This window comes from Protobothrops mucrosquamatus, unplaced genomic scaffold (assembly GCF_001527695.2).
Source record: "Protobothrops mucrosquamatus isolate PMUCROS unplaced genomic scaffold, P.Mucros_1.0 scaffold_181, whole genome shotgun sequence".
In the NCBI taxonomy this organism is placed as follows: domain Eukaryota; kingdom Metazoa; phylum Chordata; class Lepidosauria; order Squamata; family Viperidae; genus Protobothrops; species Protobothrops mucrosquamatus.
The window spans coordinates 287652-359740 of record NW_015386257.1 but is presented as its reverse complement, the minus strand read 5'-3'; the positions used below and the strand labels follow the sequence as shown (position 1 = coordinate 359740).

General features: G+C 41.2%; 2 protein-coding genes across 2 annotated transcripts; one reads left to right on the top strand and one right to left on the bottom strand.

Moving 5' to 3' along the window:
• Nucleotides 1–1674: 1674 nt before the first annotated feature.
• DTX2 (deltex E3 ubiquitin ligase 2) lies at nucleotides 1675–29350 on the bottom strand. The gene is made up of 8 exons (XM_029285695.1): nucleotides 28975–29350; nucleotides 25936–26554; nucleotides 18731–18789; nucleotides 9090–9160; nucleotides 6934–7092; nucleotides 5841–6002; nucleotides 4775–4864; nucleotides 1675–3484 (listed from the first exon to the last, which is right to left on the bottom strand). The coding sequence occupies exons 1-8, from the start codon at nucleotides 29252–29254 to the stop codon at nucleotides 3260–3262; spliced, it is 1665 nt and encodes a 554-aa protein (XP_029141528.1). The 5' UTR covers nucleotides 29255–29350; the 3' UTR covers nucleotides 1675–3259.
• Nucleotides 29351–45880: 16530 nt separating this feature from the next.
• SSC4D (scavenger receptor cysteine rich family member with 4 domains) lies at nucleotides 45881–70467 on the top strand. Its single transcript, XM_029285699.1, has 10 exons — nucleotides 45881–45998; nucleotides 51675–52004; nucleotides 56005–56076; nucleotides 56652–56966; nucleotides 59367–59450; nucleotides 60794–60871; nucleotides 61308–61619; nucleotides 62451–62528; nucleotides 66842–67177; nucleotides 70334–70467. Exons 1-9 carry the CDS (start codon nucleotides 45881–45883, stop codon nucleotides 67156–67158), a joined length of 1704 nt encoding a protein of 567 aa, XP_029141532.1. The 3' UTR covers nucleotides 67159–67177; nucleotides 70334–70467.
• The last annotated feature ends 1622 nt before the right edge of the window (nucleotides 70468–72089 follow it).

Here is a 72089-nt window from a genome sequence, read left to right as displayed (position 1 = left end):
ACCATAGCGGCCATGCCCTCTGCCTGCACCCGCAGCATCAACTGTGCGCGATGGGGTGTGAGGGCAGAGTCTTGTCTACACACTGTCTGGCTGCCATGTCTTTGACTGCACTGCTCCGCATGGGCTGCTGGTGAGGAGGGGGTCACGGGGGGAGGCAAGGCTGGGGCAACGGTGCATGTGCCCACAGAGAGGGCTCCGAGTGCCGCCTCTGGCACCCGTGCCATAAGTTCGCCACCACTGGTATAGGATGAGTGGGAAGAAAATTGTTACATAACAGAGATGGATAATATTGCTTTTAAAAACAGTGATAAGCAATGTCAAGGCCCTAATTTTTGTCCTCAGATTGAAGATTACTGAGTGTATGTTAAATGTAGATCCCAAGCATTTTTTCCTCAATGCCACAACTTTGGACTAGAAATCCCTTCCTTCATGTCTTCAAAAAAAAATTTTTTTAATCATTTTTTTAAAAAATGGGAAAGTGCAGGACCCAGGTTACCAGTCAGTTGTTATCTATTTCAAATCAATTTCACTGAGCAAAACGCTCCAAGCAAGAGACTAAGGCAGGGTTAGGCAACCTCGGCTTTTGACTCATGGACTTCAACTCCCAGAATTCCTGAGTCAGCTAATTCTGGGAGTTCAAGTCCACTAGTCTTAAAAGCCAAGGTTGCCTACCCCTGGACTAAGAGTTTTTATTTTTATGCTGCTTTTCAAAATCAAGTTGTTATAAGCACAGAACTGCTATGTAAAACTCAGGAAATGCTTTTTGGGTCTGAACATTTTGAAGTTAGCAGTTTAGACTGAAGAAGAGAGTTGGGGAAGGTGCTTGAAGAGCTGCTAGTGACAAAAAGGAATTGGGAGTTTCATTCTGTTCAAAATGTTTCCAATTCAACACGTAGATGGGAATGTGAGACACTGGAGCAGGGGTCTTCAAACTTGGCAACTTTAAGACCTGTGGACTTCAACTCCCAGAATTCCTCAGCCAGCCCTGGCTGGCTGAGGAATTCTGGGAGTTGAAGTCCACAGGTCTTAAAGTTGCCAAGTTTGAAGACCACTGCACTGGACTGTTTCACTTACAAGTAGACCTCGACTTACAACTGTTATTGAGCCCAGAATTAGCCATTAAGTCACTGTGGTTGCTAAATGATTTATGACAGGTTCTCACACTTACAACTGTTGCAGCATTCCTGTAGTTATTTGATCAAAATTCAGGTGCTTGGTAACCAGCATGTAATTACTGTGCCTCATGAGGGTCTTGCCATCTGAGAACTTCCCAGGGGGGCTCCAACGGGCAAAGTCAATAGGGGAAGTCGGGTGTGTGATTTATTTAATGACCGTTGCAAAAAAGTTGCAGCGTTTGATGCAACTCACCTAATGATTGCATTGTTTAATAATTGAAGTTAAGGAGCACTTGTATCACCCTATATAACAAACTCACCTAATGATTGCATTGTTTAATAATTGAAGTTAAGGAGCACTTGTATCACCCTATATAACTATGGGCTATAATTCTGTAATTATACTAGTACATAATATGGCACTAATCACTAAATTCAGATTTCTGAGAAACTTAATTTTCCAGAAACTTCCTTTTAGGAAAAAGTTTCTCCTGGTTACATCTGTGTCAAAATACTTACAAAAAACGAACAAACAAACAACACAGCTGAAATCCCAAATGAAACTGTATAAAATGTATTTCAGGACTCTGCTTCAATCTTTACTTCGGTCCATGATGAACTAAATAAGCAGCAGTGGATTATGCAAAATATAGAGTTATCCAATATGAAGAATTTATGCAACTTACAGAATCCAGTTTTTACTAATACAGTAAAAAAAAATAGTTCTCCAATTACATAAAGCAGAATTATTTCAGGGTTTTAGTCTTAAAGGTGTAGCAAGCAGCCCTAAATTTAAGCATATATCCAACTGTGATCTTGCTAGATGACTCTGCACACGGCACACAAGATCTGTAAAATGGGAATACTGAAAGGTTATTTTACAGGGCATGGATATAACAAAAAAGTAACCAATACTGAAAAATTCTGGAATTCTGGGCAATGCCTCAGAAGTTAGCAATGTTCTCAAGTGCGGGTCACTGCTGTTGTGGTTGTATGTGATATCAGTGCTAAAGAACAGCAAAAAAAAATCATCACAAATTTAAGTTTACCAAACTATATGAAATTCACAAAATTTCAGGAGAGAATGCCCAATAGTTTGCATGAGTAGAAGGCTCATGTGGCTGCGTTTATATATTTTGAATTAATTTTTGAATGTTATTTGGGGAGTTGTAGATACCATCTGCAAAACACTTGGTTTATGCAATTCCTTACATAAAACTGATAATTCTCCCTATTGGTCTTCCAAACTGATATTTTTTCGGTGGGATTACAACGTTTATTCCTTTTCTTCTTTCTTTCTTGCAATGACTAGAAAGAAACCTAAAAAGTCTAAGCCAAACCCAATTCTTTCTGGCCACATCCAAGTAGTTTCGTTGGTAGCAGAACAGAAATGATCTTCTCAAGATTTTTTTTTAAAACTTCCCAGACCAGCTTGCAGAGACCTGGGACTTCATCCTAGCCACTTATGCAAGAAGAATCAGGTCCAACCTTACTCAGCTTTCTTTTAAAATCCAAGCTGCTATGTGCTACCGCCCACTGTGATACTATTTGGAATAGTCATAACTATATTCTATCAAACTCTGACAGCAAATTGTGGAAAGTTGCTATATGTCTTCAGATTCTAATGCTGCTTTTGTTGCTAAACAACATGATTTTGTTCAAGCACTGAAGTAGGGAAATCTCATCCCTTTCAAGAGATCTGCCTCAAAGCAGCATCTGATTCTTGATAGAAATTGAGAAGGAACAAATGGTAGATTGTGTTCCTTCACTTCCAGTCGCTTGGTGTTATCTTCAACCCCCACGCAACCACATATGGAAGAATACAATATGAGGATTAAGCCACCATCCTTTTATGTATTTCATCTAGAACAGGGAGATTTATTGTATATGACCAACCTGTATCAGGACTGTAAATGCCCTTAAAATATCTCTTTATATATATATATATATATATAAACCCTCTCCTCACAGTCATGCTGGGCAATCCCAGAGACTGTGTTATTGCTCAGCAAAAGGGCAAGCAAACATAAGGCAACAGAGGTGGGGATTTGTAGCTGCCACCCTCAACCAAGAGGCACCTATAGTCATGGAGAAGACAAACTCCACTTTTGGCTGCAGCTCCAGTCCAAGATGGGAGGTTAAACTCATGGACTCAGGCAATCTTCTGTGACCCCTTGAGCTGCCAGTTCAGCCAGCACATTGTCAAGGTAGTTAGGGTCTGGGTAGCCATGGCCTGAGACATTAGAGGTCATCTCTGTCTTGTGGTGGATCTCATTCCACACCACAGTGTTGTTCTCGCCAGTTGTGCTAGATGTTCCTACAGTGAAGATCAAACGCCTTCTCCACGCCACCTTTAGAAGTTCCAGCACCTAGAGAGAAAAGAAAGAGGCTGACATGAAGCTTCTCACATTCCACAGAAGAAGACTCCAACCTTTTATCTACCCACTTCACTTTGTTGAGATCTAAATTCTACTTCCATTCCATGTGTAAAGTTGGAAGACGTCTCTGAGATCACCATATTGTGCACTCTCTAGGACTTCTCCAACTTCTGCTTCTGAAACTCTCCACCTGCTCAATAACTGCCACTATTGTTGAACTGTTCTTATTAAGCAGTTCAATCAGAAGAATTGGATTTAAGCTGAATTTTCAATGGTGAAAAATTCATGACTTGTGGACTTCCGTTTCCCCTTCATGACTGGTGGACTTCAACACCCAGAATCCCTGAGCCAGCATGGCTCAGCTTGGAAACCTCTCCCTTTCCCCTCAGCATGGCTGGCTCAGGAATTCTGGGAGTTGAAGTCCACGAGTCATAAAAGAGCCAAGGTTGCCTAGCCCTGATCTAGGTGAAATGCTAAATATATCTGGCAAGGCCATATATGATTTGCAATATGCCAAATAAATAAATAGACATTTTTTCTGAGATGGTGGCAGAAGCTTCGCTCCCTTTCCGCAACTGGTGTGTGTGTTTTGTCTATCTTTCTGTGTGTGTGTCATCTAATATCCCCGGAAAAGAAAGAATAATTTTGCAAGAAGCCAAGGGGAATAGCTGAAGGAGATCAATTCCTCAAGAATTCTGGGAAGCCCTTTATCACGTGAAGTATTAATACCACTTTACAAGGCCTTGGTAAGGCCACACTTGGAATACTTTTGGTCACCACGATGTAAAAAAGATGTTGAGACTCTAGAAAGAGTACAGAGAAGAGCAACAAAGATGATTAGTGGCTGCCACAAAGAAGAGGGAGTCAAGCTATTCTCCAAGGCACCTGAAGGCAGAACGAGAAGCAACGGATGGAAACTGATCAAGGAGAGAAGCAACTTAGAACTAAGGAGAAACTTCCTGACAGTTAGAGCAATTAACCAATGGAACAACCTGCCTCCAGAAGCTGTGAATGCTCCAACACTGGAAGTTTTTAAGAAGAAACTGGACAGCCATTTGTCCGAAATGGTATAGGGTTTCCTGCCTGAGCAGGGGGTTGGACTAGATGACCTCCAAGGTCCCTTCCAACTTTATCATCATCATCATTATTATTAATACTAAACAACCATTAATAGTCTTCATTTAATTAAGCTACTGATTGTGCAGAAAAAAAGGAGAATTAACTTCACGTTCTTTATTCTACTGCAACAGGTTAACGATACAGATCTTAGCATCACTGTACCTTTTGTCCCTTCTCGTTATCAGGTAGGTAACAATATCGTGGGAATCCTCTTGCAGTGTATGGCAGCCCTGGGCTGGGATGCTCTGGACCCTGAAAAGATAAAGGCAGAGAACATTTATATATGAAGATCCACTCATTTGTACACACTGGCTTGGAGCACAAAATAGACTTAATTTAGTTGTTGAATTAATCAATGTTCTAGATTCACATAATTTGCTGAACCACACTCTAATAAAAAGCAGCATCTGTAGAACACATTAAGGTATCAAAAGCAAGCCAAGGTTCAAACTAAACTAGCTCAGCACATTGTACAATAAATGATCAATTATTACCGGTTAAGTTTAGAGTGCAAACTCAGCCATTGGGTACCAACTGTGCTGGTTAATGCCTCTTCACCCTTTTTAGGACCATTGCAAACACCCCAAATATTGGAGAAGTGTTTCAAACTGACATACATAAACTGCTCAGAGTATAATAAAATTCTTTAAACGTAGCGATGTGCATTTTTTTTGTGAGAAACGAAAGAGCAACTCTAGATTTATCTGGAAAAGACTTTTTTGAGAAACAAAACCCCCATTAGGATTCCCAAGTTGCATTTAGCTTCACGGGGGAGCATGTGAAAGAACATTTTTCACTAGTGTTCTGCCCTTTAATGGGAATGCTGTGGACCATAGCATTATGTATACCAGGGATATAATACATAAGATGTGCATCCTATGTGATTTCTAGGATTATTTTTTCAGGAAGAAATTATCACTGCACCTTGGAAGGAAGATTTGCTAAGAAAGGAATCCATCTGTTCATTCTTTCTCATTCCCACCTAGCCAAGTAGCTTCCACTTTGAAATGCAATGGCTCTCCAAGGCCTACAGCAGGGGTAGGCAACCTCGGCTCTTTTATGACTCATGGACCTCAACTCCCAGAATTCCTGAGTCAGCATGTCCATGAGTCATAAAAGAGCCGAGGTTGCCTACCCCTGGCCTACAGCATCATCTCGACCTTTCTAACTTTGCTTTACCATCAGGCCCCTCCCCTCAGGATAGGTTTAGTACATACAACATACTCACCTGAACGCCTCTGTTGATATAGTATGCAATCTGTATTGACCCACAGTTCTCGTGCCCTGAAAGAGACTCTGAGCGTTTGTAAATATCCATCTTGCCACTGGGTTGTGTGCCTGTCTTCTCACCATAGATGGCCTTACACGAGGGACACTGTAAGCTGCCATCCTGATAGAATATTATAACAATGTTATAATGAGTATAAAATAAGGGCTGTGAAAAATACAGATTTCTGGAAATCTCTCCCCCTTTTTAAGTTCGGGATTGCATAAAGCTTCCCACTAACTGGACGTCCGCAAAATGTTGGATGCCCTTGGCAACCTATGGCTGTTTCTAATAAGCCACCTTCTTACTTCTTAATCTGTAGAGCAAAAGAACTTTTGTCTTGATGAGCCCATTTCATAGACAAGGGGTAGCAAACACCCCATGTGAGCACCCTTGCATCTATTCTTATATAAAATATCTTCTCCCACGAAACCTGAAGGAGCATCCATTCCCATTCCAGCTTGCCCATCTATTCAGGGCCCCTACTATAGTTCCTCCTATTTTAAAAGAGTGGCTTAAATGACACACACTTTTCTGGTAGATGGATACTGCTCACAGAATGCCTTTCCTCAGTTATCAGGTGTACCTGATACTATCTTTAGCTTTTCATTTTGCCCACTATGGTAATCTGTTGGAACTCTGTGACAGTCTTTTAATGAAGTGGCTTTATTGCACTTTTTTTAATGATAAATCCATTATTTAAATTTCTTTTTCACTGCCATGGAATCTACCAGTTGTAGATTCTGAGTCTGCTGAAATGCTTTAGCCCCAAAGCCACAACATGAAGTATTACAAAAAATGGAGAATTGTCTGCCTTTCTCTAATGCCTGCAGGAGCTCTGGCAGAAGATGTTAGTCCTGGTTGCTTAATGGCCACCAAAATTAAACTTCTATTCATCACATGAGTGTTTCTGGATTCCACTGCTCAATAACCCTACAGGAAGATAGCCAACACTGCTAAGTTTATCATTAAGTGAGGTTGGCTACTGTGGCATCCACACCTGGTGTTCCAAAGCAAGACAAGCAACAGCCAATCCCCTCCTCACTTGCTGTACCTTGTTGCCACTGGTGTACATGGCCAGCACACAAAGTACGTGAAAGGTATGGGCACATTTGGTCAGTCTCCCCACACTTCCAGGTTGGATCATCTTGCTCTCACTGATATCACCGTATCCTGAAGGAGCACCCAATTTTTCCATACAGATGATGCAGTCCTACAAAATAAACAGTTCTTTCATATTTTTGCTTCAGGGGATTGAAAACAACATCATAACAACCAACCATCCCCTTCCAGATAAGGATCTTGTGAGACAATCAGATGTCATTTTGCTCTAGGAGAGAAGAAACATTTAAACTCTTCCCCATAGACTATTTTCCTCCTTCAAATTTTCTCCGGCTGCTTCTTCTCTCCTAGGATTTTAGAACATAGAATAGGGTTGGGAGGGACTTTTGAAGTCTTCTAATCCAACATGAACATGCATAAGCAAAAGTATCTCAAATTCTAAGGGAAGGATGCTTCCCTGCTCTTTCTATGTGGACAAATAACATTGTTGGAAACATTTTGCTGAAAGAAGTGTAGTTTTCTTGCAAAAGCAGGAATTGGCAGGCCCAATTGTCACTTAAGGAGTGACATATTGGAGGACTGTTTAAAAACAAACAAACAAAAAATTCCTGGCTCAGGAATTCTGGGAGTTGAAGTCCACGAGTCATAAAAGAGCCAAGGTTGCCTACCCTTGCCCTAGGTCCAACTCTACTCCTGATGTCATAGGCATATCCAAGTGGTCTTGCATCCAAAAACCAATGAGGCCTTTTTTCCCTTGTACCTCACACCTTCTTTTCCCCCTCTTCTTTTCCTTCCCTTAATCTCCCATTTCTATTTATCTTTGTATTTTATATATTAAATAAAATTTAATAAAAAGAAAAAAAAACAACACAAAAAACAAAACCAAAGAGGCTCAATTACGACGATCTCTTTGAGATCAACCAAGAGTATTTTAGTATGGCCATCTCCTGTGATAGGTGAGGCTTCCCAGGTGTCCCACAACAGATCAAATTTACAGATGAACCTTTTGCAGCAACACCATCTTCCCAAATGCAGTTATGCGTAACTGGCTAGGGAGTGAGAATTAACCTTTATGTAATGTGTTCAAAGGCAGCATCACGCATTGATTAAAGACAGGTCACAATTCAGCATGAAGAAAATCCAACAGGAATCACCATATATTATCTGGGTTACACAAAGTACTAAATGTGATTTGTTGTAATCATTTGCCAAGCAAGCCAGTCACTAGACTCAGCCCAAATGAAACAAAGCACATTTATAGCTTAGCATAATGTATGACACCTGCTAGCATTGGGAAATACCCTTTGCCCCAAACTGAAAAGGATCCCCATCAGCTGAAACAGAAAATGGTATCAGACTCATAGAGAATTCAGTACAAAGCATCCTGAATTTTAGGAGTGTATGTAAGTTGTCAAAGCTGCCTTCTGTTTCAAAAGAGTAAGCTTCCAGGTTAAGCCACAGAAAGCTAATGTAGAATGTTCTAGTGAAAACTGAATTTGATTAACACTTAATTCAAAGTCTGAACTATTAATATGATTAATTTCTCTTTTTCTGTCGTATTACAATGTGGCTGGAACATTTCAAAGATGTTGTAGAGGGTTACAAGGAGGTGGTGGCGCAATGGTTAGAATGCAGTATTCCATGCCTAGTCTGTCCATTGCCAGGAGTTCGATCTTGACCAGCTCAAGGTTGACTCAACCGTCAGTCCTTCTGAGGACAGTAAAATGAGGACCCAGATTGTTGGAGGCAATGTGCTAACTCTGTAAACCGCTTAGAGTGCTGTTTATAAGGCTGCTATAGATTGTACACACTGGCATATATGGTCCCAGAAGATCCAATCTCATCAATGAGAACTAGCAAAGCCCAATGATAAGATAGAATCATGGTGATTGCCCCATACACAAATGAAGGGGAACACAAGCTTGAACAATATAACACCACCATTGTTGTCAACCAGTAGGGTCAGTGTTGCATTGGTTGAGGATGATGAGAATTACAATCGACACCTGGGAAGGTGTTAAATTGCCAAAGGTTGGCTTTAAGGAAGGTTTCTATGACCCACTCAGCAATGCTCTTTGAGGGAAATGGGTGGTTTAGAAATGTGAAATGTAGATAAATAAACTGCTCATGTGCATCTCTTCCACATACCTCATCAACTGGAGGTGTCTTCAGCTCTTCCAAATACTTCTTCACAACCTCTACCGGCCTGGTCTTGCTGTCTGGAGAAAAACAGAGAGAAAGATCCCAGAGGGGAATATCATTCTGCACTAAGGCACTAGGAGGGAAAAGAGGTGAAGGGGAGCAGCAGGAGGCATAGGCAAGTTAAGATGGCAGGCAAAGAAGAAGGAAGAGATTTTCCCAGAAAATTAATCCAGCACAGTCATTCTTGAATGGCTAATTTGAAAGCAGCCAGTATTTTAATGGTACACAAGTAAGGAATATGGCCATTCCTACTGCTGCAGAGGCAAAGGCATAAAATGGGCAGGAAAAAGAATTAGAAGATCAACTATGGCTGAGGATGTCATTTTATTTTAAGCTGGGGGATTCTGGGAATTGAAGTCCATATCTGTTAAAAGTTGCTGAGGTGGAGAAACATCGTTCTAGTGTATTATATAGTTTGGAAATAAAATGGAGTTAAACTTTGAAGCTGGTTTTGCCTTTGGAGACTTCAAAATTTACCTCCCATTTTATTTCCATGATGGCTGGGGAATTCTGGAAGTTAAAGTCCATATCTAATATACAACATTTAGGGTGAAGAGGCTTTGCAAATGTCCTTGCCATGACTTTTCTTTCCTTAATGAAAATCTACAGTCAGAAAAAGAGCACTTTTGTACATGTATGTCCTATTCATTTCAGAAAATGGTTGAAGTTATTTGTGCAGCTACCCTGAGTCTACAAGTCAAAAGGCAAGGAAGGGACGTAGTAGGTAATTTTCTCAACAACAGAGTGATCTGAGAAGTCAAGATCCCTCCTTCCAAACACACAAGGGTTATCTGGGTTTGAGGAACTGATCAGGGAGAGCAATTATGCATATGTGTGTTTGAAATCTACTGAAGAACAGCATAGTCATGAAACCATCACTAATTTGGGGATGCAAAGTTTTGAGGTGAAAAACATAAAAGATCTTAAAATAAACTTTAGAAAGTGACTAACAGACCCCAGGATGAAACAGAAAACTTTTGGTCCACCTATGTACATCTTATGGTCTGCCATTCTGCACACAATTGTGTCATTGAATGCTGGAAGCCAACCTTATGCTGTCACTGGATGGAAGTGATCAACTGGTTTTATTCATTTAAATTTATTGGCTGACTAATTCCTGGGATCATACAAAAACTAAAAAAACCCATACACAGCGAAAAACATTAATGGTCAATTATGCAAGCTAAGTGCTTGTCCTGTAGGTTTATGCAATTTAAAAGAATTCAAGAATTATAACAGCATAATGATCTCCAAAACATAAAAGTAGCTAAAATAAAACCCTGTAAGATAACTCTTAAAAAATATAAATAGGTTTGTACTCAGTTTTCTCTAAACTCACATACAAAGGTGGGACATGTTCTGTAAAAGATATGACCATGTTAGTGGATGATCCCACCATCCAGTTTAATGCTAACAAGTTGAAATATGTTTTAGATGCCTTTAAAAAAATACTGGAAACTTTCCAGCAGTTGTTAGAACAGATCTCAACAAAGTAATTTCACAAGGCAGTTCTGAGCATTGTGAAAATGAATGCTGTTTTTCTTTCTGTGGTTGTCTGATATTAAATAGTTTAAAACAAATGCTTATCTCTGGCCTTACAGACAGGTAAGAAATTAGGCTTTCTAGATTAACTAAACTAATCGTGCATAGTTTTCTTGGGGGGGGGAAAGGAAGAGTGCTGGGGGGGGGAGGAAGAGTGCAACTGCACCACTTCTTGGAGTGCTCCATAGATCAGGCCATGAATGCTAAAACCAATAACAACAGTATGTGATAGCAGCAGACCCAGGGAAGTTCAACCATAAGTAGGCTAGAGGGATTCTTTCAAGTGCAAAATGGATCCCAAGCTGTGATTCAGGGACCACTGGTAGTAGCCTGCTTAAGTTTCAAAGGAAGACTCCAATGTAGGCATATGAAAAAAAAAACTATTAAAGGGATGAAAATTCAAGAGATTGCAGAACTGTTACATTCCTACTTGAAATCTTGTGAAAGTTTGGACATTTACATATAAACAATAATTCTGCTCAGTTTTGAGGTCTTCTGGATGTCACGTGGGGCGACTGCATGTACATGTTTCAAGCTGCCTGGAGGCAGACCCTGTCCCCTGGCTGATGTGAAGGTTTTCAGATTTGTGAATTACAACATAGTGGTTTGCATATAAGAAAAAAAAATAAGGATCTGCTGTTAAGTATAAACACAGATTAATGGGGATAGAAAAAAACACAATGTACTGTAGTTTTCCACAAACATATTCTTATCCCCCACCAGCTTATTTTCAAAGACCAGAAAATGCCAATATAATTATGACAAAATAGTAGGCTACTGGCCTTGTGCCTATGTGGAAAAATGTTTTAACTGGACACTTTTGTTTAAGGAAAGAAGAGGAGAAAGCTAAGGGAACTTGAGACAGAAAGGCCGCTTTGAGAAGGAAGGGCTGGGAAGGGAAGTTAGTGGCCCTTGTGTCAAAGTAAATTATTATGTAAACAAGCAGAGTTCTATCTCTCTAAATTGGATATCTCATATAACCCATTCAAACCAAATTATTAAAGTTTTAAACTTTTTAGGAACTGGTGATTTGAATAAATAAGGCCCAGAAGATAATACCCCTAAAACCCATCCCCCATTTGTCATGCCACCAACCACGGAAAAGAGCTAAGTGATAAGATTAATGTCAGTATAAGAACTTTAAATTGATTATTTTGGAGAGGTGGCAGCATGGCTTTAAAGTAGAGGTCCCAAATTACACTTCTGACCAATAAATCCAGTTCTGCCATAGTGCCAGTAATATGTTCAGAAATCAGAGACTCACAGGGCCTGTTAGTATCTTTTTTCCCCCAATGCAGTTTGTTACAGCTGCTTGTATTAACCATTAATATATGGATGGCTATTTAGTTTTAATCTCTCCAAGCAACTCTTCTAACTCTTTCAGTGCTCCTCCTCCCTTTCTCATAAGAGCTAACCCAAAGCATCTGACATACTCACAAGCAGCCATCTTGTTAGCTTCTTCCACTGTTTCCTTGCAAGTGGTATTTTGAGGCATTAATATCCCTATTTTAGGGTCAGCATCAAGTATTCAGAGCTGATAGCCCTTGACAATCCTGATTTCCATGAATTTATTCAATCCCCTAAAGCAGTGTTTCTCAACCTTGACAATTTTAAGGCATGTGGACTTCAACTCCCAGAATTCCACAGCCAGCATTGCTGGCTGTGGAATTCTGGGAGTTGAAGTCCACATGCCTTAAAATTGTCAAGGTTGAGAAACACTGCCCTAAAGCCACCCAAGTGAGTGGCCATCACTGGATGTTGTGTATAAGGAATCCACAGGTTAATTCATGTAGCTAATTAAGAAAGTATATAAATCATATGAAGATGATTCTACAAAGACTGGTGCAAAATTACTTTTTAAGATTTTAATTAAGAAAAATTAAAATTGTTAAGTTCAAAAAATTACAAACCCTAAAAACATTTTAATACCGGATATAACCAGTATCGATCAAATCTTCAGTTGTCATGTTTCTTCATCAATGCCTTTGACGAACAAACGTTGGATGTACAGTTTACCCTTCCTTTTCCCCATTTTTTAAATCTTTGCCCATTGTTTTTACAATTCTGCTTTAATTGCTTCAAGCTGCAACTGTATGGAAGAGATATACAAATTAATGACATAATTTAATAAAATGCAATGTGAATGTCCATTAGTAGTCTATCTATACAGGTAGTCCTCGGTTGATGACAGGAACTGGAACTGACATTGCTAAGCGAAACAATCACGTGACAGTGCTGCTTATCAATGGCAATTCCAGTACTCGCAGCTGGAATTGTTAAGCAAGGACAGGGGTAGGCAACCTTGGCTCTTTTATGACTTGTGGACTTCAACTCCCAGAATTCCTGAGCCAGCCATGCTGAGGAGAAATGGAGAGGTTTCCAAGCTGAGCCATGCTGGCTCAGGAATTCTGGGAGTTGAAGTCCACGAGTCATAAAAGAGCCAAGGTTGCCTACCCCTGAGCAAGGATGTCCTGTGGTTGCCATTTGCAACCTCCTGCTGGCTTTCTCATTGATTTGGCTTGTTGGAAACTGGCAAGGAAGGTTGCAAATGGTGAACACAGCACCATGGGGATGTTGTAAGAGTCAGAACTCCACAGACTAGTTGTAAGTACCACTCGTTCAGTGCCGTAACAAGTTTGAACGGTTGCTGAACGAGTGGTTGTTAAGCAAGGACCACCTGTAGAGTCACTACTCTGCCACATCTTCTCCTTACCACATTTCTCCATTGAGTAGGAAAAACCCTTGCCACAGCTTGGCTTCTCTACTTGGGTACCTGTGTGGTCTTCTGAACTGCTAAAATGATCGTGCTGACGCTGGAAAATAAGAGCTACAAAGCAGCAGCGTATAAAGCAGAATTGTGTCAAAACTCTCGGGCAACAGGAAAGCTTGGCCTTCGTAGAAAAGAGTAACCAAAGGCATTTTCATCGAACTGTTTCTGGGAGAAGTCAGAAAATAAGAAAGAGGAAAATGCAGGGCAGGGCAGAAAAGAGAAAGAGGAGGCAAAGGTGGCAACAGAAGCAGCAGCAACAACTGAAGAAGACTCCCGCGGAGTCCAAGCAAGTGAGAGCTACCTTTGGTGCCCACGCTCCTCCTTCCCTTAACTGAGCAGAGTTTTTTAGAGGCTCTATGGGCTCGGGCAGGCTGAGGCGCTTGGGCGAGGTGCACAGGAAATCCAGGGACTGACATCAGAAAGGCCATCATGCCTACAAGGGACATGAGACAGTCATGCACAGGGCAGGTAAGAGAAAAGGGGTGGAAAGAAAATTTGCATCATACCATTTGTAAGATTAAAAAGAAACCCGTCACTCTTGATTCGAGAACCTGATTCAATGCTCATTTCAAAAACAAGTGGCAAAGCAAACCCCAAAGGAAAGCAAGCAACACGTTACAGGGGGGGAGGTGGTAGGGTGGTTTTGAGGGAAGGGAATGCAGACACAATGAAAAGCTCTTTTCTTCTCTTTCTTTCTTTCTTTCTTTTTCTTTCTTTCTTAAATTTGGAAAAGACAAGGATGGGGTGAAGCCACACAAGCAACTGCCTGCTTCAGAAAAAGCATTTCATCTCTTTTCTTTTTGCTTGAGGAAAACAGAAAAACCTCCTATGTTCAATTTAGGATTAAAGCTGTTTATAAATACAGACTTTAGAAACTGCCGCCAAATTTGCTTGACTTCAGTAGTGCTGCATTGACAGCACATAAGACCAAAACTTCTTGCCCTTAAGGTTAGTATATATCATTATACAATAATTATAGTAGGAAGCTTAGTATGCAATATGGAAGAACAAAAACTGTGGACCCACAAATGTATATAATAGCCATTTCCATTTCCCCCTCCCTATGGCATATGCTACTTTCAAACTTTCTGTGACTTCTAAAGCCTGCTAAAAATTGCTAGTGCATTTCCCTGTCATTTTGAGCCTAGGAATAGATGAGAAACTGCTGTGTAAGCCAAAGTGACATAACATAGTTCTAACAAAATCACATCTAAACTCCTCCAGAAAAGCAGCAACTGACCCCCTAAATCCTGTTCACTGCAACCTTTTCCCTGCCAAAAATTCTCTGCAGGTCTCCCTATCACCAAAACGTTGCCTATTCCTGTGATAAACTATGTGTTTAAACATCGTTGATTGAATTACAACAAACCACAAGCAGACTTTTGGCATATTACATGCTATGTGCAACCAATTCATCACAGAATATCCTTTAACCACAAACAAGCCAGAAATGCAATAGCAAAGAAACACATAAGAGAGGTTGCAAAACCAAACAAACACCAACCTCCTTTTATGTTTCAGAGATGCAGCTTCATGTACACTTCTGGTGCCTAATGCTGCCTCACTGCAAATTCATTCATTCAGTTAGTCCAGGGGTAGGCAACCAGTCTATCTGTTTATAACATGCATGCATGCATGCTATTGGATGTTACAGTATAGTGAAAAATACACAGATATTTAAGACAGTTCTAAGTTGCTGACATTAAGGCTATATGTGGCTATATGGAAGTGCAGAAAAATCATAGAAATCAGCTATGCTTCCCAGGAATTTCACTTTTCTTTCAGAATTTCTGTTCTCTTTATGGATGTGAAGATACTTAGGAAAGCATCTGGGCAATGTCTACAAGCACTGCAGAAATCTTGAGTGAGAGTTAAGTAAGGTTTCCAAGAACCTGGGCCAATACTACAATGACCTCAACTGCTCTGTAAACCGGCCTATACATCAAAAATTACAATTGAAGAGAGTGAATGGGTAACTGAGAAAATATGCTTTATGGCAGAATTCAAAAACTGTGCTTTGTTGTAAAAGCAATACCGACTGCTGGTGGAGCTGGAGATGAGTAAAATAAGAGGAAACAATGGTAAAAAGGGGGTAAATAAGTAGACTAGACATAGCATCACTATTTGAGAACGCAGCGGTCTTTATAGTTTTGTGCTCAGAGGTCAACCTTTGTTTTTATAATATTCCTTCATGCAAAAGTAGTACAGCATGCGGAAAGAAATTGAGAAAACTGGGCTAAAATAATTTGTGGTTATATTATAAAAATATTCTAATTCCTTCTTATTCTAAAAACCTATGAGTGTGAAAAGCAATTACTACACAAGTTAATAACAGAACACTCCTATACTTCCAAGTCTCCCTTAGGTCTCTCTTAAATAAAGTATTTTTTGGCCCAAATCTCATGACAGGAAGAGGAGCACAAGAGCTACTGTATAGTAGAGCCAGAGATAAAAAGAAAAAAAGTTTGTCAATCCTTGCCATATAGGATTTGGTCAGATGAAGGCTCCTGCAGACAGAATACTAGGCCTGTGGTGGCGAACCTATGGCACGGGTGCCACAAGTGGCACTCAGAGCCCTCTCTGTGGGCACACGCGCCGTCGCCCCAGTCCTAGGCTTTTCGCTTTAGGCCTCCGCCACCTTGTGCAAAAAAAAAAAAGTTAAATAAATCAATTTCAACTTCTCACATCTCTCGCAAAGTTGGAATTGATTGATTGAACTTTTTAGCCCCACCCAGTCTTCCGTTACCACCAAAGCCACATCCACCCAATGGACCATGCCTACACAATCAGCCACATCCACCCAGCACCCGACGATACATAAATGGGTTTTGAGTTGCAGTTTGGGCACTCGGTCTCTAAAAGGTTCGCCATCACCGTACTAGGGACATGGTGAGCACATGATCCTGTTTCAAGTCTCCCTGATGTGTAACTGACTGAAGCCCTTCCTCCCCTCCCTTGTGAGAAACAAGATATGAGTGAGCTTCTCTGTAATATCTTAGCTGCAAAAAGCTCATTCATATGTAAAACCTGCCTGATTGCTGAGAAAAGCAGCGCATACTTTGCATTTCTGCAGGACATAATCTGTCATATATGCTACCACAAAGAAAAATCAGCCGGGAGACAAGCACTGCTGTTTAAGGGCAAGCTTTCTTAAATGCTGCAGTCTTTATTTTAAAGTTTGTAGCTCCCAAAGTTTGTAGCTCCTGTGTACTATTAATTGTAATTTGTATACAGCATTTCATTATACCAGTACTTTCTATCTGGCCTAGTGAGAAGGAAACCCACCCCTGTGCTTTCCCATAGGCACTAGTTATTTTATTCAGGCACCATTTTCGTTTCTCCCACTAAGAATTGCCCTCAACCCTAAAGATCATAAACATGCTCTTTAAAATATGAATGCCAAGATTCCTAAGATATTGGTTTCATTATGACATACTAAATTTCCAAAGAAGCCCTAATCATAGATCATCTCTAGCATTTTAAAACAATTGCTAGAGCTAATCAGCTTCTAAATCAGTCCTCATAGGGGGAATTCAATTGCATAAATTGCCATCAGATTGACTGGAATTGGGCATATTCATATGCTAAGTGGAGAGAGCCTAAGAACAGGCAGAAACCCTGATTTTAGCTATTTTTACAGGGAGTTTTTCCCTGCTGTAAAAGATCCCCAGGTGGCCTCCTTAGACTTATCTCCCATTTTTGAAATTCAAAACACTAAATCTAAAAACAATCCCTATAATATTGCTTTATTAATTATCAAATGTTTGGACAGCCATTTGTCTGGGTCTGAAGATTCTTGACCTGATTCTTGATCAGAGGCTTGGATAAAAAGATTTCCAAGATATCTTATAGACCTACAATTCTATAAAATAGGGAGTTACTTTCCAAACATTTATAGAAGGTTATACCACTCAGAGCAGTAAAAACAAAGCTTCTCTACATTAGAAAACCATTTTATCAAAGCAGGAGAAAAGGGGGATCATTAGCAATAAAAGCAAAAAGACAAAAAATATGTAGCTATACAATTCCTGTCTTTAATGTTTATGGTTATTTCAAGTTACGGTAGTAAAGATTGTAGCTGTTTAAGGCAGACTCTAGCTACAGTGAAAAGTACATTAAACAAACCATAATCACTATGAGATTTATAGAAATTATGGCATATAGCTTCTCCCTTGATCATCTGATGAGGACATAAAAATGAAATATATGCAGCAGCTCAAAACAGGAAAAACAAGGCACAGGAATGTGACACCAAGGATCAGGAACACCCTTTTTTCACAAGTGCCGCCTTCTTTGTCCATGTGATTCTTGCTATATAATAAAAAAAGTCTCTTTATGAGGATTTTTTTACATATCCGACTCTGGATTTTCTAATATTAGAAAATGCTTTGGCTGCAGAAAATCCCAGATTAATTAAAAACCCCAGAACAGGAATGCAAATCCTGAGCAAATAAATCAAGAGTTATGTGTCCTTTTGCCTCACACTTTTCTACTATGTCAAATGTCAGCTTGTAGTAGAGTGTTTTATGCAAATACTATGTTTAGTCCCCAGATTTTCAAGATAAAGGACTGGAAAAGATCCTTCCTAAGACAAAACTGTGGTGAGAAAGACTAATTTACTGTTTTAGAATAAGCAACTGGATGTGTAATTTATATATTTGCAGGAACCAGTTATTTATTAAATTGCTACATTGCCCACATCACCAAAGAGATTCTGGGCAGTTTACAACATTATAGTAAAATAATATAAATACATAAATAAAAGCATACATTAAAAGCAGAATTAAAAACAGGTTAACATAAGTAAAAATGAATCAAACTAAAGTTCAAAAGGGTAGATCAACAAAATAGTCGCTGACTAGATACCATAATTCAGTTGTAGAGCAGAACTCTGCAATATCAGCTCCTAGATAACTCCCAGAAGAGATAGTTCTAGATGAGGACTAGTAAGAGCAGATTAAAAAATATGCAAGATGATGGTCTAATTGTAAGCTGGCAAATCCAAAGGTCAGAGGATGGGGTTGTTTAGTAAATGCAGCTGCTGGAAATGCAGAAACCCTTAAGAAACAGATTCACCTGAGATGAAGACATTTTGAAGACTTCACCCTAGATTAATCATTGCTTAAAAATTATAGTCAGCATCCTTATTCCAGAAGGTGTGCTAGACCAAATGGTAAATTATAAAAAAGTCAGACTTTGAACTGGGGCTACTAGTTTCCCAAAGTAAAACACGGTAGGATTGTGTGGAATGAGAAAAAAAGATGGTGGCCATTACCTGCCAGAGCTTCATTCACTTTGCTGGGCCTGGGTATGGTCACTGGTAACTTTGGTACACTGAGGAGACAAAAGAAAATAAAATGAGAATTTTATGGACAGTGGTAAAAAAAAAAATCAAGTTCTTTACTGGGGCAACACACATTTTGTCCCAAAGCTGGCTGAATTCTGAAACAGACAAAATTTAGATAACAGAATAACAGATCGTAACAGAATAAGAGAGTTGGAAGGGATCCTGGAGGTTCTCAGTCCAACCTTCCACCTAAACAAAAGACCCTACCATTCCAGAGAAATAAATAAATAAATAAATAAATAAATAAATAATCATCAAACATCCACATCTGCCTATCCCAGGTCCCTGGTAAGGACTCGATAAGTAGACAAAATGCCAAATCCAGTCTGAACATCTGGCTGACTGTGCGATGATGATCAACAACAACAACAATAATAATGTTGGAAGGGACCTTGGAGGTCTTCTAGTCCAACCCCCTGCAGTGGTAGTCCAGTCTCTTCTTAAAAGCCTCTGGTGATAGAGCACTCACAACTTCTAAATTATCCTGCATGAGAAACTGGAGGTTTTACAGGGGTGGTTTCACAAACAGGATATGGAGGATTAGGCCCCACTGATTGCTACCAGTGGCCTCCAAATCCTCCTCCCACAATCCTGCTGAGTCCTCCCTGCAACTCCTGGAGAAAAGGACCCAGTAGCTCCCCACCAGTTACTTTACTCCTGAGAAAACCTCTCTGCCACCGATTTCCCTCTGACCCTCCCATAGTCTTGACTATGCTGAAGAGGCTAGATCCCTTTGGCAAAATGAGAACCTCTGATAAGACTTTTAAACCTTTATTATGAAAAGCAAGGCCAGAGATCTGGAGAAAGGAAAGGAAAAAGGGAGAAAGAGAAGAACTATCTCTCACCAGCACGCACAATCAGAACAGTTTCCAGTCCATAAAATCTCAGCTCTTATACTGACTCCGACTTCCTATCCAAATTCATTCATTCATTCATTCATTCATTGCTGTTGCTGCTGTTAATCCTTACCGGCCTTCAGCCATCTTCTCGGAAACTTGGGGGAAAGCGCCGAGAGAGAAAAAGAAAGAGAAACCAAAAGCACAGGGGGAGGGGGAAATGGCGGCAGCCCTCCTTCCTATATTAGCCCACTTGGGAGGGGAAACCCTCTCTTGATTGGCTAATCAGTATTCGACTTTCCCGGTTTTGTCTGTCTCCACCCATTATTTGGATGGACAAGTCAACTGCCTTTTTTTTTTAACCATTTCAGTGTCTGCATGAATCTCCTGAAAGGAAATAAAACCTAGCGAGCTATTTTTTCAACTGAGATTTTCAGCCGACCACCTACTTGAGGAACAGAATCTGCTTTTAAAAAGCATAAAACAGCCAAGAGATTCAACTCTGCAAGGACTTGTCCAAGGAATTGCCAGGAGTCAACACTGACTTCAAAGCTGCACATAAACCACACAACAGCTTGCAGAAATCCCCTGGTTTCTTAGCAAACATGGATCTCTAAAAGAATAGTGCTAACTTTCAAGGCAGTTTATTTTCCCCTCAATACATTTCAAACTCAAGAACTTTTTAAGGAGGTTTTTCTATACATTCCAGCAATATCTGCTTTTTTTACAAGAGCTGTATCCAGTCCTTGCTAAATTCTGGGAGAAGAGCCAAGCAAGTGAGGGAGGATGACACAATCGCTAAAACTCCTAATCACAACCATCCACTATCTGTAAAATGGAGAACTCCTTCAAGGTCAAAACAGAATAAACACAGGAAAGAAATACCTTAGTTTTAATTAAAGGAAAGATACAGGTTTTCAGATGACTTTTTGGAAGATGTTGCCACTTCTGTCCCTAGGGCCTAGACGCAGGGGTAGGCAACCTTGGCTCTTTTATGACTCGTGGACTTCAACTCCCAGAATTCCTGAGCCAGCCATGCTGAGGAGAAATGGAGAGGTTTCCATGCTGAGCCATGCTGGCTCAGGAATTCTGGGAGTTGAAGTTCACGAGTCATAAAAGAGCCAAGGTTGCCTACCCCTGGGCTAGAGGAACAATTGATTTTAAGCAAGCTTGAAATGATTAAATCAGGGGTGTCCCACCTGGCAACTTTTTTAAGACTGCATGGTTGGCTGGGAAATTCTGAGAGTTGAAGTCCAGAAGTCTTAAAAGTTGCCAAGGTTGGACACCCCTCAGTTAAATCTATGCTGCAACTGAATCTCTTGACCCCCTTCCCTTAAGGGAATGATTCACTTACAACTTGCCATTCATTATTGCAAATCAACTCCACCCACAGGAGCTAGGAATTGGGGCATCTTTTTGTTACCTGCCCTCAATCTGATCCTATTTGTCCTCAAGCCCAGCAATCAGAAAATGAGAAGCATAGCCTGTGTTTAGGCAGCAAACAGCATCTCCCCTTACTGACATATTTTGTAATTAGATGGTTCAAGACAAAGCACTTGTCAAAAGTGAATCAACAGTTACTGATAGCGGCAATAAACTCAGACTATGCTTCTCATTTTCTAATTGCTGGGCTTGAGGACTTAACAACTACAATTGAGCGCCAAATTTCTGTTGTTAAGTGAGACAGTTGTTAAGTGAGTTTTGCTCCATTTTATAAATTTTCTTGCCATAGTTGTTAAGTGAATCACTGAAGTTGAGAAGTTAATAACTCAGTTGTTAAGTGAATCTGACTTCCTCATTGACTTTCCTTGAAACATGACTTTGAGACACAGCAACAGTCATAAGTATGAACCGTTGCCAAGCATCTGAATTTTGATCACATGATCCTGGCGATACCACAAATCTCGTAACTGTGAAAAACGGTCATAAATCAGTTTTTTCAGTGCCTTGTAACTCTGAATGGTCACTAAGTGAACTGCTGTAAGTCGAGAACTACCTGTATAGACCTTAAAGCAGCATTTGAGACACTAAACACAGAAATATTATGGAGGAAAGTGACTATGGAATCCAGACTGCTCACACGGATCAAACCCCTTTACACAACTACTTGCTTGAGGGGACCTTGCGGTTAATGGAGCCATGACAAGTAGGATCAATACTCACAAAAGTGTTAAAAACAGGCTGCATATAATAAAGAATTACCAGGACTGATGAAAGATCCTAAAGTGTACATGTCTAAGGCTTTCAACACACATTGCAACATTTTGCTAAATGCTGACAACATGATTTTACTATCATATTTATTTGTTGGACTACGTGAGTTGTTAAGAAGATTTGGCTCTTACTATCACAATAATTCTCAGATTATTAATAAATCAAAGTAAAAAATCATGTTTTTTTAAAAAATGACATCACAGCCATAGATGTTTAATAGATGTGAGCCAATAGAGCAGGCATGTCAAACTCGCGACATATTGGACTTTTTTCCCATTGCCGGCAATGGGGTGGGTGTGGTTTCAGTGTGACGCATCTGGCAGTTTGACATGCCTGCAATAGAGCAAGTTAACACCTTTCCCTATTTAGCAGTAGCCTTTTCTGAGATTGGATTTTGGCTCCATCATCATCAAAGCAGCTTACTCAGAGCAAGAGCGCATGCAAATTCACTGTTAAAATTGATAAATCATTGCTATCCAGGTTCCTTAGCTTCAATTATTAAGATATACCTAATCAAGGTTGCCCTTATGCTCTTATATGGAGCTGAAGTTTGAGGCTTAAAACACAAATCATTATTAGAACAAACCAATGTTTGAGAAGTCTCTTGGGTATGGACAAAAGGACTTTAGATACTGCAGTTAGAGCTGAATTGGGAATTTATACAATTTGTTCTTTCTCTAAAATCAGAGCCTTCAATTATTGGTGCAAAATCAATGCTATGGAAACTGACAGACTCACAAAATTGAGTCTGATAGAACAGATAAAATCTCAATTAGAGACTTCTTGGATTGATAAATTTTATCAACAGCTGTGATTTCCCTGTTTCCTATCCAAGTGAAAAGATTTCTGTCCAAAGAATTGTGGACACAGAAGTTCATAGAGATATAGTTACTCCCAGTAAGGCCAACACATTGAGATGGATGAGCCGCTATAAAGGCATCTTCCACATTGCCAATTATTTAAACATAAAAATATCCAAGCCTCTTAGGGGAGTCTTTGCTTGAATGAGATTTGAGCAGTTGGAAGATTTAACCAAGTCGCTTAAGATGAATGTACTTGTATTTGTGGAGCCCCAGAGACAGAGGACATAGTCAATTGGACATTCAATTATTTGAATGTCAATTGTATAAGAAAGAGAGAGATCAACATATCGAACAGCACATTAGATTAACAATCTCCTGGAATCATTATATTAAAATGCCTTAAAATATGCCTTATTTTAATCATTATATCATATGCCTTAAAATTATATCATATGCCTTAAAATTACAAACAATAAAGCCCTTTACTTGAACAAAATAGTGCAACTGAGAACGGTATATGTGCATCTGATTGGGTTAAATTGTAGTGGTGACGCAGAATTATTATTTGTATTTTCTTTTATTATATTTTGGAAAATAAGATCTTCTTATTGTTTTGTATTTTATATTTGGTATTCTAATATGGCCTGATAAACAATAAAGTATTACTACTATTAAAACAGTACAGATAGTCCTCGACTTACAACATTTTGTTTGAACATGCCGTTCAAAGTTACAACGGCACAGAAAAAAGTAACTTATCACTGTTTTTCACACTTACAACTATTGCAGCATCCTCCCCCATGATCACGTGATCAAAATTCAGATGCTTGGCAACTGATTTATGATAGTTGCATGTCCCCGGGTCACGTGATCACTTTTTGCAACCTTCTGACAAGCAAAATCAACGGGGAATTCACTTAAAACCACTTTACTTAACAACTGCAATGATTTACTTAGCAACTGTGGCAAGAAAGGTTGTAAAGTGGCACAAAACTCACTTAACAACTGTCTCACTTAGCAACAGAAAACTTGGGCTTAATTGTGGACCTAAGTTGAAGACTACCTGTATTTCCTTTCATTATAAAGTACATTCTGTAACAGTAGTCCAGCAAACATACTTTTCATAGCTCCACAAAGGTTTTATCGTCCTTATTCACACAAGTGCAACTAGGAGCAAAGGTTCAAAGTTTTGTAAGTACTATTATTAGAGAGACAGACATTAAGAGGGTATTTATAACACTTCCACTGCTGCATACAATTCTTAGTACTGTATAGGTACAACCCTAATCACTTTTTGAATATACGGTATCTATATATACACCAACTGGCTAAATTTGAATTCTAAAAGAAGTCAGGCAGGAAATCCATCATGCACAGTACCTATTTTTATATGATGGCTCTGAATTACAGTTGCAATCCATTTTTATCATTTTGGAAAGGCTTGACCAATTTGGTCGTTTTTATGCATCCCTTGGTATTTTTTCCACCTGAGCGTCAGCACTTCATCTAGTGTGCATGGGTACTGTCTCTTCTTTTGAGAATTACTTTGTGTTTGAGAAACATAAACACAAAGTGTTTGTTTCGTCTTCTTAAAAGTCTTCTTTTTAATATCTTGCCATAAGCTACACAAAATCAAATCTCCTAGGATAAGCACTATGACTTACTCTGAATCAATCTCATTTATTTCACTTTCCACACATATATCCCTTGTACTTTCAGGTTACACAAAAGGGAGCTGTTTTGGCCAGCTGAAAAGACATGAGAAATGTTCTAATTTGAAAAAAATAGATAGAAGAAAAGGCAGGCAAGCAAACTAGCAGAGCCCAAGTATTGGGAGCTACTGTTGCTTTCCTTCTCAGATTTCTACTAATTGTGTACGTTAGATTTGCCCAGACAGAAGTAATTACATGCTTCCGATGGGATGCTGTTATGTGGAGATAGAAACAGAAGCTGTCTAATGCTGTCTCCTGGTGTTGAAATAGCCCTTTCCTCGGCTTAAGCTTATATCTTGTTCTGAAATGTCAGCATTGCTTTCAAAAACAGCTCTCTGTTTAGAACCTGCAAGTGAAGGTCACATATAAAAAAACTCAAAAGTTAATAAATTCTGAATCCCAATGCACAGTGGATGACCAGCTCTCAGATCCAATGCATAACTACAAGTTAAATCTCTGGAGAACAAAATATTCATATCTGTATCAAAGGTGCTTTTTCAAAAGGCAACTGGACTTTCTTTGTTTTTCCTTGAAGATGTTTTGCTTCTCATCCAAGAAGCTTCTTCAGTTCTGACTGAATGGTGGAGAATGGAAGGATTTAGAATCAATTCTCTACTATTCAGTATTCACTAGTCAATCTCAATTTCCCTCCCACCCAAACAAAAATTGCTGAAGAAAAAAGGTATTATTGAGCTTTTTGAATGCCACCAAATGGTTATCTGTTTCAACACTATCTCTAAATCTGGATGGCCAGATATTGCTCAGACATTCAAAATTATGTAAGTAATTTAAGTCCTTAGAATATATAAAACAGGGCTTCACATGGCAATTAAGTGACATGAATTTATTTATTCCATTTCAAAATATCACCTGAGTTGATCATTAATACCAAAGACTCTGGACAACAAATTCCATAAATTAATTACACCTTCGGTCAGGTAAATATTATTTAATTTGGTCAAGTCCAGTATTAATTTACACTCACAGCATCAACAATCACTACTGCACCAACAATGACAATAACATTTAGCCTGTAATAAAAGCCTCCAACTCTCTATAATGCACTTGTAAACATTATAGATCTCATGAAATAATGAATCCGAAACATTGGGACACTCACTCACTTCAGTGGCGGTTTCCTGGGCCTGGAAACCAAAGGAAATTTGCAATTTTGCTTCTCCCATCAGGATGTAGAGCCACTGGGAAATTGCATTTTCTGGAATGATATTGGAAAAAGAGGCAAAGCAGTTTTTTCCAATCCACCAGCAAAAAACCCCAGCAGTTTCAGACCATTGGCTTTTTCTACTAGCCAAAGACTCAAGAGCAACCAAGTGCTATTTAAAGAAAGGACACTGGAACAATGATAAAACAGCCACAGCTGAGCATAAGGGATCTGATTCCTGATGGCACGATGACTCTTCAATTTTATTATTGATATGAGCCTTTCTGGGAGTCAATAACTGTCTGAGAAGCAAGATAAAAATACTGCAAGTAAGTCTATAAATAATCCTATTCATGGATAGGACAGCAACATCCAGCAAAAATGGAAATCCCTTAGGAAAGCATACCTGGTTCCTTTGGATGCTGTGGGAGCTGAGCTGGACCCACCAATGACTGCAGATTGCGATGCTGACCCTGCGCTCTGCACGTTCAGTCTTGGCATTGATCTTGCTCCAGAGAGGGCTGGTTTATTGTAAGGCACAAAGCCCACCAGAGAAGCACCGAGTCCTGAGTTTCTATTGGCCCCCTGTATACCAGTAAGGAATTTGGGAGTCGTTCCTGCTGAATGTCCAGGAAGATTCACCATTGAGTGCCGAAACCGTGAGGTTATGGGGCCAGTTCCACTATTCAACAAGCACTGTTGGCATGAACATGTGGGCCCAATGTGAACAGGCCCCGTGGCTGTGGCTACTGGGTATGGAGAGTCCACACACCGACGGATTCTTCGCTGGTACCCAGTGGTTTTATTCATCTGGGTCAGTGATACGAAATCAATTCCATAATTGTAACCAAAGGGCCCAAGATCCACCTGAGGGCTATTGAGTGAGAAAGCTTGCTCCAAATATACACAAACGTTCATCTCATATGGAAACCAGCTTCCTTCATTGTTCTGCCACTCCCAAACTACTCCCTGTCCAGGTGCCGAATCAAGCTGGAAGACATGTCTGCGCACGGCTCGCATGGTCCCTAGAGGGAAAAAAACCACAACAAACCAGGAAGTAAAATTAGATGTCAAAAGTAAAAGCAGTAAGAGAAGGGTTTTGCATAGCCCAGGAAACTGAGTATTAACTGTTATGATACTTCTCATTCACATTAGATTAAGAGAATAAAATGAGAATGCCGGGATACATTATTTGATCATTCATTTTTGCAGTAGTCCCTCCAGCAGATCAGACATAGAAAAATCTTTTGAATCACTTGCTATCTGATTATTTTTTCAGAAGAAATACCAGAAGTTCTATCAAGGAGCATTTGCATTCATGGCAACCCAACTTAGTATGATCCCTTCTTTGTAAGTCAGGTTCAAAAGTTAAAGACCAGTTTGAAATTGGCCAACTTCCATTGTATTTGAATTGATAAGGCAATATGAAAAGCAAGGGGTTTTACCTTGTTTTGTATAAAAAGCTAACTGCTTATCTATCTGTTATTTAAAAACATACAATATAATATAACAATGCTCATTTTACTTTCCCCTCCTTCCTTTTCCCTTTGTATCATGTTATTTATAGCTGGAGACTAAGGACAGGAACTGTCTTTTAACTGTGCTGCACATATTCATTTTTAAGCATTAAATACTGTCATAAATTAAGCCTGTTTGTTGAAAGGTTTAAGGTATCAGTATAGAACCTGGGAGTCCATGAGTTCTAATCCCAATGTAAGCAAGAAGCCAGCTTGGACCAGTCAGTCTCTCCTAGCCCTAGAAAGCAAGCAGTGGCAAGCCACATCTGAAATTTTGCCAAGAAAACTGCAGGGACTTGCCCAGGCAATTGCCAGAAGTCAAGACTGATTGAAACGCAGCAAAACCTGTCACAAATAATTACATTCTTCAGCATAAAGAACATAGCCACTTTTCTTATACAGGTAGTCCTCAACTTACAACCACAACTGAAGCCCCAAATTTCCATTGCTAAACAAGACAATTGTTAAGTGAGTTTTGCCCCATTTTACGACCGTTCTTGCCACAACTGTTAAGTGAATCACTGCAGTTGTTAAGTTAGTAACATGGTTGTTAAGTGAACCTGGTTTCCCCGTTGACTTTGCTTTGTCAGAAGGTTGCAAAAGCTGATCACATGTCCCCGGAACACTGCAACCGTCATAAATTCATGCCAGTTGCCAAGAATTTTGATCACGTGATCACTGGGACGCTGCAACAGTCGTAAGTGCAAAAAACGGCCATAAGTCAGTTTTTTCAGCGCTATTGTTAACTTCAACCGAAGTAAGTCGAGGACTACCTGTATAAGCTACTCTGTGGGGGATGGGAATGACATCATCTGATGCAATGAACAGACAGGGGGACACCGAGAGACGCTACCAGCATCCCCCACTTCCCTCATTGAGCTATGCTCTTCATTGCTCTCAACTGAGACTCTAAATAGAAGCTCCATTTCTAGATAAACTGCTGCTTCCTTCTGTCTCAGGAAAGGTGGTTTCCTGTCATTTTTCTCTCACTTCCTATGAAGAGGCCAGAAAGCCTGGTAAGCAGAATCCAGAGTTGTCTTTTTCACAGGGCGTATTTCAGATGATTTGCAGATGGTTGTTTTATTTTTATAAAATCCATCTGACGTGCTGTAGAGATTAATGGGCTGCATTAAAAAAAAAACCCCACAGAACTCATTCTATTTTGTGGGAGGAGGAAGGGAAGGAGTCTGCAAAAATAGAATGCCCACATTTTAAAAGAAATGCAGAATCTTTTTATCATTGGTTTACTTTGATATCAGTGTTTGATATCCTGAGGATAGCTGTTGGCCATCAGCTATTTTAAAACACTATACTCAGAAGATAGCTACCTGAGAACAAGAATAGGTTCACACATCACACAGCAGCCAAGATTTAACAAGCCATAATTTCCTCAGTGCGTATATTAACCTAAGTCAAAAGCAAACAAGCCACATTATGGCTTAGTCTGCTGTGTAAACGAACAAACACAAAGTCTGCCCCTATCATAAAGTCAGAATTGTTTTGTGGGAGATGCTATTCTCCTGTATTCAATAATAAAACCTGAGGCCCAGAAAATATTGGCAACCTAGTAAATGAGATTTAATCCAGGTTTACAGCTCTTTCTCAGCACTTCAGACTGTGCTTTTAGAAGAGAATGCTCTGCAGCTGTGATTCTCAACCAGGCAACTTTAACTGTATGGACTCCCAGAATCCCTCTGTCACCATTGAGAAACAATGCTCTACATCAGGGGTAGGCAACCTTAGCTCTTTTATGACTCGTGGACTTCAACTCCCAGAATTCCTGAGCCAGCCATGCTGGCTCAGGAATTCTGGGAGTTGAAGTCCACGAGTCATAAAAGAGCCAAGGTTGCCTACCCCTGCTCTACACCATGGTGGGTATGTCCACTATTAAACTATATCCATCAGCAGATAATGCAGCTGCTTCTTACCAGTATCTTGTCGGAACTGGGTGAGACTCGCTATGTCGATTATGTAGGGAGCCAGAGTTGAATCAGCCTGTCCCAAGGATATGCTGCCATTGACAGGCCAAGTTCCCAGTGACCGCCGGCCTTTCACCATGAGAACCTGGAAAGATTGCTCAATGTAGCTGCACACGCTGCTTCGGTATGGCCTCCACCTGCCAAACTCATCCTGCCACTCCCACACAGCCACTCCTGGATCTGAGAGTGACGGTGGAGGCCCAGCAGATGTACTTGGCAAAGTTGCCATTTTTAAATGGGTTTTCCCCACTTAAAAAAAAGTGGACAGGAACTTGGAAGTGGTGTTAAATCGGAATCCAATCCGTCATCTTCAGTAACAATACCTTGATAGACCTAGGGTGGAAAAGGAAAGGACATTAACCATGAGATATCAACCGTTATTTCTCAGATGTTAGCAGCTGATCCACAGTGCAAAAGTCATATGTAATATCACCTCTTCTAAATTCTATTTAGCACTTTATTTTCTGAACTACAGTATGTTAATGCAAACAATCTATCTAGGTCAGGGCTTTTCAACCAGCGGTACGGGTACCACCTGTGGTACACTGGCACCTGGCAGGTGGTGCGCAACCATCCTAGAAAAGTGGTACTGGGGGAGGGGAATGAGCTGAACCGGTGGCAGCACCGCACAAGCCTGAGCGAGTGATGGCTGGAGCTGCAGGGCTGTCAGGGCTCAGCGGAAGCGCCAGGATCAGCGCCAGACTCCAGCTGGAGCTCGGCGCGGATCCTGGCGCTTCTGCTGAGCCCAGAAGAAGCGCCGATCAGCTGGAATGTTGCAGCATCTCCAGGGTCTTGTGATTTACATTCAGATGCTTGGCAACTGATTCATATTTATGACTGTCACGGTGTCCCAAGGTCATGTGAAGTGACCAAAACCTGCTGCAACCACCCAGCAGACGGGGGGAATAAAAACCAAACACCCCCCTACCCCACCCCCGCTGCCAATCCTCAACAGAAATGCTCACAACAATGAAAACCTCAGACAGGAGGAAGAGCGCCGCTGGGTGGGCAGGCAAGTGTCTTGCTCAGCTGTGGCTTGGGGGGCACTTTTTTCAGTGTCATTGTAACTTCAAACAGTCACTAAGCGAACTGTTGTAAGTGGAGGACTACCTGTACTTCATCACTTTTTTCCTTTTTTGGGGGGTGGGGGTCATCAAGTTTTTGACACCTTGCTAGGCAACTGGTGGTACTCGGATGTTGCCATATCCTAAAAGTGGTACAATGGGTGAAAAGGTTGAAAAGCCCTCATCTACTGTAGGTGTTAGAGCTGTCTCTACAACGTCTGCTTGAATATACTTTCTACTTCTCTAGAAATCTGATACTGTTTCCGCTGTTTGAACTGCACTTACAGCTAGAAAGTTTTCCTGTCATTCAAACTTAATCTCTGTTCCTGTAATTTAAGACCATTATTGTATTTCTGGAACATTAAGCAGACATATCACTGCTGGGGAGAAAAGTGACTAAGTAGCAATGAGAGAGAACTGAAAAGAGATATCTTTGCTTCCAGAGTTATTGAAATAACTAACTACTCCTAATACTAGAAGATTTGTCCTATGGCTCGATCCAATATCTAGATTTGCACAACATGTTAGACCAAAGAGAAATAGGGTTGAGTTGGTTTTGGTATATCCTGCTGGAGGGATCCAGCCCGTTCTAGAATGTTGTATGAACCAGGCTCTATACCAAACAAAGAGTCCAACTATCTGGCCAAAAAACAATTTGACTAATTGGCAGCAAATCAGAAGAGCTACGATAGTCCTAGACTTACGCCAAGGTCATTTACCAACTGTTCAAAGTTATGATGGACCTCCCCCAGGCTACTTAGGACTCAAAGTTCTGACAGCTGCCCTCCCATGGTCATGCGATTATATTTTGGGTGTTCAGCTACTGGCTGACATTTGCAGACATCTGCAGCATCCCAGGGTCACATGATCATGATTTATGAATTTCTTTTCTCCAGAAATCAAGGTTTACGTCTGATTTCTGGGGGGGGGGGGGAAACACCCATTGCAGACAATGGGTTCAACAACTACTGCAAAAAAAAAGTCATAAAATTAGCTGTGGTCACATGGCAACCCATTTAACAACTGGCACAATTTACAACTGTAATTCTGGGTTCAATTACGGTCGTAAGTTGAGGACTACCTGCAGATATGCCATATGTTGATTTGGGGGGAGGAAAAATATGTTATTGTTCTCAACTGTACAATACTTTGAAGATCTCAGCAGGCAACAAAGGTATTTATAAATAATTGTACTAAATACTACCGTAACTTTATTTAGCAATGCAGTATCTGTGACATCTTTTAGAGCAAGACAAGCCCTGCCTCAAGCAGCTTGTATAAGGTGTAAAGAATGATGGGAAAAAATGACCTTCTAGAATGGGGGGTCTTCAAACTTGGCCCTTTTATGACTTGTGGACTTCAACTCCCAGAATTCCTCAGCCAGGCACGTTGGCTGAGGAATTCTGGGAGTTGAAGTCCACAAGTCAGTGGTGGCGAACCTATGGCACGCGTGCCAGAGGCGGCACGTGGAGGCCTCTCTGTGGGCACGCGCCATCGCCCCAGCACATGTGGTCTCTAAAAGTTCGCCATCACTAGCCTAAGGCCAGCCAGCTTGTAGCCGCCATTGGGGAGCCCACCATCCCACCCGCCAGAGACCCCCTGGATCTCCCCCAACCCTGCCCGGCTCCCACAGGTGTCCCTCCCCATAAGCAACGAGGTGGCCACGCCCACCCCAGCCGTGCCCACCCAATCTGCCATGACTACTGCAGCCACACCCATCCAGTGGCCATGCCCACCCAGTCTGCCAAGCCCACTGTAGCTGCGCCCGAGTGGGCCGCACCCACCCGGCGATACATAAGTGGGTTTTGGGTTGCAGTTTGGGCACTCGGTCTCTAAAAGGTTTGCCATCACTGCCACAAGTCATAAAAGGGCCAAGTTTGAAGACCCTGTTCTAGATGTTCTTGAAATACAACTTCCAGCAACCTTTACCATTAGCCATTCTCGTTGAGGTGAGGATGATTAAAGTTGCATTTCAGCAACACATGTAGAGGTCCCACTCCCCTTTCGTACTGCACTGATGTAAATAGGCCCTTGACTTACAACCACAATAGGGACCAGAAAAAATCGTGAAGTGGTGTGGTCATTAAACGAGGCATCATGTGACCACCCCCAATTTTACAACTCTTGCCGTGGTTGTTCAGCAAATCACTGTGGTTGTTAAGCAAGACAGCACATAACTGTGATCTGCAACCCTCTCTGCCAGCTTCCCCACTGACTTTACTTGTTGAAAGCCCAGCTGGGAAGGTCACAAATGGCAACCACATGACTGTGGGGTGCTGCAACTGTCATAAATATGCAATGATTGCCAAGCATCTGAATCATGGTCACGTGACCAATGGACTAGTTGTCATTTTTTCCAGCACCTTCATAACTTTGAATGGCTGCTAAATGAATGGTCATAAATGGAAAACTACCGTACATGTATTACCGTACATGTAACATCCAGAAATTTGAAAGAATTATAGCTCAGTTGTTTACATAAAAATCTTCCCTGGCCCATTACACCCAGAATGGGAACTGTATTCAGTTACATCTAACAAACAAACTGAGCAAACAATCTGTATTCCTTATGTTCAAATACTTGACAGTTTGTTTGCTTTCTTCCATAGTACCATTCAAAAAGCAATTGTAAAAATATTGATTAAAAAATACATAATGCGCATGGCTGGACTCACATAATACACTAAGTCAATACAAAATAAAACATATTGTAAAATCATAGGGCTGGAAGGGTCACGACGTCACGCGATGTATCGTGACTTTTTCCCCATTGCCGGCAATGGGGAGGGGGGCGGTTTCGTCGTGACGCATCCGGCAGGGCGGCAATTTGACATGCCTGTTCTAGTCCAATCCCCTGTTCAAGGCAGAAGCCTTATATCACCCCAATCAAATGACTGAAATATTGTGGGGAAATTAGGCTTAATAAGAATTTTGAAAAAAGGATATATAGTGATTTAATTATTTTTTACAAATAGAAGTGAAATATACATTGATTAGAAAAGATGTTATAGGTAGCTGCTATGATAGATAAGTAGTATTTATTTCTATAACATATGAAATATGAAAATACTGGGATGATATATTTAAGTGGAAAATTTGGATATTTAGATGTTAATTATTAAGAAAATTATGATTGATAAGAATTGTCTGAATATTATGGAGAAATAGAGTTTAAACAAGATTTATGAAAATAAGACATATGGTGAATTAATGATTTTTACGAACATAACATGTTGATAAGAAATAAAATGCTGTATATGGATGCTATTATTGTTGGTATAAATATAGAAGAAAATGTTTTTATTTAATCATTTATATATGGATAATATTAAATATCAAAAATTATATTCGTTTAATGCTGAAGAAGGAGAATACTATTGGGAGAACAGAGGATCAAGGGAATATATTATCAATTGATATACTAATTATGGAAATATAAAAATTAATTATTATTGACTGTTAATTAACTATTATTGATTGTAAAAAAATATTCATGAACCAAGACAACACTCTGTACACTAGGCACTAAGGCTGTTATTGTAAAAATAATAATAAAACTTTTACAAAAAAAATGGTTATCTAGTTTATTCTTGAAAACTTCCAGTGATGGATCACCCACAATCCTAGGAAGCAAGCTGTTCTATGAATTGCTCTCGGTATCAGTGTGTTGTGTCTTCTTAGCCTATTTTGGACTATTCATAATGAGCATAAATAAACAAATCATAACTAACTTACAAACAGATCAATACAAAGCAGAAAGAAAGAACTGCATTTTATAGTTTCTTCACTTGGTTGCCTAGAGGCAATGCTGGGTTATTACAAACCAGGTGAGGAGACTTTTTGCCATACTTGCTCCAAGGTAATTCAGTATTACTATGCCTATAGATTAATGCTGCAACAACCTTATAAACTATGAAGGTTTGGATAAATAAATCAATAGCTGAGGGGGTGACTGTATGCCATTTTGAAATCTAGGGAAAAAAACATTTATCCAAGTTTCTCATATTGTCCTAAGCCATAATATGGTCTGAGTAGTTTTGGTTAAGCACATACTATAGTAATACATGATAGTTGCTTTTGGTTTAAGAGCCATTATTACACAAACCATTTCTTAGCACACTGTATGACTCAGTGTAATGGTTCACTAGAGTTCATCAAATGATTCAAACTAAGTGCCCAAATCAGTTCATTAAAATGATAATCACTGAGGATTTTCCACAAGGATACCTAACATTATAAAAGGTCAGGGAGTATTTGATTATTCATTGTTCTTTATGAATAACATTGGCAACAGGTTCTATCCAATTATTATCAATTTTATGATGCATTTTTGGGGGAAACGAGTCCTGAAATATTCAAGAGAAACATGTATATTGCCCCCCCATCCCATCTTTCATGTGACTGGAGAATACAATACAGTACAAAGGACATACCTTGGAGAAGAAAGAACTGGGAAAATGTTTGCATGGTATCCATCTCTTCTTTCCCATCGCATACACAACATTATAAATGTTTACTTTTTTATATGAACATAAACAGGAGAATGAAGAGAATCCCCCATCTTAGTATTTTTAGCACAGGCATTACCTGTGTTAAAACGCTGATGGTAAAACAATTACCATCAGATTTTAACCACCCTAATGGTTCAGAGGAAAGACTGTCCAGTGGCCTGTAACTATCAGGAAAAGCCACTTAGGGGCAAAGTCATAATCTTCAGCAACAAACATTCAGAAAATAGTACCTCTAGGAAGGAAGGTTATCTCATAAATACATATGGAAAGCTGACACACATACTTCTTTTAATTACCAGAAAGGGTACACATGGTTTGCATGTTTAAATAAAATCAAATAGTCTTGTAATAATGTATAGAAAATGATCAAAAATATAATTTAGGTTAGCTTGACAAGGTACCACGTGCTTGTTATTATCACTAAAAGTTTAATTATCTCCCTCTTTTAATAAACAGAAAAGATATCCCTTCTTACACAAATTCAGCTTCCTTCCTGGGAGGGAACCGTTTTACCCTACAACAGATCTGATTTCAAAAGAGGTCAAATTACCAAATTTACTGTAGTTCCTTTTGGCTTAAGAAACAGTAAAACAACCTGCCCAGCCCACTTCATAGAGTTGTGGGGAAAACAGGAGGCAGAAATATTAGCTATGTCTGCTGCCTTGTCCCTTTCTCTCTCTCACACACAGTGACCACATTTTCTTAGAAAAAAATAAAGGACAAATATGAAAAAGGGGCAAATCTAAAATAGGTGCATAAAGATAAAACTAATTGTTTATTACTTTGATTTACAAAGGAAAATTCAAGAGCGAAACCAAGAAAATAAGTAATTAAGCTAAAGGACATAATAAAGGACTCCTCTTTATACGCATGATAATTGCAGATAGATGGGTAGGATAAAAAAATATAATCATCATCATGCCATCCCATTTTGGGCCAGATATAACTGTGAAAGTGATTGCCATTTGACACCAACCAGGAAACCTGATCCATTTCCACTACAGGGAAATGTAGAGTTAAGTTTTTTGGCTCTTAAACTAAGCTTCCTGGTTACTCCTATGATGCTCAGCCTGGAGGCAAAAAGAAAAAAAAAAGGAAGCCAATAACCTACTATCTTATGCTTTGTCGAGAAAGGCAGTGGTGTACAAAGGTATACACATTTAAACACATGCTGAGGTGTGTTAAATATTGACTTAACTGTTACTCCTCAATCGTGACAAACACCCCAACATGGCATTCATTCTCTTTCGGTCTAATTATGCTGGCTGGGGAATTCTGGGAACTGAAGTCCACTCGTCTCCAAGTTGTCAAGGTTGAGAAACGCTGAGTTTAAGCAACTACAGGGTAACAGTCAAAATACGAGAGGGAGAAAAGGGGGCAAAGACTCAGGGATCCCTCCCCCCTCCTCCGAGTTTCTTGGGAGTAAGGCAACATACGAGACCAGACAGCCACCTTCCTTGCACCTCCACTGAAAGGGGGGTTGAAAAGCCTTCTCCAAGGTCCTTCTTCGGCAGAGAATTCGGACACCTATTCTACCCTCAACTCCTTGGAGAGAAATCTGCCATCAACACCACCAGCCAAGGCCTCACCTGAAGCGGCTACCAGAAAACACTCCAGAAGGTAAAAGCTGCAGTTCTCCAGCGAGTCCCGCATCGCCTCCTCGGGTGACGGAAATGCGCACGCGTCAGCCTTGTCCTCGGCTTCCTGCTCGACGCCCATGCTTGGGGACGTGGTGCGGAGCTTCACGGGAAATGTAGTCTTTCAAGCCCACGATCCTCCTATTCCTCTCCGCGAAGTCGGGTGGGGGCAACCTTCTTGCCGCGGTGCATTCTGGGCAGTGGCATGGAAAGACTGTCTTGGCAGCCTAGGGAGAGGAACTGGCCCATGTGTGAGAAATAAAAATTCAACTCCAAGGGTGTTGGAAAACAAAACAAGTTTTAGTAAAGCTTTTGCAAAAGCGGTGGAACTCTTGGTAATGGCAAATCCCAGAGTCCACACTTGAATCAATTCTTGCATAGGTTTTTATACCCTGTCCCCGTACATCACTCCACATCCTTCCAAAGTGAGCCCAGTTGATACGCCCACCCGGTCACATGCTTTCCGGCCTAGCAACCATTACAATTACCAGACCCTCTAATTATTAGATCAAATGCCCCTTTTGCTCCTGTCTTATCTTCACTCCCTTTTCTGTGACATGATTTGTAACATCCTGCTAACTCGGGGCATAGCCTTATCTTCAAGGTGAATTGTCACCCATACTGAATAATTGCAATTATAAAGGATTTATGTCTTCCCTTGTTTTTCTATAAGAATGCCTGCTTTGTATCTAGAAGCTATGTGTGTAACAGAGTTCATGCTTCAGTTAAACATGGCTGTACTTTGGTTCGTAGTTGTGTTTTAAAATACTAACTCTAGACAGTTTTTTTTTATAAAGAATAAGCCTTACATAAATTGAATAATATGTTATTCATAGGCTACATGCTATTCTACAATAGTGTGCACTATTCTAAAAGTATACTTTAAGTCAGTGTATATAGTTTCTCTCTATTCCTCCAGCTTGTTATATCTCCTTTCCTAAAAATACCTTAGCTAAGTGCCTCTATATGCCTATTTCTTTAGCAGAAATGGAAAATTACAACATGTACATTTCTTGTGTACCTCACGCATGGAAGTGGTGGACTATCATGTGGTGGACTATCAAGCTGATTCACTGCTTGTGCGTGCGCCGACCCACTACTTGTGTGAGTTGAGCTGCACATGTGCCAGCCCCCCACTCGAATAGAATAGAATAGAATCTGGAAGGGTCCTTGGAGGTCTTCTAGTCCAGCCCCCTGCTCAAGCAGGAGAACATGAGTCAAGCTGTGTGCATGCATGCGCTGGCCAGCAGCTCTCACAGTCCTTTCTATATTAATTACATTAATTGTGTTTTATATTCTCTGTTGTAGTTAGCGTTGGAATAAACAGTTCGGGTATAAAGTTCAGTAACAAAGATAACATGAGAAGTGATGGAGAATACACTTGATGTGCAGAACACTGCAAGAGCCAGGTTCAGTTTTCAGATTAGGACAGGAAAAAGAGATAATCACCTGATTCCTGGATACCAGTAATCACAGACATTTGCAGAATCCACCGTTTTTATAAAAAAAAATTAAAAGTCACATTGTGCCATTGCAAGACAAGTTCCACCCCTTTTATCCATGCATGCAGCATCATGAAGTACATACCAGAGGAAAATACCTTTCACCATTTGGAGGGAGTCAAGCTATTTTCCAAGAGGGAGTCAAGCTATTCTCCAAAGCGCCTGAGGGCAGGACAAGAAGCAACGGATGGAAACTAATCAAGGAGAGAAGCAACCTAGAACTAAGGAGAAACTTCCTGACAGTGAGAACAATTAACCAGTGGAACAACCTGCCTCCAGAAGTTTGTGAATGCTCCAACACTGGAAGTTTTTAAGAAGAGACTGGACAGCCATTTGTCCGAAATGGTATAGGGTTTCCTGCCTGAGCAGGGGGTTGGACTAGATGACCTCCAAGGTCCCTTCCAACTTTACTGTTGTTGTTGTTTTGTTGTTATTGTTGCTGTTGTTGTTGTTGTTGTTATTATTATTATTATTATTATTATTATTATTATTATTATTATTATTATTTGCCTTTCCTTTTCTCTCTGTGTGGACCCCACTGGTAGTAGGCAGTCAGAGCAGACAGTGCCCACTTGATGGAGCAATGATTTCCTTTGATGCAAGGCAATTTCTCTTCTTCCTGAAACTTCTTCACATATTCTTTTTCATTTTTTTAATATGCCTTACAGGAGCATCACAAACTGAACGTAGATTACACTTGGCAGGGAAAAAAAATATCACAAGGACCAGGGAAGGGGGGAGCCTGACTTTATTCACAAACTGGAAATGTATTTTGGTGTTCTGCAATGTCATGTAACTAGCAACTGTTCCAAGACCAGAGCAAATATTCAGGATTTTGAGGAGTAGGGAAAAAAAGTAAAATTTAAGCAGGAATTTATCATCTCCCCCTGGCATCCATCCACTTGGCCTACTCAGGAGCCATGGGAAGCATTTCTTGAGAAATAACACTTTTATTTAGGATGTCTCTATTCTTAACTTTTTTTCACCCTGCTGTAAAACTGGGACAGACCATGAAGTTGAATGGCTAGAATAGCCTAATTCTATGCTAATCCAGTTCACTGATCACATTGTGGCAGCCACTGCTAGAGATGATTATTTTACAGTAACAAGGAAAGCATGGAGAACATGGCTTCTAGAATATTTCTGACCCTTTAATAATAGCTCTACTGTATGAATGAAGCATGTTTAGAAGGGAGGTATTGGCTACTGTCCAACTGACTCTTTTATAGATTTTTTTCTCCACTAGGTGGGTTTCTCCGGTCTTCAGTTGAGGTGCCAACACTGTAAAGACCATGCATCCCAAAACTGCACTGAGTGCAAGATCCTCTAAAGCGGAAGTTGGATTAGCAACCTTCTTCTGCATAGGAAGTGGAGGCCAAGCTACTGCTGCCATTTTGTCCTCCTTCTCCACTTCATGGCTTAGTGCTAGGCAGAGGACTTGTTCTGTCCACGTGGAGGTGGTTGGTGAATCCAGTGCCAGAATAACCACCGAGGAGGCAGCAGACTGGATGAATATATTTCTTTTTGAGATTATGGACTGGATGATTTCAGATGGCAGACCAGATGTAGCCCACAGGCCATGGATTGCTGACCTCTGCTTTAAAGGGTTTTAAGCATAGTCACCCAGCTGATTTTAGTGCAATTGGTACAAAGTACAGCAAACTGCATGTTAATTTCCACAGGATGGCATGAGTACATTACACCTGTGCTATAGGCCCTGCACTGGTTCACAATTGGTTTTCAGGTACAATTTAAAGTGCTGGTAACTTATAATGTCCCATGTGATTTGGTGCTTTCCCAGTCAGCTTCCGACAACCAAAGTCAATGAGGGAAGACAGATTTGCTTAACAACTCTATATGATTCATTTAACAACTGTAGCAAAAATGGTTGTAAAATTGGGTGCAACTCACTAACCAAAGAAATTCTTAGCAACAGAAATTCTGGTCCCAATTGTAGTTGTAAGTCAAGGTTGGAGTATATTATGCTATTTAATCAACAATTACGTAGTAAAAAAATAGATTACAGAAATTTTTTAAATTCTTGTCAGCTCCAAATTTCATAGTCTCTTTCTATTTTACCCATCATAGAAGCAAGCAGGCTAAGTGAAACAAAATAAACCCCCAAATGAAAATAAGAGATCTCTCTCTCTCTTTTTTTTTTACTGGCATGAGATTGGTATGCAAGAAATCCCAGCCAAGATGGATGTAGCCCAATGGTCATTAATAACTTCCTCCCAATTTAGATTTTTCTTCCTGTTTAAAAATGATGTCTCCGGTCCAAAACAACAGCAGCACCATCAGCAACATACTTTTGTCCAAAGAATTTCTAATCTGGTATTCGCTTTCTATCAATAGCTTTGAGAAAACACCTCTTGCATTTCTTTTGTCCTCTCTGGAAATTTGACCCATTCATCAGAGAATTATGTACCTTCAGAGATGTCTCCGCTGAAATATTTCCCAATCGCTGCCTCTTTGTTTATGGTTATAGGGTTTTTTAAAAAAACTAAATGAAGATGTCTTCCTGCATAAAGAGAATGATTGCCATACAATTTAATTTTAAGCCTTAATTACCTGCTTTACCAGCTCCAAATATATATATATATATATATATATACATATAACACAAGGTTACTGCAATGACAGACTGGAACCCGGCAATTAATAGATGAAACTTTTTCCTCCATGAAATTTTTCTCCAGAATTTGCAAGGAGAGAAAAAGGACAGAGAAAAAAAGGGTTGCTCTTCTTGGCATAGAGATTGCCATTCAATTTTTAAAGAATATATTCTTATGAGTTGCTTTTTTCCTTTCCCTTCATCTTCATAGATTTTGGGATGTAACCCTGATTTTGTTTCAACAGTGGAAAACAGAATAGCCAACAGGTAGGTGATCTTTACAATTCCTTTTTATTTTGATATTTACAACATTTGTGGAAAATACTGCCTTATATAAGATAAGAAAAAGTAGCCACTCTGCGTGTCCTAAATACAAGATATTGCTAGAGTTGGACATTCAAAGGAATAGAACTGATACGCAATATTTAGCATCGGTATTAATTTTCCATATTCTTGGACTATATTTTATTTTTCTAAACCTATTTTAAAGATAATAATTGCGAATAAACAAGTATTGAAAATATACTAGTGACATTTCATCATAAGAAAATATTGTTCACTTGTGAAATAATTTGGGGAGTCACTTAACAGGTCAATCTTAACAAGGTATGCCATGATGGAAAATTTGTCCTATATACTGCACTTGATCCCAACAAGGCAATTCTCACTTTCCAATTGTTAGCTGAATATCTGGTACAGTTTGGTGATGTTTATTGAAATTCTTGGAACCAGGTTCTCAGTTTCCAAAAATTTTAAAAGGGTATGTGCTGAATTTTCATATATTTAAAACCATTTAAGGCTTAATAAGCTGACTAACTATAGAAAAGTAAGGAAAATGATGAGAAATCTGGAGTCAAACCTTATAAGACAAGAGGGAAGGGATGGATCTATGAATCTTGAAGGTGAGATAAACTCTAGATGTTTATATACACTTGTATTTGATTAGTTGTGAGTAACAGTAGACTAAATCTATTTTTTAAACTGCTAGGACTCCTCCCTTTCTGGATAGGGAGAATTGAGCATTTGCCTACATTTTGAAATGGAACAGAAAGATTGAATGTTTAATTGTGAATTATGCTTAAATGCTTAATTACATCACAGCTATCATTCTTACCATCCCCATTACCTGCAAACAATAGAAATGATTGGGGTTCAAATCCCGCTAAATCAGGCATGTCAAACTGCCAGCTCACGGGTTGGATGCATCATACTGAAACCGCGCCCACCGCATTGCCGGCAAAAGTCGCGATACGTCACGCGACGTCACGTGACGTGAGTTTGACATACCTGCGCTAGATGGGTTTTGAAATCCTTATGTGTGGATGTATGCTGTATATGTGTGTGTGTTTGTACATATATGTGTGTACATTTCGTGTCTGAAATGGTATAGGTTCTCCTGCTTGAGCAGGGAGCTGGACTAGAAGACCTCCAAGGTCCCTTCCAGCTCTATTCTATTCTATATACGTATATACAGACACATGCTCATTTCAAATTATCTACTCAGGAATGGATTAGTAATTCACCTAAATCCCATAAAGCTGTTTAGAAGAGTCCCATGATTTAGAGGGTTTTAAAAATTGCAGAAGGGTAAAAAATCAGCCAATAGACTGTTCCCCAGAGAATCACACTCTGTCACTTAAACCTAGATTGACTTAACAAGACACAGTTGACTGGGTTTTCACACAACAAACTAAACTATTTATTAGCAGATTACAAAGCCCCTTAGCAAAGTTCACGGCAACACACTGAGGCAAAAACAAATCATATGACGTGCTATCACAACTTTAGCATCTTCCATGAACCAAGCAATCACAGCAAGTTAAAATCTAGTCTAAAACCAAGGAATTAAAAACCTGAACAACCACGTTCACCCAGAAATTCTAGAGCTATGCCATTTACCTGCTAATTATGTAGCCGACTTGGATGAAAACAGATACACATGGATCTGTAATTATTCAGCAGCAGGGGTCCAAAGATAACTTCCTCTATCACAGTGGTTCTCAACCTTACGACCCCAACCGGTCGTAAGTTGAGGACTAAACCAGTTGTAAGTCGAGGACTAAACCGGTCATAAGTCGAGGACTACCCAACCGGCCGTAAGTCGAGGACTTTCCCTGCCCGGGAGCGCCACGCATGCGTGGTTCTGCCCCCTGCGCCGGCCGAGGCATAGCTGGCAAGAGACGGAGCAGGCCGACCACCAGCTGGCCCAGCCCAAGGGAGGTAAGGCACCCGCCGGAAAAGGGGGGAAAATGGCGGACAAAAAAAATGGCGGACAGCCTTGCTTGGCGACCCCCGTGAAATGGTCGATCGACCCCAAATGGAGTCCCGACCCACAGGTTGAGAACCACTGCTCTATCAGGTGGCATACTTGAACTAGAAGTCAGTTTTGCTAGGCTGTTAATAAACCAAAAACTGTAATTGTGTGGTTCTCCAAAATCTGAGTCTACAGATAAAATAACAAATTCATTGCAGCACGGGGTTCAGTTTAATGAAGAAAAGAGAGTCTCTTCACAGAAACATGTTCTTATCTCAAAGGTGTTTGTTCAGTAAAAAATAAAAAACAAAAAAAATCAAAGTTCAGTTGCCTTTTGAAAAAGCCCCTTCGGGACAACTATGACTTGGATGACTGACAATCTCCATAGACATTAAACATGTTCTTAAATATTTAGGTCTCCATTGATGTATGAATAGCATTTTTATCACCCTATCTTTTACTTGAAAAAAGACCTTTGGAGTGGCCTATTAAAGATCAGATGTTAGGCTTACCAACTAAAGGACATGTCACAAACCAGGAAAAAAAAATTAAAGGGTGGATAACGAAATCTGAGTATTAAATCTCAGTCACAGAGGACAGAAACTTCAGGACTTCTAAAGATTTCATTCTTATCTTCCCTGAGGTAACCGTATAGTAATGCAGTTTGAAGCCATGTTAGATTTGTAGATTTTTTTTTTTATCCTTCCTGCTGTAGCACAAAACAGAAAGGCAGAAAGGGAAAAAGAGAAGACATCAGATGCCTGAAATATAATTCAGGCCTGTATATTTCTGGCAGGTGCTTCTTCTACTTAATTTGCCTGAGAATTTGGCTAAGTCCAAGCATTCTTAAAATTGCTAAGGTTGAGAAACACTAAGCTACGGAAATGGTGTCTTCTCAATTTCTGGTTGTTTTAGTTATTTTTTAGGAACCTTTAGACCAGGGGTAGTCAACCTTGGCTCTTTTATGACTCGTGGACTTCAACTCCCAGAACTCCTGAGCCAGCTGTGCTGGCTCAGGAATTCTGGGAGTTGAAGTCCACGAGTCATAAAAGAGCCAAGGTTGACTACCCCTGCGTTAGACGGTTATCTCTCAAGTATGGTTTAATTGATTATCACTGCTGTCCCCAAGGGAACAGGAGGAATCAGATCAATGAAAGCAGTGTTGTGTCATTGTGATGCAAATTCTGTCCCTTTTGTATGGGCATTGTGATGTCTCATACACACAGGTACCACAAAGAGGTGGAGCTTCTGTTATCATGCCACTATGCTGCTCTTGTCATTCTGAGGAAAGCAGCCAAATACTGTAGAGATTGCTGTGGTTTTCCAGCTTGTTGCAGAGTCTTGGTCTCCGTGATCTGTGGGGTCCTTTCCAATTTCTATAATTCTGTTATTCTATAAAATATTTGCAACTACTGTATTACTGCAGCTTCCAATCTGAGATGGTCACTGGGACCAGAGGTTTAGTGCTCTGAGCTTTCGGACACGTGCTGGAGGCCATCCTCAGGGAATTTCTCTCTACTAGAACATTTAACAGAATAATGTCTGTCAAAACTTGCAGAAAGCCTAGAGTTACTAGGGTTGGCCATCATCAATAGACCATTGGAAGAAATGCATGAAAGTGAATTGCAAAATGTGCATACAGGTAGTCCTTGACTTGTGACCACAATTAGGACTAGAATTTCCATTGCTAAGCAAGATGATTGTTAAATGAGTCACAGCCAGTTTTAAACCGTTTTTATTATTATTATAGAATAGAGTTGGGAGGAACCTTGGAGGTCTTCTAGTCCAGCCCCCTACTCAAGCAGGAGAACCTATACCATCTCAGACAAGATTTGCCGTGGTTGCTGCAGTTGTTAAGTGAATTATGCAGTTGTTAAATAAACCTGGCTTCCCTTGTTGACTTTGCCTGTCAGAAGTGCCTGGGAAGGTCACAAATGGCTTTCCTGTTACCCTGGGACACTGCCACTATCACAAATACAGGCTGGTTGCCAAGCACCTGAATTTTGACCATGTAATTGTGGGGATGCTGCGACAGTCATAAGTGTGAGGCCCAATCGTAAGTCACATTTTTAGTGCCATTATAAGTTCAAACAACAGTAAACAAATGGTTACAAGTCAAGGACTACCTGTACTTTAAAAGATATGCCTATACAGTATGTAAAGATGTACAAATTGAAAGATTCCAAAATTGGTCCCTCTGAAAACTGGTGAAATATGCAGATCGTGCAATTGGCAAGGTGGAGATGCTTCTTCTCCTATTGCAGTTCTGAAAAAGGGGGGGGTGTCGGGTGAAGAATAACCTGAGGCCAAGCCACACACTTTCCTTAAGCCCAGGACAGGTTCACGCTGCTGGCTTGAGGCCGATTCATCTGCCATCGCTCAGTCTTTCTCAGTGGCCAGCAGGAGAGGGAAAGGCAGGTAAGGGCCCCACAGGACAAAAGTCGACATTATTTGCAAAGGAGCGTCCGCAGCATGAGGGATGAATAGAGCATTCAAACACACACACACACCCCGATGGAGTAGATTGTTTTTCATTCCCAGATGCCATTTGTCTGCCGGCCGGCCGTGCAGGATTCAAGAATGGAGAAAAGTGTGTGAGAGAGAAATTGTAGGTCCGCAGGGGGGGAGATGTGTTTCTTTTACTCTATCTCAAATAGTCCCTGTGAGGCTGGATTATGGAGGTTAAGAGGGTAAGAGGAGATGGGCAGCTTTAGGGTTAGAGCAGTCTTTCCCAACATTAGCAATTTAAAGAGGTATGGATTTCAACTCCAGAATTCCTCAGCCAGCATGCTGGCTAGGGGATTCTGGGAGCTGAACTTCATGCCTCTTAAAGTACTGAGAAACACTGGGTTATTAGAGCAACCGTCACAGCAATTTTCATGGTCCCAGAGATTGCTCCATAACTTTTTTGAACTGTTGGAATGGCAGAGATAGGTTATTTTTAATTGAGTAAAATTGGTGCATTGAGTCCCACCCTCAGTGACGTCACGCCACATCACCGCCATACCACCTGTGATTCTCAGAAACTGACAAAAGGCAGCGGGGGGGAGGGGACTCCAGGTTCGGGAAGGCTGGTATATAAGGAAATTAAACTGAGCTAATTTGCATTAAAATACAACCTTCATACATTTCTCTACCATGCCAAGTTTCATGTCTTTTACATGATGAGAGACGGGTGCCCCGGCACTGTTTTTCCCTCTTCCTGGTGTGGCTTGGCAGACGTCCCTTGGGAGAACATCGAAAATCTTCCACTTAATCCTGCAAGAAGCAGAAATGAACTTTGGACCTTGGCCAGGTTACAGGAAGAAAGATCAGACGCCAGGACTCTGGGTACCACCTGCCTTACTGACCCTGCCAACACTGGCTCCATTCTTCTTCCTTTTACTAACAGGTGAGTAGTCCCTCCCCCTCCTTTTCTTCCTCCACTGCTTCTTATTAGGCCATCTATAGTTATGAAATTAGATAGCATACAAATGATTGTAAATGGACAAATGCAGGTAATCCTTGACTTATGACTGCAATTGGGACCAGAATTTCCAGAATATTGCATCCAGCTTTGGTCGCCACTATATAAAAAAGATGTTGAGACTCTAGAAAGAATTCAGAAAAGAGCAAACATATAAAGAACGGTTGCTGGAATTGGATAAGTCTAGTTTAATGAAGAGAAGGACGAGGGGTGACATGAAAGCGGTGTTCCAATATCTCAGGGGCTGCCACAAAGAAGAGGGAGTCAAGCTATTCTCCAAAGCATCTGAAGGCAGGACAAGAAGCAACGGAGGGAAACTAACCAAAGAGAGAAGCAACCTAGAACTAAGGAGAAATTTCCTGACAGTTAGAACAATTAACCAGTGGAACTACCTGCCTCCAGAAGCGGTGAATGCGCCAACACTGGAAGTTTTTAAGAAGAAACTGGACAGCCATTTGTTCGAAATGGTATAGGGTTTCCTGCCTGAGCAGGAGGTTGGACTAGATGACCTCCGAAGTCCCTTCCAACTTTATCATCATCATTATTATTATTATTATTATTTATCTGAAATGGTATAGGGTTTCCTGCCTGAGCAAGGGGTTGGACTAGAAGACCTCCAAAGTCCCTTCCAACTCTCTTATTCTGTTCTGTTCATTGCTAAGCAAGGTACTTTTTAAGTGAGTTGTGTCTGATTTTTGTCATGGTAAGCAAATCAGTGCAGTTAGGTGAACACTCCAAGCAGAGGAGAGGCAAAAGTCCTTCCCTGCCTCCATGTCCTTTAATCCATATTACAATGCCTGATCATCCAAAAGAAATGAAATTCAAATTGTTGATCGCCGTCTCAGCTCCTTGCTTTTCTTGTTGCTTTCAAGATTAGAAAACCGATTTTCATTTTCACTTTTATGTGAAATTCCCAAATGCAATGTCTAAATTTGGAACTGGGGCAAGTTAGCTACTGTGCAAATGTGTATGCAAATCTCAAGCATCTGATCTGCGTTTCATGATCTTGCATAGGCACAGAATCGTAAACCTAATTCTCTCCCCCCTAATGAATGTAGAACTCAAATGTTTGGTGCTTGGCGATGGAAGTGGACACTTGGTGTACCTGAATGGCAGATCATGAGGACTTAGAAAGAGGATGAATGTCAGATGATGTGCAACAGCCTTTCCCTCCTACTGGTCTGTAGCTATGATAGACTTTGGCTCCCCAAATTGCAGTCAAATGTGAATCAGATGCAATTGTACACCAGTATTTGGTTCTAGTTCTTCTCCATGTAGATGTTATTGCTTCCCACCCACCAAACAGCTGTTTGGAAGACTGGGAGAGAGCAGTCTTTCCAAGCTAAAATAGAGGAGAAAAGGCTGCTCTCATCCTAATAGCAAGAAGTTTTAGAAATTGAGAAAGCAAATGTGCATGTGTCCTTGAATTAGACTGCACCTGCTCTTCTCCAAACATATTCAGTGGTGGGCAGTTTTTCTTGAGCTTAGAGCAACCAGAAGACTGGGTTCTAGTCTTGTCTTAGTCATCAAATGCAATGAAAGCTGACTGGGTGACTTTGGGCCAGTGACTCTGTCTCAGCCCAACTCAGCTCACAGAGCTGTTGTTGTGGGCAAAGGAATATCATTATGTTTGCTGCCTTGAGATACTTAAAAAAGTAATAAAGGCGGGATTAAAAAATTAATAAAATATATGTCCTGGAGGAAAATATGTTGCTTAATCTTGGCATTAGGCCAGAGGTGATCAATGTTTGCCTAAATTCCCTTTTTTCAGCCCACAAAACCTCCTGTGGCCATCATTGCAATAAATGACAGCATAATTTCCTACCACATTGAGATCAGAAATAACATTAAAAAGGTAATATAAGCCCTAAAATAAGATTATCACAGTTAGAAAGGAAAAAGACCCTAATATATCTTTGCAAAACTTAGCCTCACTCATTTTCTGGCTTTTAGGAGCCCCCCTCGCAGTAATAAACCTAGTCCTTGACCACGAAAAGATTGCCTAAATAATCTCTGAATTCCATCACTGTATAATCCATTGTTTTTTAAACATGACAGGATGGCCTGGATCCAAGGCCTGGAGACCAAAACATATGAAGAACAGCTGCAAAACATAGGTTTGGCTAGTCTAAAGAAAAGAAGAAAAAGGGGAGACGTGATAGCAGTATTCCAGTATCTGAGGGGCTGCCACAAGAAAGAGGGGGTCAGGTTGTTCACAAGAGCACCAGAGGGAAGGACAAGAAACAATGGTTGGAAACTGATCAAAGAGAGAAGCAACCTGGAATTAAGGAGAAACTTCCTGACAGTGAGGACAATCAACTATTGGAACACCTTCCCCCCAGAAATCGTGAGCGCTCCATCACTGGAAAAAGATGTAGCAGAATAACAGAGTTGGAAGGGACCTTGGAGGCCTTCTAATCCAACCCCCTGCTCAGGCAGGAAACCCTATACCAGGGGTGTCAAACTGCTGGCCCATTGGCCAGATACGTCATGCTAAAACCGCGCCCACCCCAGCTCCAGCAATGGGGGAAAAGTCACGATATGTCACGACACGTCATGTGATGTGGCGAGTTTGACACCCCTGCCCTATACCATTTCAGGCTAATGGTTGTCTAAAGTTTGGAGAATAGATTGACACCCTCTTTTTTGTGGCAACCCCTGAGATACTGGAAGACTGCTATCATGTCACCCCTAGTCCTTCTTTTCATTAAACTAGACGTAACCAATTTCTCCAATAGTTCTTTGTGTTCCCTTGAATATGAAGAACGGTTCCTTTGAGCTCATCTTTTCCCATATATATATACATACATACATAGATGTGTGGATTTCAGCTCCAGAAGTCCCAACCCAATCTTGTTGCTTTCCACTGTGTTGATATTAACAGGTCCCTGGATTTCCTGTCATCCTACAAGGATGGGGATTCTGGAATGTGAGTCATTAGAATCCTAGAGTTGGAAGAGACCTCCAAATCTGTAAACTGCTTGGTGGAAGATTTGATAAAGAATTTTAGACAAATGGTTATACAACCTGTTGTAAGTCTCAGCACACCTGAAAGTCAACAGATGGAGAAGGATGTCCAGGTTTAATTCCTGAAATGGGGATATAATTGAATTTGCATGAACTTATATTATTATTTTTTTGTTGCAGCTGGCAGCACTGGGGCTGCACCGATGACTATTCCAGGTGAGGCTGTGTTATATGGAGATGCATATAGAATTTTAAGGCTCTTCCATATCTGGCCTTTGTGCTGCTTTAGCATCACTATCATTTCCTTCCAGCTTTTGTTTCCTACAACATCATTCTTTGAGCAGTTGATTTTCTTCCTGCTTTCCTGAAGGGCAAACTACAAAACTTTCTATTTTAATATTTGCAACCTGGGACTCCCCAGTTTTGCTGGTGTGTTTGTGTGTATGTTCCATTTGCTATTTCTTAGAACTCTAAGACATGCTATTTCCCCTCTGCCTATTTTAAGGGTCCTTATTACATTTCATAGGCAACTTTTATCAATAAATTCCATGTTAAGATCTTCTGCCAATCTACCAATGCAATGGCTAAAATTCAGCATAAGTTGATGTTGCCTAATCATTCAATTACATTTTGTCAATTTCTAACTCTGAAGAATGCACTGTATGGGTTTCGTTGGAAGCTCAGGAATTTTGATTAAATGAATAAATGCTACTTTATCTATATAGATGCCAAATAGGAAAGAGTTACAGTAATTCAAACTGAAATATTTTTCATCAAAGTAAATGCTTGACTTGTACAGTTAAAGCTCAGTCTGATAACCAGGTGTTAAAATAGCCTTCTCATGGCTCTTTATCTTGAAACTGGGCTTAGAATAGAAAGCATATAGAAAGATAGAAAACAATCTATTGTAACATTCAACTTGCTTACCTTAGTGAGAATTGACTCTTAGCAAAAAAGTGATGGTTCATTGCATCTGAGCCCAACTACATCATAATGGACATAATGTACACCTAAAGTTAGCAGGTGTTTGCTAGGCATCATGGTAGTGCCAGCAATAACAGCTGGACTGGTGCAGTGGTTAGAATGCAGTATTGCTGGTTAACTCTACCCCAGCCTGGTTAGATTCTGACCAGGTCAAGGTTAACTCAGCCCTCCATCCTTCCGAGGTCGGTAATATGAGGACCCGAATTGTGGGGGCAATGTGCTGACTCTGTAAACCACTTAGAAAGGGCTGTAAAGCACCATGAAACAGTATATAAGTCTAAGTGCCATTGCTAACAGCTGGGCATAAAAACAGGAGCCAATGATCCTCAATGTTTTTCAAGAATTTGTACTTTAAGGTATGGTTGGGCACCAGAACATGCTGGATATTTTCCTCCTGGTTGACAGATCCCTTGAGGCTGGACAATTGTAGAGGCCCAGACCCAAGGCCAGCTGATAGAATGCTTCGAGAGACAAGTTGAATGTAGAAGACCATCAAGCTAAAACTAAAAATTATATGTGAGACTAAGAAATCAGAGTTGCAAGATGAGAGCCAGAGAGCATGCCTCAGAATTATAACACAGCAGGTTATAATTGATAACAGATGTTGTGCAGTCTGGATGGTTAGACCAAGCCAGAGAAAGTATCACTTATTAAAATATTCCATCTGTAGTCCCAAATGGGTTTTTTTCAAAGGCAACTGGACTTTTTTTGTTTTTCCTTGAAGACGTTTTGCTCCTCATCCCAAAAGCTTCTTCAGTTCTGACTGAATGGTGGAGAGTGGAAGGATTCAATTCTACACCATTCAGTCAGAGCTGAAGAAGCTTCTTGGATGAGAAGCGAAACGTCTTCAAGGAAAAACAAAAAAAGTCCAGCTGCCTTTTGAAAAAAGCACCTTTGGGACAACCATGACCTGGATGTCTGAGAATCTCCATAGACACCCTGTCTGTGCAGCTCTGATAGTTCACCGGAAGAAACAGTGATCCACAAAGTTTGGGGTTGATGGCTCTAATCCTAGCAGCCACCGTAATTCTTTCCCTTGGTGGGTTGAGTCCAAGAAGAATTAGCAGTTTTAATGGGCCATAGCTATATTAGATACCTTTTCATTTTAGCAGATTTACTTTCCCTTAGTCCAATAATGCCTCAGGATGCGGTATAACCCCTAACATTCTTGAATGACCACCCTGAAAAATTTCAGTGGATGCCTCAAAAATCATGAGCTGCTACTGGTAGAACTAGTTGAATGGACTCAAAAGGAAGAAACTTTCAGCATGCGGAGAATAATTATATCAGCTGTATTTCATAAATAGGGTAAGCAAAATATCCTGTCACAGAATATTCCAACCCAGAAATTTGCTTTGATGTCCAGCTACTTTCAGAAGACTCAGAATGGCCCATTTGGAGATTGGGAAGTTCCATGGTAGAGTTTTGTTCCCAGGCTTTAATTAATATTATTTATTTAAATTAAATTAAATTAAATTTTTGTCTTAGCCCCACTTACTTCTTTATGCCAATCCAGTGCACCTTTGGGACTTTGAATTCCAGTAAGTAAAATTAGCCCCAGATGATTTGCCTGACCCTACATTAGTTGCTCACCAGCCATGATGCCGCTGTTCCTGCCCCACTGAAGTCTTCTTGAGTTGTTCAAGACAGTAGCTTTCCCTTCTTTTCTTCCAGAGGTACGGCTAGTCAACGGACGCACCCGGTGCCAGGGACGGGTGGAGATCTTCTACAACAATACCTGGGGCACAGTGTGTGACGACGACTGGGACATTGTGGATGCCAACGTGGTGTGCCGCCAACTCGGTTGTAGCCATGCCATCGCCATGCCACCCGCCCTCTCTTTTGGCAGAGGGCGAGGACCCATTTTTCTAGACAATGTGGATTGCAAAGGCAGAGAGGCAGCCCTCAGTGAGTGCAGCAGCCATGGATGGGGCATCCACAACTGCTACCACTATGAAGATGTGGCCGTCATGTGTAATGGTACAAAGGTTTGGGCCTGGTGGATTGCAATGGTGGTGGGGAAGGGACTGGTGGTATCAGAGTGGACCCTCCAACCTGATTTGTTTGTTTATTGATTGCGCATTTGTGGTAGGTCTGAACTGTCTTTCCTTCAGGAGTTCATGGTGTGAATACAGGCAGTCTTCGACTTACGACAGTTCATTTAATGACCATTCCAAGTTACCACGGCACTGAAAGAAGTGACTTATAACTGTATTTCACCCTTACGACCGTCGCGGCATCCCCATGGGATGTGTTCAAAATTCAGATGCTTAGCAACTAGTTGATATTTGTGACAGTGGCAGTGTTCCCGGGGTCATCTGATCCGCTTTTGTGACCTTCTGACAAGCAAAGTCAATGGGGAAGCCGGATTCAGCTAACGATCGTGTTACTAACATACCAATGCAGTGATTCACTTAACAACTGTGGCAAGGAAGGTCATAAAATGGGGCAAAATTCACTTAACAACTGTCTCGCTTAGCAAAAGAAATTTTGGGCTCAATCATGGTCATAAGCTGAGGACTACCTCTATTCTTTTTTGTAATCTCTGCAGGGTAGTAATGACTTGAAACAAAGCTTAACAGTTAAAAAGGAAAATAACCACTTTGTTTGCATTCATAAATAGACTTCCCAGGCCTATCATCCAGCACAGTCGTAAGTCGAGGACTACCTGTATAATAGAGTCCTCTCCCTTTTTTTTTTTTGAAATCTCACAGACTATCTGAAAGAATCAACATTTTAGATTGAGAAATAATCCTTAGCCCAAAGTTACCCAGGCAAACTCCATAGCTGAATGAGATTTGAGCCTTCTCTTCTGTCTTCATTTGGTTCTGCAAAACGAGTTGCAACATGTGTAGTCGGAGGCCACATACAGCCTACCAACCTCTATTTGGGGCTTCCTAAAGCCCCTCCCCACTGGGTGTAATCCAGTAGGAATAGAACAATAATTAAAACATAAATCCAGAAATGACAGATTATTCAAGTCATGTTTGAAAGCCAGAACAAGTAGAGGCTGTAATATAACTCCCTTGAAGGGGAATATAGGTGGTTCTCGACCTACAATAATTAGGACCAGAATTTTTGTTGGTGAGCAAGTTGATTGTTAAGTGAGTCACCCTGATATTTGTTTTTGCCATGGTTGTTAAGTGAATCACACAGTTAAGTGAATCACACAGTTAAGCTTCTTCCGTTGACTTTGTTTATAGGAGCATCCAATGTTAGCAGCGTTGACAGCAGGCTGGGAAGGTTGCAAATGGGGATCACGTCACGTGTCCCCAGGACATTGCAACCATTGGAAATACACGCCAGTTGCCAAGCATCCAAATTTTGATCACAGGACAGTGGGAATGTCTGCAACGGTTGTAAGAACTAGTCATAAGTCATTTTTTTTCAATGTCACAGTAACTTCAAACAGTGGTTAAACAAATGGTTTTAAGTTGAGGACTGCCTATATCCTTGTCATCACCAGAAACATCATACGTTGCACTATGCCATAATGTGGATTTCATTTTGGCTTAGTGTATTGTAGGAATCTGATCTATATCTCTTTAAACCAGATCTGCAACAGATAATCCTCTGTTCCTTTCAAGGCTGGAAGTGGCAGAGAGAGTTGACAGCGTATGCTGTCAGCTTTGTGCTCTTTCGTCAGTGAAAAGCTTGGTGATTTTTGCAGTTTCAAGAAATCAAGAAAAGTTTGGCCCTCTAAATACAGTATTTTCCTTATCACCTCATGAAAGGGAACATTTAAACTAGGACTTGCACCCTCATTAAGAATCAGGAAGAATTTGGTAGCGTATTTTGCAAGTATCAAATGTCATTAAAACATCTATACTGCAGCTCAGGAAAGTTTATGCCTTTTAATAAAAGTTGTTAGTCAGAAAAGATGCTATCAATCTCCTGTATTTTGCTCTAAAGCAGGGGTGTCAAACTCACAATGTCACATGACATGTCGCGACGTATCGCGACTTTTTTTCCATTGCCGGCAATGGGGTGGGCGCGGTTTTGGCATGATGCATCCGTCCCGTGAGCTGGCAGTTTGACACCCCTGCTCTAAAGTAAGAGTAAACATGCTATAGCACTGGTGGCGAACCTATGGCACGCATGCCAGAGGCGGCACTCGGAGCCCTCTCTGTGGGCACGCACGCCATGCCCCGGAGATGGCAACCGTCCTCTTCAATCAGCCGCCCGCTAACTTGCCGAGGTCCCACATGGCCGGATGCATCCCAGCACCCATGCGCTTGCTGGCCTTTGTGTCCGGGGGCTGATGGTGTCAGGCAGCAGCCGCCCCGGCCCCTGCCTCGCCTTGCCCTGCAACAATGGCACCCCCGCCCTGCCTCGCCTCACCCTGCAGAACCAGCCTTCTGCCCACTGCCCCACCCGCCAGAGACCCCTGGATCTCCCTCAACCCTCCCCAGCCCCCACAGGCATCCCTCCCCAGGAGCAACATCAAGCTGGCCATGCCCACCCTGGCCCCACCCACCCGTCTGCCATGACCACTGTAGCCATGCCCACCCAGCGGGCCACACCAACCTGGGGCCACGCCCACCCAGCACCCGGCAATACATAAGTGGGTTTTGGGTTCGTCATCACTGTGCTATAGTGTCCTCATTAAAGAAAGTACAGCTGGTTCTGTCTGGGCTTTCATCAATTAATGGATAAAAAAAGTGAGGAAGCCTTGATTAAAAGAGTGGCTGAATAATAACAGCTTTAGAAGCAAAAGAGAATCCTGTCTTCAGAGCATTTTTAAACAGCTGCTTTGTGTGGATCAGAAACAGTTGTAGTGCAAAAGGCGATCAGGACTGACCAAACTGATCAGGACAGCTGGCACAGTATGGGGCAGGCAACCGTTTGAAGAAACGGCACAATTTGTTGGGGTGATTGCATGTAAAGAGAAACACTGACGTAGTGAGTATAACTTTTATAAGAAAATATTCTTGAGGCTGGTGCTTGTGTGAAAGAAACATAATGGTAAGCTTTTTTTTTTTGGGTGCTAAGGAGACCTAGTTTGGTGTAGTGGTTGAAGTCATCCAGCTAGTAACAGGAAACAGATCAGTCATTTCCTCCCAGCCTTGGGAAGGAGACAGTGGCAAACCATTTCTGAAAAACCTTGCCAAGTAAACTGCAAAGGTTCATCCAGTTGCCAGGAGTCAAAAACTGACTTTAGGGCATATGTGTGTACATACACAGATGGCAGTAAGGCAGCCTCAATTACTCAAGTACTGCCTATAGCTAAGAGTCCCTTTTATAAGCACAGCATCTGATCTGCACAGGTCAGAGAGAGAAGAGAAAGAGATGAACTGGGAGACGAAGGAAGTGATGAAAGAGGAAGTAGGTTACTAAGTAAGTTTTTCAGACAAGGAAAGGAATTCAGAATGCAGAATCCTTCTATATCTTGTGATCAATATCTATTTTGGAGAAGTGACCACAGAGAGGGAGGGATAGGTGGAGAACCTGGTGGCATCTTGAGATGTATCTCCAGGTGATATGTGATATGAGCATCACATTATCTACTCCTGAAATACCAGACATATCAATTAAAAGTCTGGATGTCACCAGAATAAATAATAATAGTAATATTGCCTATGGATTAAATATTATTTCTAAGGGGAGCATATGGATGAGCTTTTTTTAAAGGTTTTTTTCCCATCAATCTTCCCCAATTGGTGTATTTCAGATGTTCTAAGACTAGAGGTTCTTGAAATATATTTGGAGGGCATACGTTTGGGAAGGCTGGTTAAATCCATCAAGTTGACCTACTATAATTTAAAATAGAAGTTGTGGGGTCCTTGGCCCTCTCTGAGCTTGGTAGTTTTCTTGCAGATGTTTCATTACCAAACTAGGTAACATCATCAGTGCTAACAAATAAAAGTTATAGGGCCTGCATATACAAAGAAGATGGGGGAGGACACAAAACCTATGATGTTGATATAATTATTCTATGGTTTTCTTGATTTTCTTGCATCAATTTTGTCTGTCTTTGTAGAACTGCTACCCACACAATCAGCAAAAGACCCTGCCAGCAAAACAACCGCAGTCTCATTAAAAGATAAGAAAAGTAAGTGCTTTCTAGATTTAATAAAAAATCTTTAGCTGGCTTGCTTATTTATTTTTGCAAGCATACATCTTGGAAAAGGAAGGAAAGGATATTTGTCTCAAGGGCCTTATAATATGATGTAGCATATGGTGGACAGCATCTGAAAGGGAGGAAAATAGAAGCGGGCAAAAGTACTCATTTATGTCAGATATTTATGTTAGGCTCGGATAGAGTGGTGTCTGGTAACTATAACAACTTTTTACTACAGGCACTGAATAGCCATTGCAATTCTTTGCTTTGTTCATGGAATTTTATAGCACAGGATGAGAGAGTTCAGATGATCAATTCTTCCATTCATTGCTACTGGCTTTTTTTTGTTTGGTTCCTTTTTCTTATTGGAAAAAGTCAATCATGGCAGAGGAGAAAAGTGAAACATTGCATAATAGTGGCCCCTTAATAATGTTTTTCCCCCAGGTCTTCTTGGTTTCTTTTTAGTAGGCATCTCTGCCTCTTTCTGTAAGAAGAACTCATTCTTGCTCTCAAAAGCGATAAACACAGCAAGGCAGATGGTGGGATGATCCTCTGGTCTCTTTCAGGTGATGGGAGAATCCGGCTGGTGAATGGGGCTAACGCCTGCCAAGGCCGAGTGGAGATATTCTACAAAGGAAACTGGGGCACTGTGTGTGATGATGAATGGGAGCTGCGTGATGCCAATGTCGTATGCAAGCAGATGGACTGTGGTCGTGCGGTGGCCTACAGGACCAACGCCTACTTCGGCTACGGCACTGGGCGCATCCTCCTAGATAATGTGAATTGCGATGGAAACGAGCCACAACTCTCAGCCTGTTTCAGCCTCGGTTGGGGCATCCATAACTGTGGTCACCATGAGGATGCTGGGGTCATCTGCTCTGGTGAGCAAATTGGAAAAGACATCTTAGCCATCTAGGCAGTTCCCAGGTCTCTCTGTTTGTGCAGAGAAATTTTGAACTTTAGCAGTATAAAAGAAGGGGTGTGCAAACTTGGAAGATTCTGTTCTCTTCTTTGAATGACTGTTGTAAATGTACTACAAATGGCCTTACCTGGAAGCAGAATACTTTAAGCTTGGAACTGCTCTTTTTAATTAAAACAGGGAGTTCAAGGTCAGAAGGTCTTAACCTTGATGTTGATTAAATGTTTTAAGGGGAGTGGGGGTGGGGGGGTGGGAGACCAGGCTATCACCAATGGAAGCTGAAATAGGAAACTAAGTAGATTTCAGTTCTGTTTTTTTATACCTCCCAAAATGTCCAGTACTGGTAGTCCTCAACTTATAACCAAAAATTGAGTCCAAAATTTCTGTTGCTACATTCTGTGAAACATTTTCTTAAGTGAGTTTTGCCCCATTTTACAACCTTTCTTGCCACAGTTGTTAAGTGAATCACTTACATAGTTGTTAACTGAATCTGGCTTCCCCGTTGACTTTGCTTGTCAGAAGGCTGCAAAAGATGATTCTCATAACCCCGGGACACTGCAACAGTTATAAATATAAGTCAGTTGCCAACTGTCCGAATTTTGATCATGTGGCCATGGGGATGCTGCAGTGGTTGTAAGGGTGAGAAATGGTGATAAGACACTTTTTCAGTGCCCTTGTAACTTTGAATTGTCATTAAATGAAATGTTGTAAGCCAAGGACTACCTGTAACATGTCCTAAGCCACAAGATTAGATTAAGATGGCAGCATATGTATCCTTGAGAACTTTTCTTTGTATTTTAAAGTATCGTGTGAATGCAGCTTTGGTATAAGGGGAAAGCTCAAAGAAGCTGAAATGTCCTTTGAGTCTCCCAACATGAATCAGTGTGGAAACAGAATTCCTAACTGGAACTAATGCAACTATGAGACTCTAAAGTTATATGCCGTGTTTCCCCAAAAGTAAGACCTACCCCCAAAATAAGCCCTAGCTTGATTTTTGGGGGTGGCCTAATATAAGCCCTACCCCAAAAATAAGCCCTAGTTTTGGGGTGAGGCATACATCTAAAAATCAAGCTAGGATGGGGATGTGGAGCTGCCCCACGTGCCCCGCACCCACTTACCATGTAGCCAGGCCTTTCCTCGCTGGCCCACTTCTTCTGCGGCATCCCCAGGCCTGCATTTCACAGTTAGGCCTTTCTGGAAGGCCTCTGCAGCCAAGAACTGAGGTATGGATTGAATCCGTTGTTTGGTTATCGGCTACAGAGGCCTTCCAGAAAGGCCTGACTGCGAAATGCAGGCCCAAACTCCATTCTCAGCTGCAAAATGAAACTGTTCCTTCGGCCGCAGAAGAAGTGGTCCGGCTCAATGGGGCTGTCGGTGTTGGAGGTGAGTAGAAAAGACATCCCCCCATCCCCACCCGAAAATAAGATTTGGTGCCTCTTTTGGAGGCAAAAAAAAAAAAAGACCCGGTCTTATTTTGGGGGAAACACGGTAGTGCTTCCTCCTTGGTGGGAGACTTTGCCATTGTTATTTCAACTCACAAATTAGGTTTGGGAATTCTAGGATTGACAATCCCAACTCATTTGGAGGGTACCTGTTTAGAGAATATTGCTCTGGAAAAATGAAAAGGTTTTAACATAGGATGAAAATGGAAACATGGAGCTTGTCCAGGGCATCCTTGAAAGAAGAAAATTCTAGAGATGGAGTGCAACAATAGAAAAAAAACCCTCATTTTTGGTTATTGCCTTCTAAGATGAGGAAGTTCTTTTACTACTTCTAAAAAAGTTAGTTAGATCTAGATTAGTCAGATATTAATCACAAAGTAGGAATAAGGAATAGCAGCCCTTGAACTGTCAAGATCTCAGATCATGTCAAATCAGGGGTTTGTGAGTCAAAAAACTGTGTGTCTTGAATAGGCATAGAAATGGCACTGGATGTGTTCTCACCACAGAGTTTCCCATAATTAGCAATGGTGTATTCAATTAACACGATTTTCTGGATTCACATGACATATTGAGCCAGGCAGTGATCACACAACTGGATTCACCCAACATGCTAGGCTAAGATGTGGTAAGATTTGAGTAATTTTGTTCGGCATGCATAGGGTTCTATTATAAAATTTCCAGAAGCTAGGTTCAAGGACACCAACCTTCAGGATAATTCTTTGCCTTTTTCCTTATTGTTAGAATTATTAGAAATAATTGAAGTACCCACCAATTGCTTTTCATTTAATATTTTTAATGAGCAAAATATAGTTCACCAGAAATTGATTGATGGCACTAACACTTCAGCAGATAAGCTGGAAATCTGTCGCTGGCCCATTGACTTGGCATGGCCAACCTTTCTTATTGTTGTGTCTCAACAGGGCTAGGGACAACCACCACCATTATGCCAGTCACTACATTAGCGGTAGAGAACTCTAAAGAATCATTTACCGACACAGTCACAGGTAAGAGGGGCCATGTTGTTTATAATTTCACTCTCCCTAAATCTCAGAATTTGAGGGGAGGGAATGTGAGCCAAATCAAATTCTTACAACGTGGGTCTTGTGTCTTCCCATGCTGGGGAAGGAAGAAGCTTTAGAGCAATATATCTGGACACCATATGGAGGAAGGCTACCAAAACTAGGCCAGTGGTGTACTGAAAAAGGGAACAGGCTGATTACAGGAAGGCTAACTCTAGACCCAGGGCCACATTTGACCTCTGAGCAGACTGCTGAGGTTACATTCCAAGAAGTAAAGAGAACCAGGGATGGTTTTAAAAAGTTGGTGGCTTTGGAAATGTGGTCATGGCTGCCATCTTAATTTTTTTTACCCATCATCCCTCCAACATCCTTACATCCTTTACCCAACAGGTAAAGAATTAGGCGATACTTGAAGCAAATTTAAATTTTATCTTCATAGTTTAAATTAATCTTATTTTTAGCCCTTGGAAAGATTAACAGTGGCAATTTGGAAGGAACTGTGAGTCTCCCCCAAGTTCTGGGGAACAGTGTGTGAGCACTGTAGCTTCAGCGTTTGGGTTTTCGGGCTAGAGGGCCAAGGTTTGTTTTTGTTGTCGTTTTTGCATTGGAACTATGTCCACATTAGGATTATTATTACCATTTCAGAGAGGGCGTTTCAAGAGTTTGATCAAGTAGTGGCAAATCTCAGATGTTCTTCCCTAAAGATTGAGACACAACTCCAGGAGCCTATTGAGAACCTAGTGATCTAATCTTTGCTAAGGCAATGCTTAGAAAATCATTATCAGTTCTGGCCATCAAAATTTCAAAAGAATATTGAAAAGTGGAAAGAGCTTAGACCTGATGACGTGAACTGGTAGGAGATTTGGAACTCAAGTTTCAAAGGGGGCAAGATTGAAGGAATTGGGGAGCGCTGGGCCGGAGAAGCAACCATTAAGAGGAGATAAGTATTTCATTGTATTAATCTGTTTAGATAATAATGAACTCAATAATCCCCATTGTCAGTAGGTAGGAGTCCGATAATTTAAACTCAGAGAAAGGGATTCAATTCAAGAAAATGGGGATTTTAATAATATCCTTGTATTTGATCGTGGATCCAGCTGCCTTGCCCACAGGCTGAACCGCTTCAGTGTAAGTTTTTAAACAGAGGCTAGAGGGCTACTGTAGTTGTGGATTTTCTTCATGAGATGAGAGATTAGATTGTCTTTTTTCCCCCCAATTCTGTGATTCTATAAACTGGGCTTAAACAACAGAGAATAGCCCACCTTCCTAACACTCATTTCACATAGACATCAGGGTGGGAATGCTCTCACAATTGAATGCCTTTGCAGTTACCGAGGATAAAATCCCGTCCACCTCTGAAACTGAGATGGCGATGACGTCAGCCCTTCTTCTGTTGGAAAAAAGAAGTAAGTTTTTATACTCTTTGTACCTAGAAACAAGCCTCAGATGCTATGCAAATATTATAGTATTGGTCAGAAGTAGACACAAATGGCCCTTTTAATTTTTTATCACATTTCTGGGCAAAAACGAAAAAAACCCTGTGTGATTCATCCCGGAAAAATAGAAGTTCTCCAATACAACTGTTTTTCTACCCAAGGGGAAGAGTTCACTCATGGTGACTGAATTAAAGCAAAGGAACCCAACTGGGACATCTATGGGGAAGGAAGGGTTAATAAAATCAAGGCAGGTAGAACAAGAATAGGAGACAAGATAGGGCAAGACAAAAAGCAATGAGTGGAAGCTTGTCAGAGGGAGATCCAAGCTGGAAATAAGCAAGGAAGTCCCGACAGTGAGAACTTTTAATCAGTGGAACATTCTTCTTTCTCCCACTCTGACCAGCAGGTGGCGGCATACGCCTGGCAAATGGGAACAGCAGCTGCCAAGGTCGAGTGGAAGTCCTTTATGGGGACCTCTGGGGGACCGTTTGTGATGATGACTGGGATTACCCCAACGCTCAGGTAGTATGCCGCCAACTGGGCTGCGGCGCAGCCATTGGGGCTACTGTGCTGGGCTACTTTGGCTACGGCAGTGGGCCCATCCTTCTGGACAACGTGGATTGCATTGGCACAGAGACTGATCTGACCGTCTGCTTTAACCTGGGATGGGGACAGCATAATTGCGGGCATCACGAGGATGCTGGCGTCATCTGCAGAGGTGAGAGATGCAAGTATCAAGATTCATTATGATTGACCCCTCCTATTAGCCACCTCAGAAGTGAAATTGCAGAGCGTATACATGCACACTTTACTCTTTGCTCAACTCCCTGCAAAATGTGTGTGTGTGTGTGTACGAAGTGGACTGCAAACCCCATTTCAGCTTTCTCTCTGGAAAGATATGGCATGTTCTGCCTTTCGTTTGCTGTTCAGGAAAATGTAAATGCTCAGTTCACAGGTAGGCAACCTCTTCTAACATAGGTGAAATTTTCAGACCATATAATGAGTACTCCTTTTTTGCTGATTCCCAAAACATTTTCTTGATTGCTATGGCCAATTACAAAACAGTCATTTACCAAAGCAAACTGCTAAGTTGCTCCAAGCAGCTCGTCTACTTGAGAGTATCTCCTGTTGCTTCAGTTTTACCTTTGATTATTTTTTTCTGGACCAGTGGACTACACAACAAAGCAGCTGCAGCCATTCCCTCTTCTTACTTTTAGAGAAAGATTAGGGTGCTTGGGCAGAGACCGGAGGCTAATTTGCAAACCAGAGTGGTGCTGGAGTTTACAGATTTGCTTGGTCTGCTTCCAGTTTATTGTTACTTTTGAATTAAAAAGTTTTTTCTCAAAAAAAAAAAGCCAGGCAAGGTGGCAGTGTGGGAGGTCTAGAAGAGATATCTGCTGATGCATTGGACACCAGCCCTAAGTAAGACTGGGTTACAACATGCCCTTAAAAACAAAGAACCGTATCTCAAGATTGACTAGTTGAACATGCACTTGTGATGTTCCTCTTTGCCAGTCTGCGCCCCTAAAGCCTTTTTCCTGGATCCCAGGTGCAGAAGAATCGGGACCTTCCTTGCAAGAAGATACTTTTGCTACCACAATCTCAACCACTACTCGCCCCAAAGATGGTATGTAGAGACCCCTAGTTGCTCTTAGCATGTGATGTTCTTAGCTTAGAGGGGGGGGGGAATTACAGTGTATAAAATTGTACATGTTATTTAGAAAAAGGACCCTGGGAGAAAATGTTCTGGATTGGGTAAGAGACCATCCAGTAACGTGAATGGTGGGACATCGATAGAGATTCTCAATCTTCTAGGCCATTTATTTTCCAAAAGGCAAGTGGACTTTCTTAGTTTTTTCCTTGAAAACATTTCCGAAGAAGCTTCTTGGATGAAGCGAAACGTTTTCAAGGGGGAAAAAAAACCAAGAAAGCCCAGTTGCTTTTTTGGAAAAGTATCTTTGGGACGTGAATGGTGGCATATTCCAGACCAGCAAAAGGAAGAATTTTTTTTACACAGTAATACTTATTTTTCAACTAGAAATACAATGGCTTTTCAGGTGGGATAGTGGCTGCCTGCAACCAAGCAGTATAATTTGGTTGCTGAATTAAGCTATTTGGGGAGTTCTTCCAATATGCTGAACCACTATCAGGTGCAAGAAACCAGGATTTGGGTTAGGGTTCAAAAGTACTATTAGTTTATTTCATGCACTTATACACAAGAATCTGAACTACTAATAGTCAAGGCAAATTGGCCCTAGTCCAAGTACTTTGGCCACCTAATGAGAAGGAAGGACTCACTGGAGAAGAGCCTAATGCTGGGAAAGATTGAGGGCAATAGAAGAAGGGGACGACAGAATGAGGTGGCTGGATGGAGTCACTGAAGCAGTAGGCGTGAGCTTAAACGGACTCCAGAAGATGGTAGAGGACAGGAAGGCCTGGAGGAACGTCGTCCATGGGGTCGCGATGGGTCAGACACGACTTCGCAACTAACAACAACAACAAGGAGTCCACAGAATTCATGGGGGGCTGGACTTAGGTCTCTTGTGTGAGTGTAGTGACCCTTCCCTCGGGCTCAGCCTGGTCATCTGATCTAATGGATTATGTCTATACAACATGCTAAGCCATAGACTCATGCGCGGACAAAAGTTGTAACTTATCCAAACATGGCATGTGAATATGGGTTGCTGGGTTCTGATGGCCATATGTAGAGCTGCACTGGATTACCTCCTTTTTGGAGTAACTTTTTTTTTTAACAATTTTTTAATTAATTTTTTAAATAAACATATAAACAAATAATACAAATATGGTGCATTTCATTAGAAAAACAAACACATAACAAGCCTACTCAGTAAGTATTCAGAAATAATCGGCGGTCCCCCCCCTGCATCCACACTCCCTCAACCTTCCTACCTACTTCCCTCTACCTTCCTCCCACTCTTAACCACAACCTCTCCTCTTTCCTCCTTTCCAACTATCCTACACATCCCATCACCTTCTTTTCCACCACCTCGGATGCAGTTTAGGGGTACTAGCCGATCATCTCCTCTTCTTAAAGACAAACATTTACATTATATTTATAAATACACCAAATTTTATATAATTCTACCCCTTCATCCCCTTCCCCCCTCCCCCCNGGAAGGGTTAATAAAATCAAGGCAGGTAGAACAAGAATAGGAGACAAGATAGGGCAAGACAAAAAGCAATGAGTGGAAGCTTGTCAGAGGGAGATCCAAGCTGGAAATAAGCAAGGAAGTCCCGACAGTGAGAACTTTTAATCAGTGGAACATTCTTCTTTCTCCCACTCTGACCAGCAGGTGGCGGCATACGCCTGGCGAATGGGAACAGCAGCTGCCAAGGTCGAGTGGAAGTCCTTTATGGGGACCTCTGGGGGACCGTTTGTGACGATGACTGGGATTACCCCAACGCTCAGGTAGTATGCCGCCAACTGGGCTGCGGCGCAGCCATTGGGGCTACTGTGCTGGGCTACTTTGGCTACGGCAGTGGGCCCATCCTTCTGGACAACGTGGATTGCATTGGCACAGAGACTGATCTGACCGTCTGCTTTAACCTGGGATGGGGACAGCATAATTGCGGGCATCACGAGGATGCTGGCGTCATCTGCAGAGGTGAGAGATGCAAGTATCAAGATTCATTATGATTGACCCCTCCTATTAGCCACCTCAGAAGTGAAATTGCAGAGTGTATGCATGCATACTCTTTGCTCAACTCCCTGCAAAATGGGTGTGTTTGGGTGTGTGTGCATGTACGAAGTGGACTGCAAACCCCACTTCAGCTTTCTCTCTGGAAAGATATGGCATGTTCTGCCTTTCGTTTGCTGTTCAGGAAAATGTAAATGCTCAGTTCACAGGTAGGCAACCTCTTCTAACATAGGTGAAATTTTCAGACCATATAATGAGTACTCCTTTTTTGCTGATTCCCAAAACATTTTCTTGATTGCTATGGCCAATTACAAAACAATCATTTACCAAAGCAAACTGCTAAGTTGCTCCAAGCAGCTCGTCTGCTTGAGAGTATTTCCTGTTGCTTCAGTTTTACCTTTGATTATTTTTTTCTGGACCAGTGGACTACACAACAAAGCAGCTGCAGCCATTCCCTCTTCTTACTTTTAGAGAAAGATTAGGGTGCTTGGGCAGAGACCGGAGGCTAATTTGCAAACCAGAGTGGTGCTGGAGTTTACAGATTTGCTTGGTCTGCTTCCAGTTTATTGTTACTTTTGAATTAAAAAGTTTTTTCTCAAAAAAAAAAAGCCAGGCAAGGTGGCAGTGTGGGAGGTCTAGAAGAGATATCTGCTGATGCATTGGACACCAGTCCTAAGTAAGACTGGGCTAAAACATGCCCTTAAAAACAAAGAACCGTATCTCAAGATTGACTAGTTGAACATGCACTTGTGATGTTCCTCTTTGCCAGTCTGTGCCCCTAAAGCCTTTTTCCTGGATCCCAGGTGCAGAAGAATCGGGACCTTCCTTGCAAGAAGATACTTTTGCTACCACAATCTCAACCACTACTCGCCCCAAAGATGGTATGTAGAGACCCCTAGTTGCTCTTAGCATGTGATGTTCTTAGCTTAGAGGGGGGGGGGATTACAGTGTATAAAATTGTACATGTTATTTAGAAAAACGATCCGGGGAGAAAATGGATTGGGTGAGAGACCATCCAGTAAAGTGAATGGTGGGACATCTATGGAGATTCTCAATCTTCTAAGCCATTTATTTTTCAAAAGGCAACTGGTATTTTCTTATTTTTTTCCTTGAAAACATTTCCGAAGAAGCTTCTTGGATGAGAAGCGAAACGTTTTCAAGGAAAAAAAACCCAAGAAAGCCCAGTTGCTTTTTTGGAAAAGTACCTTTGGGACGTGAATGGTGGCATATTCCAGACCAGCAAAAGGAAGAATTTTTTTTACACAACAGTACTTATTATTCAACTATAGAAATACGATGGCTTTTCAGGTGGGATAGTGGCTGCCTGCAACCAAGCAGTATAATTTGGCTGCTGAATTAAGCTATTTGGGGAGTTCTTCCAATATGCTGAACCACTATCAGGTGCAAGAAACCAGGATTTGGGTTAGGGTTCAAAAGTACTATTAGTTTATTTCATGCACTTCTACACAATAATCTGAACTACTAATAGTCAAGGCAAATTGGTCCTAGGTAGGAGTCCAAGTACTTTGGCCACCTAATGAGAAGGAAGGACTCACTGGAGAAGAGCCTAATGCTGGGAAAGATTGAGGGCAATAGAAGAAGGGGATGACAGAGAATGAGGTGGCTGGATGGAGTCACTGAAGCAGTAGGCGTGAGCTTCAATGGACTCCAGAAGATGGTAGAGGACAGGAAGGCCTGGAGGAACGTTGTCCATGGGGTCGCGATGGGTCGGACACGACTTAGCAACTAACAACAACAACGAGTCCACAGAATTCATGGGGGGCTGGACTTAGGTCTCTTGTGTGAGTGTAGTGACCCCTCCCTTGGGCTCAGCCTGGTCATCTGATCTAATGGGTTATGTCTATACAACATGCTAAGCCATAGACTCATGTGCTGACAAAAGTTGTAACTTATCCAAACATGGCATGTGAATATGGGTTGCTGGGTTCTGATGGCCATATGTAGAGCTGCACTGGATTACCTCCTTTTTGGAGTAACTTTGAGCATGCATAGATTTTAAGGTGCAGATTTGAAAGGAAACTTCCACTTTTGTCCATTGTTAGGACACTGTGTCCCAACTGGACTTTCTTGGGTTTTTTTCCCTTTGAAAATGCTTCGCTTCTCAGGAGAAGTGAAATGCTTTCAAAGGGGGGGGGGGGAGAAGTTGCCTTTTGGAAAAAGCACCTTTAGGGCAACCATGACCTGGATGATTGAGAGTCTCCACAGACGTTGTGACACTGTGTTTTTCATGTCTTTCATCCTGCCCTCAATCACTGTTTAGGTTTTCTGCGGCTGGTCAATGGCAGCCATCGCTGTGAAGGCCGGGTGGAGATGTTTTACCTGTCTCAGTGGGGGACGGTGTGTGACGATGCGTGGGATCTCAAGGACGTGAAAGTAGTATGCCGGCAGCTTGGCTGTGGAGGTGCCTTAGCAGCCTTTGGAGAAGCCCAGTATGGCCAGGGCAAAGGATACATTTTCCTGGACAACCTCAAGTGCAAAGGAGACGAAATGTCTCTCCTGCGTTGCTCTCATATCCGCTGGAATGTGCACAACTGCGATCACTCGGAAGACGCTGGTGCCCTCTGCCATCTGCTGTGACGCTAAGAGAGACAGTTAAGTGAGTTTTGCCCCATTTTACAACTTTTCTTGCCACAGTTGTTAAGTTAAAACACACTGCAGTTGCCAATTTAATAACATGTGTCAATGCTGCTAACATTGGATGTTCTTGCTTTGATAACAGGTGGAGAAGCAGCTTTTTTTCTTTCTTATACTGTAATCTTAGAATTAGATGATCTGGGGGGTGGGGAGGAATGCGATGGGAGTTAGTTAGACATACAATATGGTGGCGGGAGAGGAAACTGGGCCGGAAGCCAGCATTTCAAACTAATTGGAGAATGTGATTTAGGACAGTTAGTTGTAGGAGGGAATTGTGCTTTGATCTATGTGCTGAAGGGAGGGGAAGTCAGATTTTGGCTTCAACCATGTATGTGCCAAAGCTATGCTGCTGGATTAAAGATTCTTTAAGGCAGTGGTTCTGAACCTGTGGGTCGGGACCCCATTTGGGGTCGATCGACCATTTCACGGGGGTCGCCAAGCAAGGCTGTCTGCCATTTTTTTTGGCCGCCATTTTTTTTGGCCGCCATTTTTCCCCCCTTTTCTGGCGGGTGCCTTACCTCCCTTGGGCTGGGCCAGCTGGTAGGCCTGCTCCGTCTCTGCCGCTTGCCAGCTACGCGTTGGCCGGCGCAGGGGGCGGAACCACGCATGCGCAGCGCTCCCGGGCAGGGAAAGTCCTCGACTTACGACCGGTTGGGTAGTCCTCGACTTACGACCGGTTTAGTCCTCGACTTACGACTGGTTTAGTCCTTGACTTACGACCGGTTTAGTCCTTGACTTACGACCGGTTGGGGTCGCGGCATTAAAAAGGTTGAGAACCACTGCTTTAAGGTAAACAATGCCTCAAAGTTCTTTGAAGAGTTTCATCTTTTGGAACCATGACAACATGGCTATTAAGTGAATCTGGCTCCCCCATTGACTTTGCTTGTCAGAAGGTCACACCTAAAACAGGATCACATGATCCCAGGATACTGCAACTGTCATAAATATGAGCCAGTTGCCAAGCATCTGAATTTTGATCATGTGACCATGGGGACGCTGCAACGGTCGTAAGTGTGAAAAACGGTCATAAGTCACTTTTTTCAATGCTGATGTAACTTTAAACGGTAATTATATGAACTGTTGTAAATCGAGGACTAATACAGCTGTGACATTCCTGGTGAAGTGAAAGAACCGGCAAATAAAATATTCTGAAGTTGAGTAGAGTCATTCATGGGGGAGAAAAATTTAATCTACATTTCTAAATGGATATTTTCTTTGTTCGGAAGTGTCTGTCTCCAAGTACCAATTGCTAGGGGCCATTTTGGGCAAAAGCTATTATCTTTGTATTTTACATTGGGCTTCCCAAAAGGATATTGCTAATCACTCAATGGGCTCTTTGGTCTGATCTGCAAAGCATCTCTTCTTCATACTAGTTACTTGTGCTTGTGTAGAATAATCTTCCCAAATCTGGCAATCCTAAAATTTGGTGGACTACCACTTTCATAATCCCAAATAAGGCTTGATGGAGATTATGGAAGTAATCATCAAATAATTTTTATGTCACCCAGAGTTACTTTATAGGGGAGATGGGCAGCATAAAAAATTAATAAACCAATCAATAATTTGAAAAGCGTCAAGTTTAAGAGGTCCAGCATGCCCTGTTTTGGGCATTTGATAACTGGAACCATGATAATTAGCAATAATATTTCCATGTGCAGAGTAAATGATTAGAATCCTCCGAATACCCATGACTGAGTTACTGCAGATGCAAAAGTAGTCTGGAGAATTTCCAATGCTTTCCTTATATTGTTAGCTATTGGAGTCAATGGCTGGGTTCCCACAATATATTAAGCCATGCTTTGTTCTCTAAGCTTCAACTGATTGGCTTCACATATCATACAAAACCTGAAATGACAGTTTTATTAACCAGGATGGCTGGATTCAGTCAGTATTCCCAAGCCAAAACAAACGTTTGAGCCATAATTTGTTGAATAAACCATTGTGACAGGTACAAATCTATTGTTGAGCTATAGTGAATAGATTTATATTTCACTAGGAGGGTCTTCAAGGGGATCAAAATCAGGAGGCTGCTGTGTGCTCATCTTCTTGCAAATTTTACCTCTCCTTCTTCTGAGGAGGCTGGTGCATCACACACTAACATAAGCAAAGAACATTATGCCAAAGCTTCATAACGTATGAAGCTTTGACTCCTTCAGTTTTAAAAGGAAGAGGAGACTGATGGAACTTTTGGCTTACTTCCCATATTACGGTATGGCAGGGGTAGGCAACCTTGGCTCTTTTATGACTTGTGGACTTCAATACCCAGAATTCCTGAGTCAGCATGGCTGGTTCAAGAATTCTGGGTATTGAAGTCCACAAGTCATAAAAGAGCCAAGGTTGCCTATCCTTGCCATAGTGTAATATGGGAAGTAAGCCAAAAGTTCCATCAGTCTCCTCCTCCTTTTAAAACTGGAGGAGTCAAAGCTTCATAGGGTGCTTTGCAATGAATCTTTTTTTTTATTTTTTTATTTTTAAAAAGTTTTTTATTAATAAAACAATTAAAACAAAAAAGGACATGACATGACGTTCCAGTATATATAATCCTAACAATTCATTCCTTATCATATTTAAAGTTCTATATATACATCTCTCTCTATATATATATATACATATATTCCCCTATATAATACAATATTATACAATCTCGAGCTTGTTTCTCTATATATTAACATATAATTTTATATATCACAAACTTAAACTTTAACTCAAAACCCAATGAATCTTGAAGCCTACATCCCCATGAAGCATCTCTGTGCTATGTCGAGGTACCCTCGTTCGAGCTGGACTGCTGCTGTGGTGGTAAAATTCACCCAATAAAGCTTCTGCACTTCATGAACTCATTTTCTTTAAGGCAGGAAGACCATCACTGTGACAATCAAGGACTTATCTTGACTTTTCCCAGAGTGTGTTACTTTCACTGTACAAAACCCAAAGATGAGGTGGAATGCATCCGCTTTGCGCCCCCACAGATTTAACGTAATAAGTCAGAACTGCTTATGGCTTAATAGGATGAGTAATGCAGCCATATTTTAAAAGGTTTCTTACGTTGTTTTGATATTAGATGTATCACAACCAAAGTTGGTTAAAGCTGTATTTTGTTTTTGTTTTTTTTTCCCAGATGAAATTCGTAGACTTCCAGGTCTGTACCAACTTTAAGAAACTGAACTTTCTCAGTGCATGTCCAAAGTCTTCATACTGGAATGGCGTCTTCTCAGTGACTTTTGTCCATGTGATCTCCTGCAAATACATCTCTATATCTGGGCTCTGCATCACTTCAAATTTGATTCCAAAAAGTTGCCTCAGAGGATACAGGAGTACAGATATAGCATTTGCCTGCAGCACTTTAAAGCACCCATGTCTTTTCCTGGAATTGCATGGCTATCCCTTGTGCCTACCATGTGACCCTGGAAAAAAGATATAGCTACTTTAAAAAGGTCACAGACAAGTGCTATGTTCTCATTCCTTCATACCCCAAAGCATCATTTTCAAGTTAAATCTGAAGCATGACCATCTCAGTGTGCAGTTAGTTTATGAACCAGATACAGTGTATTTTTTCAGAGCAAGTCCCCACACAAGACACTTTGAACAGATCCAGGGCAGATCTCCAGAAATCTTTTATCCCAGCATATAATGCATTTTCTAGTCTGTCATTTTGATATAGGTCCCCCCCCCCCCNCCCCCCCCCCCATTTCTAATACTTAAAACAATTCACTACAATGGCCCCAAAGGCAGATTGCCTTCAAAACAGAAGTTCTGGATAGGTTTTTGGTCAGGATGAGGAGGGGTTCTAGCTGAACAAATTTATTTTTCATGATAATTGTTATCATGACAGCTGGCGGTACCCAGTTGCCTTTATGTAAGCTTGAAAAAGATAAGGATGGTTAACAGCAATAGAACTTAGCACTTATATACCGCTTCACCCAGAAGCGGTCCCAAACCTTTCCAGCTTTATGGACCGGCAAGTGGGAGGGGAGAGGGAATGGTTTCACGTGAGTGGTGGGTCAGTGCACATGTGCAACTCCATTTGTACAAGTGGAGCTGCATGCATGCACGCTCACTCACCGCTTCTGCAGCCCGGTTCCAAATGGGCTACCATCTGGTTGTGGGCTGCAGCTCCGGAGGTCGGGGACCCCTGCTTTACAGCCCTTTCTAAGTGGTTTACAGAGTCACAATATTGCCCCCAACAATCTGGGTCCTCATTTTACCGACCTCGGAAGGATGGAAAGCTGAGTCAACCTTGAGCTGGTCAGGATTGAACTCCACGCTGTGGGCAGAATAGCATGCAATACTGCATTCTAACCACTGCACAATCACAGCTCTAACTTAAACCAAATTAGTGTTTAAATAGAAAAGCATTTGGACATTCCAGAACTGTAGATTAGTTTCAAGGAAAACAATCCCAAAAGAAGACAATTGTAAGCTACTTTAGTGTGGTTACCAAGAAAATGATATGTGTCTGGTTAGTCACTAACAATCCAATTCAACTTTGACAAAGATGCTACTTTTTTATCACTGACCTATTTCTTTTGGTTACAAATAGGGCTGTTATTTATCTTTATAACAGTAAGTTCCAAAACAACTTTCCCCAAATCTGGTATCCTCCACATGTACTGGATTTTGTCTCTCCAAATTCCCAACCGGCATAGGCATAGCCAATACAGAGCTTATGGGAAACATGGGAGGAGAAATGATAACTTCAGATATTCCCTCACATGTATGCCCTGTTGCTATTCAATCTAGGTTGCAAAATGCCAGATAACCACCAGAGGGCCTCAAAGGAGTACAAAAAACTATTTTTCTTTTGCTGCCATCTAGTGGTCATCCAAATGTTTGCAACCCAGATTTAGCAGCCCTCAAATCACACAGTTCTCATT

Excerpts from the sequence above, each read along its gene's own strand:
- DTX2 (XM_029285695.1), bottom strand. The coding sequence starts at position 29,254 with ATGGCAACTTTGCCAAGTACATCTGCTGGGCCTCCACCGTCACTCTCA. Across the intron at positions 18,790-25,935 it reads ACAGCATCCAAAGGAACCAG|TGTACCAAAGTTACCAGTGA; the intron begins GTATGCTTTCCT and ends TTGTCTCCTCAG. Across the intron at positions 4,865-5,840 it reads ATATCAACAGAGGCGTTCAG|GGTCCAGAGCATCCCAGCCC; the intron begins GTGAGTATGTTG and ends TTATCTTTTCAG.
- SSC4D (XM_029285699.1), top strand. The coding sequence starts at position 45,881 with ATGAACTTTGGACCTTGGCCAGGTTACAGGAAGAAAGATCAGACGCCA. Across the intron at positions 45,999-51,674 it reads CTTCTTCCTTTTACTAACAG|TAGCTTTCCCTTCTTTTCTT; the intron begins GTGAGTAGTCCC and ends TGTTCAAGACAG. Across the intron at positions 61,620-62,450 it reads TGCTGGCGTCATCTGCAGAG|GTGCAGAAGAATCGGGACCT; the intron begins GTGAGAGATGCA and ends CCTGGATCCCAG.